The sequence below is a fragment of the Erithacus rubecula genome, assembly GCF_903797595.1.
Source record: "Erithacus rubecula genome assembly, chromosome: 4".
NCBI classification, from domain to species: domain Eukaryota; kingdom Metazoa; phylum Chordata; class Aves; order Passeriformes; family Muscicapidae; genus Erithacus; species Erithacus rubecula.
The window spans coordinates 32664319-32735579 of NC_136686.1; the positions used below are offsets into that span (position 1 = coordinate 32664319).

At 47.0% G+C, this 71261-nt stretch overlaps 2 protein-coding genes and 1 long non-coding RNA gene across 3 annotated transcripts in view; 1 reads left to right on the top strand and 2 right to left on the bottom strand.

Annotated features, from left to right (window-relative positions):
• Positions 1-43164: 43164 nt before the first annotated feature.
• LOC306800967 lies at positions 43165-48583 on the bottom strand. Its single transcript, XR_013773954.1, has 2 exons — positions 48305-48583; positions 43165-43888 (listed from the first exon to the last, which is right to left on the bottom strand). It is a non-coding gene; the product is annotated as an uncharacterized lncRNA (long non-coding RNA).
• Positions 48584-56955: 8372 nt separating this feature from the next.
• RPS19BP1 (ribosomal protein S19 binding protein 1) lies at positions 56956-59377 on the top strand. Its single transcript, XM_079304459.1, has 4 exons — positions 56956-57063; positions 57145-57285; positions 57536-57633; positions 58714-59377. The coding sequence occupies exons 1-4, from the start codon at positions 57015-57017 to the stop codon at positions 58846-58848; spliced, it is 423 nt and encodes a 140-aa protein (XP_079160585.1). The 5' UTR covers positions 56956-57014; the 3' UTR covers positions 58849-59377.
• Positions 59378-67298: 7921 nt separating this feature from the next.
• Positions 67299-71261, bottom strand: part of ATF4 (activating transcription factor 4) — a 4565-nt gene continuing 602 nt past the window's right edge. Inside the window, exons 1-3 of the mRNA XM_079303506.1 lie at positions 69863-71261; positions 68740-69054; positions 67299-68236 (exon numbers count right to left, since the gene is read on the bottom strand). The exon at positions 69863-71261 is cut by the window's right edge and continues 602 nt beyond it. Coding sequence (XP_079159632.1) covers positions 67389-68236; positions 68740-68956 — 1065 coding nt within the window. The 5' untranslated portion in view covers positions 68957-69054; positions 69863-71261 and the 3' untranslated portion in view covers positions 67299-67388. The remainder of the gene's footprint in view (positions 68237-68739; positions 69055-69862) is intronic.

Below are 71261 nucleotides of genomic sequence, written 5' to 3' on the forward strand. Positions count from 1 at the left end.
AATAAATTAAGACAGAATTAAGGATGAATGTGGAATCTCAGTTTCTCCCTCTCCACACCACCTTCGTAATACAACCTTTCATTACATGTGCAGGTTTGTTTTCCCCCCTCCCACAGGACCCCTGCATCCACAGGCAGGGATGGCATCAGTGAAGACAGGAATGTGACACCTCTTCAGCCAGTGAGCTTACAGGAGTTTGCTGGCAGCAGGGAATCAGAAATAAATAGGAATGCAAAGCATGCAGGCTCTAGGGTAGGGACAGGACTTCATTCCTCTCCGTGAGCACTCCCATCTCACCCCTTCTGGCTGCAGGCTGAGCCCTCCAGCCCTGCCTCTGCCTGGGCTCACTGCTCTTCTCAGCCAGCTTCTGCCATCCAGAGCTTCTCCTCACCCACCCTGCTCACCTGCCCCTCCACCACCCTCACCCAGCCCAACCAGTTCACTCTCCAGGCTGCTCCCTCATGCCATTGCTGCCCAGCCCCTCCACTCTGGAGGGCAGACACCTGGTGGATAAGCATTTCACTTCAGATCCCTGCTGGCTGCCTGACCCAGTGGCCTTATCTTCCTCCTGGGCTCAGTCCCCCACTTTAGGATCCTTCCCCAGAGTTTTGCCTGGTCCCTGCCTCCCAGACCTCAACTTAAGCTTTTATTGATGGATAAAAAGACTGTTACAATGGAAAAGTTGGACAGCTTTTGAAAATCATGCTACTACCTCATGTAACAATGGAAACTATGTCTTCCATTTCTTCAGTTGTGTTTGTATTCTGGCCCTTGCATGAACTGAGTGAGATTCTTCAGAGATACTGCTGGGTAGGAAAAGAAGGGAAAATATAGGAACCTAGCAAGGAAGGAAGCAAATAATATAAGGAGTCTGTCCACACATGAAAAGATAACAGGGTCAACCTACAAGAAAAAATAAAATTGGGGAACTACAGCATGGGATGAAAAAAAAAAAAAAGCTACAAGAAAACAGTGAAAAGACTGCTGTCTCCAAAGGATTTTCCTGCAGAAACAAGTGGGATAACATCTAGAGCCTCCTCCACTCACTAAAATCCCAATTCCAGAGAGGGGTCCAGATGGGGAGATAAGAGCAGTTGCCAGCACAGAGGCTGCTAAATAGTGGGTCAACAAGTACAGAGAAGAGAAGAACAAACTCCAAAGCTGGGAAAGATCATCTTCCATCAAGAAAATTAATCAGAAAGGAGCCACAGGGAAAGAAAAAAGCAAGAAAAAATTGCCTTGAGGGAAAAAATCCTTCATTAAGAAATATCACAGTTGGCCAGTGGCACTGAACATCAGGCAGTACCAAAGGCAATATATTATTACTGTTGCACTTCTATAAGCCTGTCTTTTTAAATATAACACACACGACAAATATTTTCAAGGTCTGACCTGAATCTTACATGTGGACAAAGCAGAGCCTGCCAGAATCACCTACAAACTCAAGAGACTTACTTAAAGCAAAAATTGCACCAGAAGTTGGTAAATATGTGAACCAAAACAATGACATAAAAACTTAAATACATCACAAAACCTACTTTTCTCAAATATGTTTTAGCTTGATTATTGTTAACAATTCTTGTTAACATCTGCTAGCTGGCTGGTAAATGATCTGGAGAACATTTTGCAGAAAATAAGGACATGGTATTCTTAGGGGAACACTGAAGTGAGGCATTCTTGGCTGCAAAGCAAGATGCAGGATACAGGTAAAGACAGGGAGCATTCCTTTTGGGGTGTGTGAATGATGGGAGACTAGGCAGATTTGCCAAGTACTGATGTTTCAGTATGCTTCCAGATAATAAGCAGGGCTTAAAAGATGAGCAGATATTTTGGATCTTTGATGTAAGAAACTATCAACCTCTGCATGAAAAAAATACTTCTCCACCCTCAAATATTAAGCTCCTACATCTTTCATGCCATGAAAGAGAACAGCTGCTGTTTGTTGCAAACTGCCTGTTCCAATAGAGAGGTTAATATTTTACCATGTGTTTTCTTTCCTTCCTTCCCTTCTTGCCTGTTGAGGCAAATCTCAGAGCTAGCATTACAAGCACTGGATTCAGCAGCTTTCTCCTGGATGAATATATACTGATGTTAGCCTTTTTAATTCGTTACTCTTTGAGAAGAGAAATCCCCCAAGAGGTACATTTGGTTCACTCTGCTTCTCACAGCATCCAGTTTCTACAAGCAGTCTTAAAGCCCTTGTAGTATTTCAGCTTTTTTTTTCCCCCTACCCTAGGGAGGCAGTGATAGACAATACCAAGTTAGAAAAGTAAAGATGAAACAGCCCTCCCAAAGGTCCAGGGGTCAGGAACAAGGCTGAGACAGCACTGTTGGTTCAACTTTTGTAAGCAAATCCTTGAGTGCCTTGCCCAGCTTCCAAGCTGGGGCACAGGGCCAGGAGATGGCAGCCACACAGCTCCCAGGCAGCATGCTGAGCTCACATCTGTCTATGCCAGCCCACAAGAGCCAGACTGGTTAGCAGGGATCAGCAGAGCCCCAGCTACATCCCAGAGAAGGCCAGGGCCAGCTGATCCAGCAGCAGGTGTCACCCAGGCTGGGTCAGGAGGTGGTCACCTCCCAGCAACCTGTCCCTGCTCCCAGGCAGGTGCCCCCCTTGGGCTCTGCTGCTCAGGAATGAGCTCAGTGCTCCCACACACTGACAGTTCAGGATGGGGATGTCAGAGGGGGTGCTAGCATGTCAGAGAGCACAGGAAGATAGCAGCTGACCTGGGCTTTGAATGCTCTAAAGGGGGATGGAAGCAGCCTGTGAGTACAAGGAAGAAGCAATCCCATCCTGCCATGTAGAAATCCCCTCCAGAGATAGCAGAAATCTGCTATTTTCACAGGTAAGCTCACAACCCTGCAGAGCCCTGGCCTTCTTCCTCATTCTAAATAAGCCAAAGAGTGATGCCCTCTGTTTAAATCCTACCTCCAGGTCTTCCCTTTAAGCCTTGACCTTTCACCCCAGGAAGCCTGGTGTCCACAATACTAGCCAAGAGAGGTGCTTAACAGAAGGAGCTAATTCAAGGGCAGGAACAGTCAGTGCAGATAGGCTGCTAGCAGCAAAACCCAGGAATGACAGCAAGGGAAATAATAAAAGAGAGGAAAAATGACAGACTGCCACAGAGAGAGAGGAAAAGGGATAGACAGGGTGACTAGTCACAGGGGAGCCAGCTAGAGGAGCTCAGGGACTCAGAAGCATCAAATCACACTCAAGAAGGGGGGGCAATGGCTTCTTTTATAGACTGAAGCACAGTAGGTGATGACAAGGGGAGACTGGGGGAGAGAAAACTAGAGGAAGAAAGGATAAGCAGAGAGTGTGATGTATCATTAGCCAGGACAGATTTATCCTTCCTCTCAGATGAATTGCAGTACATAAGTGTAAATGGCACCATTGTCTCAGGGGGACAGATGGTCCCCTCATCACAGTTTTGTGCATCCCCCATCCCGCCTGAGGGAGCTGCTCCCCTCCCCAGTCTGCACTGATGCAATAGGCATGGAGAAAGCTGGAGAAGGGAAAGGCAGAGAAGCCAAGCTGAGCTTTCCATCTCCATCCCCAAATGCTGACCTTGCAGTCAGGATGGGCAGCTGAAAGCTGTTCCAGCCACAGCACTGCACACAAACTCCATCCCTTAGGCCAGCCAAGCCATCCAAACACCTCTGCAGGTTCTCTAGCAGAAGGCTTACATTGCCATCACACCACCTTCTTACTTCACCAGTCCTTGATGGTAGTCAGAGATCAAGCACTCATGCTGATTGTCTCAGATCTATCAGCTGCCTTCAGCACCATTGATTTCAAGGCTTTGCTCAGATGCCTGCCAAGGTCAGCAGGGATTTGCATCATCTGTACCCAACTTAGATAACCTCCACTTACCATTTGTCATCAGTACCTTACATCATCGTCATCACACTTCATCTCTCATTTTACAAGTCCAGTTGCACTCTCATCTGCCTTCCTTGCTCATCTCAGTCTCATTCCCTGGATACTGGTCACAACTCTGTTTTCTTCTTGGCATGGAATAAAAATCCATTCCCCTGAGCTAGTCTCTCTTCCTCCAAAGCTTTTACTGAGGTGGTTCCTTCTCATTTGCACAGCTGAGCCCAGAGACCCCCTCCGAGGAGGGGAGGCAGGTATGGCAGCAGTCCCTCCTGGTGGAGGAGCACAGCTGACAGGAGGTAGCACAGCACAAACTCACAGCCCAAGGAGCAGCAGTGACAAAGAGCAGAGCAAGCCCAATCCATCACCAGATCTGTCCCTCTGAATAGGCAGCCCCAGCTGGTGGCCCTTCCCACCACTCTCAGCCCTCATCCCATTGCCCCCACCAGCCAGAGGCTGTAAAACTCTGATTAAGAGAAGCACTTGTAAGACAGGATCTCCCTCCTTCAGCCCTGCCCCTCAGCAGACAGGGAAGCACAGGAGAGGCAATGGCACAGATATAACCTGGCACTCCTGAAAGGGGCTGGCCAAGGTGCTCCAGGCAAGCCAGGACCAGTGGGCAAAGCAAGCACAGGACAAAAGTGGTGCAAGCTTGAGCCTGGCCCATCCTGTACCAGACTAGAGCCCTCCTACTCCAAAAGAGAATGCCTATCCAGAGATAGTGTTTCTCCAGGACTATAAAGATCTTTCCAGCTTAGAGGTTGACAGCTTGGCAGACTCTTGGCTCCTGTTCTCTCCATAGGTCTGTAATGGGCCAAGTTTTCATAGCCTCATCTTGGCCATCCTGGAACCAGCTGCAGGCCATTTGCTGCAGAGGAGCCCACCTGAAGCAGCTCCTGTCCAGTATTATGCTGACAGCCCACAGCTGCAGACCTTTTCCCATGGTCTAGGGAGGGAAGGGTGTCAAGTCCTCAAATAAGCAGCTGGTCAATTTGTTAGTGGTTAATTTCATTAATTCACATTGTTATAACAAGACATGCAATTAGAGGTCTGGTCAGAGTATTTTATAGGTCTTGAACTCAAAATGAGCCTTTTTATTGCCCTTTCTATTCCTACAAGAGCCCCTTTGGCACTCTAACACGCCCTGCTCCAGTGTTCACAAAGGCTGAAAGAGGCAAACTGACCATTTTTCAAAGAATAAATGGTTCTCATCTCCAAGGCAAAATTTATTCCAGTGAATAAGCACAATGTGCTCCAGAAAGGTTTTTCAGCATTTGTTTCAGTTCAACAATGCACTCCTCAGAGGGATGGGGATGTCCCCCAGCACAGGCACTGCTACATCCCCGCTGAGCACCCCATCCCCCTCTTCTGACCTGGCACTACCAGGTACCCCCAGGCTGCCACAAATACAAGGTGCTCTATGAAAAGACAGGACCAGGCTCCACAGCCTCACCTGAAGAGGTCTGTTCTTACTAGGCATAACAGAATAATGCTAATTTATACCAGACAATTACATGACTTACATGTTCTATGCTCTCCCCTGCACTTTCCACATTCATTGGCCATAAACCCAGGACCACATTAAGGCATCTCATCAAAGGCTGTTGCAGTAAGAGTCCTAGTCCTGCTTTCCTAAAGCATCAGGGCAAGGAGGACTACAAGGTCCTTTATTGAGTTTGAAACATATTAGGGAAACAGGGCAATACAAACACACAGCAGAAATACCCCTCTCCTAAACCACAGGCTTCTCTGTGCTTTGCAGTTAGCCCTTCCTCCAACAATAGAAATCCATCCTTCAATAACAGCAAAAATGCTCAGAGCTTTGAATTAAGACAGCAGAAATGCACAGCTAATTTTCAGCCTTATTTCCAATTTTGTTAAACTCTATGAACATTCAGTCTTCAGTCAGAGCCCTGGTTTTGTATGTGCTGTTGTCCTCCTTCATGTCCAAACCATGGTCTTTGAGTTCTCACTATAGAAAAAAAAGCTCCAGAGAATAAGCTAAAGGGATGGGAGGCAGGGATTTATCCTGTTTCAGCATTTGTGCTTAGATACACAGGGCCATCTTGCAAGCCAGCCAAATTTAGACCTCATCCCTTTACATCTGCCCACTTGCCTGAAATTACATACATCTCACATACAAGCCAGCCAGTTTCTTATAGATCCCAAGCATGCAAATCCCCTTCAAACATATCCATCCCTTGTGTGCTACTGATGACAATGCACGAGTTTAAATTCCATTTACACTACATCTGACTGTGCAAATGGTTCCTCCAAAATTCCCCTTGTAAATTTGCACATCAAATGACTTTCACAAATGGCACTCTTGCCACTAGTTTTGTGGAGACAACTTCTTTCCCAACTACTTGTGAAGGCCCTGAGCTCGATCATGCTTCCCCTGTCACCTGCCTACAAACCACAATCAGAAACAGCTATCCTAAGAAAAAGTTAGAATTCAGAGAATTACTTTTACCCAATCCAGAGTCCAGGCAGATGGGGTAGTTCTCCCACAAAACTAAGGTTACCTAATAATTCATTATGGAAACATTAAAATGTTCAGACTGTGCAATTTTCAAAACTAAACTTGCTCCCTGCCTTCCCCTTTGCCTTCTTTTAGAGCATCTGGGAAACCAAAGAGCCTAACAATCCTAAATGCAAACCCTACAGCCTGCTATCCAGAAACTACTTCATTGCTAAAGGAAGAACAGGAACTTGCAGAAATCTGCTTTACCCTCCAAAGAGAGGAGTTCAGTTAAGCACACTCAGTTTCCTGCTGTAGTCTGTCAAATATGTACAGAGACCCTGGATGGTTTTCAGACAGGTAGAGTTAGATGGGGTAAAGCCTATCAGCTTTTCAAGGGGACAATTAACAGGGAAATTAAGGGTCAGTTCACAAGGGTAGGACATGTCTGCTTTAAGGCACATTGCTAACAAAAAAGGGGAGGAGTGCACTTGACGATAGATTGATTCACTGCGTTCAGTGCCTTCAAATATTAATCAAGATAATGGACAATTGACTTATTAGAAGTCACCCTTATTTGCTGATGGCAAGCTTCATTCCAGCAGGGAGGCTGGCAGAGTGGCAGAAAACTCAGCAGAACCTAAAGCAGTCTTGCCCGCTCTTAAAGCTTGAAAAGCATCTGGCACATGCCCACAGGAACACCAGTGCCCCCAACACTGCACACCCACTGGAGAGCTCTGGCCAGCTCAGTTTCCATGCAACAGGAGCAACTGCAAAGTTGACTTCAAATGTTGTGGAGTGCAGAGGGGTTAGATAACCCCTTACAGAAAAAAATAAATCATGCACTCGGTGGGGCTTGGGTTTACAGATATTCCTTCTTGGCTGAAAGGAAGGCACAGCAGCAACATCTGCCTGGTTACCTAGAATGATACAAAGCTGTCAGAAGTCCTAAAAAAATGCCAGACTCTTCATGTGTCTTCTGAGATAGACTTTTCAAGAGATACAGGAGAGATGCCTTTAAAATGGAGACACATGAACAACATATACATTTTACTGTTTTTCAAATATGCACATAAAAGCTGATACTGGTAACCTCAAGTCCAGAAAGCCATGATCCCTAGGTCCTCAAGAATGATGAATGCTGCTTAAAATTCATAAGCCACTCAATTTTTGATGTATTATTATGCTTTCTGGTCACATTTCCAAGCTTCTCTCTACCTACTAGAGATGGAGAAAACCATTATTTTTATTTATATATACACACACATATGAAAAAGGAAAGTAAAATTCAGATTACAATTCAGGAGCTCAGGCCTTAAGACAGTCATTAACTACTATAAGAGTTGCAATAAATTTGCAGATTGTACTTGTTTATTATATAGCTACATCCAGTTATTATGGAAGCTGTGTCCAGGGTTTGACAGTACAAATTTAAGGCAGAAACAGGAACAACATCCTACAGAATCTGCACACAGAACTTCACTGGACATAAGGGAATTGCCCAAACTGGTATTTGACATGGGCATATTTTACATATATAACACATATTCACCCAAAGCTTAATGAGCAACAGATTTGTTGTCCCCTTAACCACACAGCACCCAAAAAGCAGTGATTTTGGCAGTCCACAGTCCACCACCTGCCACCATCACCAAGAAAAATACTAATGCACACACAGACATTTTTTCTGCTCCAACGTTTGATTTTGCACTCAGCTCTCAGAGGGCAGTGCCAGCATGAAACACCAGTATTGCCATCACCAGCCATCCTATACTCCACTGACTCACACATAAATGATGCCTATGGCACCAGGCAGGGAAGAGGTGGGGAATGGATGTGGGGGTTGCCTGTTTCCAACCAAAATGCTTAAGGCCAGTCCTGTTTCCCTGTGCACGGGGCACACAGTCCAAGCTGACAATGCTGCCAGTAAAAGCTACAGGAAAGGTCCTCTCAGCAGCAAGGTGGGATTTTTAGCAGCATATACAATGGCAATTCTGTGTTCAGTGGATTTTAAAGCTAATGAGCTACAAGGCAGCTCCTCAGTACACACAGTCATTTCAGCTTTAGGAAGTCACCCTGCTCAATACTCTGTAAAGCACAGCTCCCAGTAATAAAAATTAAGTGTGCATATAAGCTTTTGCTCATCTGGGATCTGACCTGTTGCTCTGCACCATGAAATCAGCTGGAAATGCAACACTTGACTGCTTGAGAGCAAAACATAAGCCCAAATGGCCAACAGCTTCACTGAGGAGTTGGTACATAAAAAGCAAGAAAATGACAGAGTAGTGAGAACAGCAGAGCCTCTCATGAGGATCCACTTGTAAGGTACCACGTGGCATATCCATTAGTTAGTCCCAAATATTTTATAAATTCACATGATAAACGCTATGCAGTTGGTTTGGAAACATGTTTTTACACTTTTCATCCTATTCCACATCCAAGCTTAACTTCTAAGCCCTATATGACAGAGTTTAGGTTTTATAAAAGAAAAAAAATATATATTCTAGCCATTCTCATGGCAATATATCAAATACTGATTATATTAAGCTGTAGCTTTAACAGCTCCATGATCTACAATTCCAAGAGGTTCAGTCTTCAGTTATCAAAGCACAAATTAGCCTAAACAAACCAGCTGGCTGGATGCTCATGTGCTGCATCACAACAACTCCTTTCTAATCAGGAGACAAGAAGGCTCCAGGTGATGCCCTGTGTTGCATTGCACATCCCAGCTGATACAGCACTTAGCTGTCTCTAATATAGTATATTAGGAATAAAAAATATTAATAAAAAAATCTGCTTCCCAATAAACTGAAGTTATTCAAGCATTCACTTATGCTGTATGCAAACCCATCCCAAAACCAGGCAAATTATGAAACTTGAAAGCAGCAGGCTCCTTTTCACCACACACTACAACAGCAAAAAGTACAGAAAATACTCCCTTTGGGGACAAACACACAGACTTTCACACAGATCATAGTCCTCTCCTTAAAAGGGAATTAGGATCTACAACTTTTGCAATGACAGCATCACACACATCTCTACACAAATATGCTTCCAGAAGCAATTTTAAAGCAAAGAAATAAGTGGTTCTTTCTCCTATTACTGCACTGCAGCAAAGCAATATGGCAGCTGTTTAATAGCACATAACAAAATTGCAGGACTGTTCACAAAAGGAAAAATAATCTTCAGGAGAGGGGGATTTAAGTAGTTAGAATGCAATTACCTAAATTGAAATTTGGTAGTTAATGACCTCGTGCTTTAAAAAAAATTGTTACATAGTCCTTAACTATCAAAGCTTCCATTTTAAATCTCATTGACAGTACTTCCATAACAGTGATCACAAAGCTCCAGCCTAGTAACAAATTCCACAAGAAGATTAATAGGCATTTAATTAATGCCCCAATCTTCTTGCTGAAACTTCATGAAAGACCAGGTGTTGACCTAAGACAGTGGCTCATCTTGCCCCTGCTTAGCTTAAGCACATTGGAGACCCAATAGCTCAGTATAACAAGGATGAAAAACAGGCAAGCAAATCAGTTCCTAGAAGACATGATTTGATTTTCATAGAAGTATCACTAATGAAGGGTCTGATTCCCAGCCAGGCATCTGCCACCAGGCCATACAAATGTACCCTTTCTATGGTGCTGTTTAAAAAATGTGATGCCAAGAGCATATGATTACATGTAAAAAGCCTTCAGGGTGCAGAAACAACTCCTCATTTGGGAAAAAAATACATATATAATTATTTATTGCATGAGACTTTCAAAAAGAGGAACACAGAAGGTTGAAGGAAATTAGAGGAGAGGCTGAATCCTCACCTCTCAGTCTCCACTAGTCATGTAATCTCTCAACTTCACACAGCTGAGCTGAAATCTTCAGTCTGACACAACTATTCTTAAAGGTTACCAACAGCCCCACCATTGCTCTTCACTCCCTGGTGGCACCTGTAGCCACATGCAAGGTCATCAACAGGTGATTGAATGAGACTCTTTCCTTCCTTGTCTAGTTTCTAATAAGAAAAAGTCATTTTCTAAGTCAAAGAGCACATTTGTCTACAAATTAGGAAAAAAGTAACACTTAAAAACTAAAATTGCCCAGTTTCTTGAATAAAAGTTCCAACAATGTAAAGCAAACTCCCTGCAATATACCAGATTGAAGGGATTATTTTGAGTGACTTTTTAGCCAGCAAAAAGACAGGCTCTTGTCTTCTTCCACCACAACCTCCTCCTCTCATCCAAAAGCAAGCCTTCATCCCAAACCCACACTGTTACTCTTCTTTCACATCCTAAATCCAGCCTTTTATCATGACACAAATGTCTCATGCTTTACTCTGAGTCCTGTTCAGAGTTCTGCTCTACCACAAGCTGGGACAAGATTCCCAGGACATAATAACTAGCACAGGCACACAGTGACAGAAAAGCAATGCATAATTCAATACAAAGTTTTAAAATTTTATAGAGCAGCCAGTAGAAAGGAAAGCAGAATATCTAAATCTCCAATGTGTTTTCAGCCATAACCTGTGTTTGAGACTGCAACATCTCTTCAGTGGCTTTTGAACTTTAAGACAAGAGCTCAAACACAAACCTTTACCTATACTTGAAATTAAAATAAATCTCATCCATTTAAGGTCAGCTGTTACTGCTAACACTACTTCAAGTCCTCACTGGGGTTTGTCTCTTAAAGCTGAAAATACTCTTGGAAACAATTTGCTAGTCTCCACTGTATGCCCAGACATTCACAGAAGCACATACATCAAAATCAGAACACAGATATAGATAATACCCACCTAACTAGGAACTAAGAAACTTTCAGGTAGAAAGTGCTACCAGAGATATCCAGCTAGAAAATGTTCACATAAAATCTCAGACCAACCTCTCTGATGACTCATCTTCTCCATTTCCTTCACGCCATCAGCAACCCCACAATTCAAGGAACAACAGCTCTTCTCTACCTAGTTTTTATACCAAATCCACTCAGGAGCCACAGAGCCCAGCTGGCAGGCTCCTGGTGATGTGCAGGTGGCCATCATTTGCACTGATGGGCTGCAGGGACCCTCCTGCCATCAAGGCACTGGGTGTGAGTGATAACACACATGTGTGATTGCTGACTGTGGAAAGGAGGACATGTCTAGAGATCTCTCCCAGGGTGTGTGGAGCACACACTCTTCATTCATTCCTAGCCAGACATCACAACAAGACACTGGCAGGACAATGACATGTATTAAATGGAAAGGCAAGGGGTCACCAAGGATTCCCTGCAATCAGGCTGCAGAAGGAGAGGTGGTTCCCTCACTAAGAGTAAGGTGAGCTCTCAGTAAAGCCTGTTTTTCAGACACCTCCACCCTTCATGGCAGTCTGAAAAGCTCCTGGGCTTTTCCTTGCCTGTCCCAGGCAAAAAAGGAGCTGGAAAGGGGAAGAACAGACATTTCTTATGTACCTCTCCTCACACCTCCACTCTCCCAGTCTCTGTTCCTGGGACTGTCAGCAGCTCCTTCTTTTCCTTTTTTTCATAAACAATTTATTTTGATCGCACACTAAAACAGCAAAGGTTCTGTTCAAACACAAGCCATGAACAAAGAAGGTTGTTAAATACATAATAAAAGTTATTCCTTACCTGCAAGGCACCCCAGAAGACAGGATGAGGGGAGGAGAGGGCAGAAGGGAGCCAGAGGTGGGGAGGGAAAAGGGGCAGCTCAGAAAGGATATGGGTTGCAAACCATTTTGATGCACCAACTCCGTGGGCTGGTGGTCTGCTTCAAGCAGAAGAAGACAACTGGAGCCAAGTCTGGGTAGGGGACATCAGGATCTGGAGGGGAGGTGACTTCTTCATCCTCCCCCAGCTCCAGGGAGGACGGTGGCTGCTCCGGTGGCGTTTGTTGCTCCGAGATCCCCAGATCCACAGGCTCCAGTGGGCAGATGGCAGAAGTGTGAGGGGGCTGTGGGCCTGCAGGCCAGGTGGAGGGAGGCTGGGGAACGTACTCTGCCATGCCAGCCACAAGTGAGAACCCCTGGAGAGGAAGCATGAAAGAGAAATTAAATCCCACAAGGAGTCAGTAGCAAAAGCACAGCACGTCTGTGTTCTCCTAGCAAGTCCAGAGCTGCAGGACTGATGGCTCTGACAAATGATAAACCACTTGCTGCTGAAGTAGTTTCAAGTTCCTTTCTGCCAGTCACTCTCTCCTCCAAACTCCTGTGGCTACTCCTCTTCATCACCATTTAAACCATCCCTGTAGCCCCTGAGGCACCCTGTCAGAGTGCTGAACCATCTCAGAGGATGGTGCCAGCTCTCTAGGAGGCAGCCTGAGCACCATAGCAGAGCACAATGTTTTGAACAGTATGGGCCCATCCTAACACAACAGAGCCATCCTGCTCTTGCAGACCCTTAGAGAGTCCTGCCAATTCCAGGCTGAGTTTTGCTGGCCCAGCTCTTCCACCCAAGGGCACTCTGGGCTGGCCCTGTGGCACACCATGGCACAGACTCCGTCAGACTGACACTGACAAATGCATGTCAAAGCATGTCACTCATTCAAACAATGAGCTGTAACACAAGCCAGAAGTGGGATTAAACATTAAGCACCTTTTACTCGAGCTTTTTGAGTCTCCTATGCTGGAGCAGTGAAAACACCATGAACATGAGCTGCAAAAGTTATTTCACTAAAGAGAATGATCAGAGAGCATGGGTAAGCATGAGAAGAGCAAGTCTCAAGCTCACTGGCAGCCTGGGCTGGTTTTGGCTGAGGAAGGGTTAATTTTCTTCACAGTAGTTGGAGTAGGGCTGTGTTTTGGATTTGTACTGGAAACATTGCTGATAATAGCAATGATGCAGTTACTGCTGAGCAGGGCTCACACAGCACCAAGGCATTTTCTGTTTCTCACATCACCCCACCAGTGAGTTGATTGGGGATGCACAAGAAGCTGGGAGGCTTCACAGCCAAGACAACTAACCACAACTAACCCAAGAGATATTCCATATCATGTGACATCATTTCAGCACATAAAGCTGGGGGAAGAAGAAAGAAAGGGGAACAGCTGGAGTGATAGAGTTTGTATTCCCAAGTCAGTGTTATGTATGAAGGAGCCCTGCTTTCCTGGAAATGGCTGAACACCTGCCTACCCATGAGAAGAGGTGAATAAATTCCTTTTTTTTTGCTTTACCTGACTGCACAACTTTTGTGTTATCTGTCAAAGTGCCATTATCTCACTTTTCTGCCTTGTTCTCCCTTTTACTTTTTCAATTCTCCTCCCATTCCAGCTGGAGGGTAGTGAACAAGTAGCTGTGTGTGGCTTAGCTGCCAGCCAGGGTTGAACCACAACACTCCTTCACACTGCAGAGCACCAAACTTATGCTAGAAAACATCACTTTTCTGCTGGGTGCTGTCCATTCAATAGCAGAGTGGAAGTGGCCTGTCAAACTGAGGGGAATTAAATGTCAAGGCTTGTCTTTGGAGTTGTGTTACATGGACACTCTTAGGAAAGAGAGCTTGGCCAATGACTGCCCATTTTCTTCCCTTCACCCCGTTGGCATGTTTGACCATCTGGAATGCCCATACTGCAAGTACAGATTTAAAAGCCACAAAGAGCCCTCAGACATATTGCAGTACAGAAAGGGATGATGAGCAGCAGGAAAGATGTGTCTGTCCAGACCTCATCTTCTCACATGCTGACCATAGGTTATCCTCCCTGGCACTTGTCTCAGTTCACTTTAGGATCACAAAGCCTGTGAGCAGCTCTGTTGACACTGCTCTGCCTTGGCAATGCACCCTTGACATTTCAGCCCATGACCCTTTTGATGCTCACACTGCTGGATCCATGATCTCCAATGCTCTCCACACCACTCATCTGTCAGGCTTGCCAACCACTCCACCTTAGGTTGCAGTGCCCCATCATTGCCATATGAGACCCTGCAACCTCTGCCTACCCATCCTGTTTTCTCAGCCTCCCGCTTCCAACACACACTTTGATTCAAAGCTTTGCTTGTTCTTCAAGGCTTGGTATTTGTCAGAATAAAGAGCAGCAAGTGCAGGGGTTTAGAAAGCAGACATAGTGTCCCTTAGGGGATAGCAGAGAGACTCTTCGAATTCATTATCCCAAAGGCCTGCAGCTATTGGAAAGAACAGACACTATGTCTCCTGACTGGCTTTGGGATGCTGTTCATAATTTTTTAAGCCCTGTAAAAAAATTGCCAGTGCATCCTTCTCACCATCTACCACTGCTGTTTTCAGGAAAACTTTCAGCAGATTTTTTACTCTGGGCACCCATGCAACTACTTGTATCACCTTTTCCATTCCTTATTCCCACCACCTCCCCATTGCCTACTCTGAGCTGGCTCCCTTGCAGGCTATTAACATGCAGTGGCTGAGCCCAACTTCCCTCCCATTACAGCACAGAGGAGAAAGATTAGCAGAGACAGCCAGGAGGAATTACTTATTATGGTGCTCAGAGCATGCACACTGATGAGGGCATGACAGTTCCAAACTGCAGCATACAAAGCTTCATAATTACCAGTACAACTGAGAAAAGGAATGGGAGAAACAACCTCATCAGCATTTCCCTGCTTTCCCTTCAGCAAGCATCCAGGGCCTCTTCTCCATCTCACCACTGCTAGATGCAGCTGGGACTTAGGGATGTTGCTCTGCCCATGTGAAACACACATGCTGCAAACTGGGTAGTGTATATATCACAGAGTTCATCACACTAATTTGTGCAGATCAGGTTGACTCATTAGGGCTTATATGGACACAGGGCCAGGTGAATCCCTTTGGAAGTCCTGAAGCTAAACACAGTCCTTGAATGACAGCGGCCCCACTGGAGATGTGAGTAATGCCCATTTCCTTCCTGAGATTAAATCCTGTTCTGCCTCCCAAGGCTGTGATCACGATGTATTTCCTACATTAAGCAGGATTAATATTCTGTGTCAAAAGAGAGAGAGGGGAAAATCAAGCAGTGGGGCACTTCCAAGCTATTCACACAGTCGGTGCTCCCATCTCAGCTTCAAAGAAGAGAAGAGTGTTTTTCTGCCAGAGATAGGTCCAGGGTTGTCTCCACTACCATTTCAGATGTGGAGATTGGAATCAGCTATTTCCCCTGATTTGGTCAGGCTGCAACTCATGCAATGCTACTGTTTTCTCTTGGCCTGCAATCACTGGCCTTCTCTTGCATTGCTCTATAACTTGGAGTCAGCCTGATACAGTATTTCAACCCAGGGGAGCCCTGTTTAAATCCAAATGAGGAATGAGTTTGGCAAATGCATTTATCTGCATACACAGAAAAATGTGCATCAATGGAGAGAGGCCCTATCCAAATAAAAGGCAGTTATAGCATGACTCAACAGAACTATAAATCTCCAGAATTTGTCTTTGGGATGTCTCTAACCTCCCCCTTGTGCAAGTGCAGCTTACTGTGAAAAGGCAACACAGGAGGACAAGGATACAAGACACTGATTATGGGGTGCCAGATACTTTTGCTCAGGCAAGCCTAAGTCCAGCTGGTGCAACAGGCCAGACCTAACAGAAAAAAATCAAATCCTCCCCACCCAGGACTTATCTGGCCAAATGCCCCCCAAACACACAAAAACATTCTGCTGCAGAAGTCACATACCGCTGGAGGAGTGATGCTGCACCAGCTGCACTTCCCTCCCAGGGGAAGAGAATTTATTTGTGGGCTGGCAGCTCCTCCTGATTCTCTCCCTGCACAGCCTGTGCCAAATTCTTCTTTGGAGCCAGGTCTTAAGTCTGCACTGTCCGTGCCCAAGGACCATTTAAAACCACCATCATCCTGAGCTGAGCACCCACTGGTGCTGCATCCGGCGTGCACACCTGCCCTGGACACACGTGCTGGCAGGGAGCACATTGCCTTGTCAAGCACAAGAGAAGCTGACAGCCTCTGGCTCAACCCTTCCCCAGAAGCACCTGGTCCTGCCAGACTATTGAGGAGGAAGGGAGAAGGATGCTCTGAAGCAGCAAGAGAAGTTGTGGAGTTAATGAGAAGTGGAAATTGGTTAGGAATAAAAGGAGAAAATACCACAATGCAGAAGTGCTACATAATAGGGGTGTCTGTCCAAAAAAGGCTCCTAGAAAGCATTGCGGAGGTCTCTGCTCAGACACATTCCCCTTTTAGGGCTGCAGCCAGCATCGCAGGGTTGTCAGTGCCATGACCTGTCGTGAGCAAGCCAGCCCAAGGTGTCCTGCAGGCACCATACTCCAGGCAAATCAGCATCCCAGCTCCTCACTCACTTCCCCCTTGGCAGAGGGGCCAACAGGGGCCATGGGTGAAGGAGGGCTGATAGGACCTTTACAAGGCTCATGCTGCCTTTTCTGGACTATTGCAGCTTGACCATGAAAGGGTGTTTTGCAGCCAGCCAGGAGAGGGAGATACTGGACAGAGGTCCCTGGAGCACTATCCCAGTGCTGGAGGGGATCCACCCAGAATCCAGCAGGATACAACTCCACTCTCATGTGGGACCATCCTCAGAACTCACCTTCCCCACCACCATCCCTAATCCTGTATCCCTTGCCAGGCCACACACCTCAGAGCAGCTCCTTCCTTCCCGCACACTGCTCACACAGACAGCACTGTGGTCAACACCAAAAATGAAAGTGCAGAGTATATTTCCTTTAAGAGCAGCCCAGTGTACACACAGCACCCCCCCATTCTGAGGGCACACAAGTCCTTTCCAAACCATCCATCACCATCAGTCACCCATTACTCAGAAGCAGCAGGAAGCACAGCAGCCACTCTGTCCTGCTAACACCCTTGCAGAAGAGGAACAAAAATGACAACCTCCAGCTGGTGTTGCAGGGGAGAACAAGATGGTCCCATCAGCTGGAGCAGCACCTGAGGCACACATTTATTTATCATCTCCAAGCATCTATCCAAAAGTTGACAAGCATGTGAGGGCACAGCTTTTGCAGCCAGCTTTGTACAGGCCCAGACTTATTTAAGGAGGTCGCTGGCTGTGTGGCACATTTGGGAATGTGGGTGGGTGACCCCATTCAGCAGCTGTGTGAGCCTCCCGGGGTGCTCTGCTGAGCAGAATTTGTTTGTTGCTGTAGCTGGCAAGCGCTACCTTTGATGCGTGTGTCTGGCTGCAGGGATGTGTTAGTCATACAGGTTTCACATTTGGAGCGTTTGTCGTGGTACAGTATAATCAGTGGTACCCAGCTCCCTCTGTGTTTGTGTTCATCTGGCACTGGCATGTTTCTCTGCCTGTTCTCATCTGCTCATGTGTGCATGGGGTTTTATAAGTGCCAGTAAGGAACAGGGTCACTTTTCTTAGCACTGAATTTGAAACAGGAGCTTTTACGTCTCCATCGTCTCAGCACCTCCAAACGCCATGGGATGTGGCAGAAACCCAGCAGGCAGTGTTTCAAATGATGCCTGAATCCCTTGCTCACAGATGCTGGTGTTCCCACACACCCCTGAACACAACATCCATGGCCTGCACCAGAGCCAAGATCTCCCAGCTCCTTGCCCTGGTCAAATGTCCATGATCTGTTCTATTTCAGCTGCATGCTGATGGATTGCTGTGCCTTCTTTCCACACATGATATTATCCTCTACTAGATTTGTTCAAGCACTTGACAGCCTCACCCTTTTTACCCTGGTCATTTTGCACCCCTCCTCCTGTTCAGGACAGGGAACAGAAGAAATTCCTGCATCTCACTGAGCAGGGGAAGGAGCAGCCCAGCCAGCACAGGAGACAAAAGCAAACAGTCTGTCCTGAAGCCTCAACAATAGTCTGCCTTCAACCTCCTTGGAAGGCAGCACTCCACAGCTGTGGAAAGAGAAACCCCTGATCTCCTGGACATTCCCACCCACATCAATCACAGTCAATGTCCAATGTATCATTTTCCTGTCCTGTGGCTGAGATAGTCCCATCCTGTGCCTGGGTCAGGTCCCTGTCCCAGCAAAGCAGGGATCTGCTTACATTGCTAAGAAGCCCTTGGCCAAGCCAAAGGAGATGTTATGGAGACTGGTAAAAATTTTGCTGGAGAGATGGAGAGGAAAAAGTCAACAATGAGAGAAGAAAGGTCTTAGGAGTAACATGGTCACTTTGGGTGTAGGCTATACAGAGGAGAAGGTTTTCCACTGAAAAATCATTACCTGACCTTAACTATATGAAGAGGTTGAGTCCTAGATGTGAGTGCTGCTGAAGATCCTAACCTTATCCCACTGCTCCATAGAGAACATGCATATTTGTTTTCAAAAAAAACACTTTCATTCTTGGTGTTCCAAGTGAACAGGCTCTAAAAATCTCCTTCTGGGGATGACTCCATACTGTAACAGACCCATCTATGTGGAGACTGCTCCAGAGTCAGTGTTTTCCCTTTCGAACCTGTCCCACTCTCCCCGTGCGTTGCTTTGCTCTGCACAGCTCCCAGTGATTCCTCCTTGTGCGCACAGACTCCTTTCACGGGAGAGGATTCCTGTCATGTCCTCTCACTTAAAACCACCGCTTAGCCGAGCCGCACATCTTTATCGCTTAATCCTGGCTCATAAATGAAGCCCCTTAGCCCCGCGGTGGCTCCGTGCGGGTGTCGCTGGCAGCGCTGTGCCCGCACGGATGTGCCGAGTGCCGGGCTGCCAGCCCCACGGCTCCTGCTGGCCCTGCCACCCTGCCAGTCCATGGCTGATGTGGCATCTATCGTCATATCTCGGTCTTGAGGCGTGGGCCGTCCCTTCCGTGCCCCTCACCAGGTCATCAAGACCCCATGTTTCAGAGTTTTGACTGCCCCTAGATGCATTAGCTTGTATTCTTCCTAAGATTAACCTCATTAAGTTATTTTCTGTCCATGGTTCTGACCTCCTCAGTGCCCTTTGTGTTATTTTATCGCATCTCCTCTGGCAGGCAAAAACCTGTTTTATCATCACCCAGGAAAGTCATTAATGTGCTGTTTACTCCCTCCTTCAGGTCAACAATGAACATGGCAATTAAGACTGTCAGATGAGGATGATGAAGAGGAACACAGTGGTGTCACAGGCTGCCAGCAATGATGGCTTTGAGGCCATCCTTTCCCCCTTAGCCCTTGATCCAGATCCTGAAGTGCCAGCAGGAAAGACAAAATGTGCAAATACTTCAACTGTGCCTCCAAGCCCACGCTGGGAGAACAGAGCTGCAGCTCCTGCCCACCACAAGGACAGGTGCCCAGTTCTGCAGCTGCCAGCATTGCACCTGGACAAGTGGATGGAAAAGGGCAACCTGGGGCTGCTCCCACACCGGCTAAGCCAACAGTGAGAAGCTCTGCTGTTTCACACCATCCTTCCTGGATCAACCTCTCTGCCCTTTTTGCCTCAATCCCATTGCCCAATCCCACCCAGTGTCCCCTCAGGACCTGTTGGAGTGAGAGGGAGCAGGAAAACAGCAGCATACAAGGAGGGGAGAGACTCCAGGAGACTCCCTAGTCCCTGTCACAGCACAGCACTGAATGCAACTTCCCACTTCTGCACAAGCATCCTCATCCCACCTCCAGACTTTTTCCCAACTGACTGCCACCACTCACATCTGGAGAGGAGATTCCCTGGGGTGAAAATGGAAATGGAGAGGTGGCGACAGTAAGCAGCACACATAAAGGGAACACAATATGAAGAGCATTGGGGAGCATCAAGAGTTACATCAACAACCTCTCTCCTCCCTAAAAATTACTGCTCCCCCTCAATCCCTCCAAAGGAGATAATCTGCATAAACACAGCTACGCATTTGGAGCAAACTAACTCTTGGCAAAAACAAAAACAGGAAGGGAACTGAAGCTATGTGGAGTGTGATGATGCCCCAGGCTCTGCCTCCAGAAAGGAGAGAGGATATGGGAAAGAAATGTAGCTATGAAGATGGGAATCTTCCAGAAGCAGAGAAGAGACAATGTTGCTAGCTCTTCTGCAAAGGCCTACAGGCTTTTCAATCTCAGGTCAATAGATGGACCAGGGCTTGTGATGGTTCCTCTGCATCCCACATGATTTGATTACTGACACTGCTACTCATTTACATAAGCTTAAAAGTCCCCTTCTCTCCTTGCTGTCACCAGGGAACAAAAAAAAAAAAAAAAAAAAAAAAAAGAAAAAAAAAAAGCTGGGACAGTTGTTTGAATAGCAATCACTGAAAAGCAGCACAGACACCAATGCAAGCATATCTGACCACAGACCTGAAATGGACCCCTACAGTCCAAGCCAAATGCTTGCAGCCTTGCCAGAAAACTCAATCTTATAAAAGTCTATAACGAATTACTCTGCCCATCCCCACCACCAAATTCAGAGTGGGTTTAAAGGCAAAATAAAGAAAAAAAAATGCCCAAGGGAGACAAGAAATTGAGGGCATCAACTCTGTCAAAAGTCCCCACTTGGAGAGGAAATGCAAGATAGTGCTGGGCATTCTGCACACTTGTATACACGTGCACGCATTTGCAAACACACACATGCAGCAGCAGAAAAAGGATCCCATCCACTCCTGACAATCTGACTTACAGGAAAATCCATTCCTAACCTCTGTCCTGGAAAGCAACTAAATTGAGCATATCAGACAGACTCACTAAGCCAACACCTGAAAAAAGTTTAACACCACTAACCCCACCTGTGCTCTTCATACAGCAGTGTTTTTGTTGCCACAGCCAAACTCTGACACTTCAGAGAAAGGAAATCTAAACCTTTCCTACCTCTGCCCCCCACCCCAATGATCATACCAGACAAGCACTTTCAGCAGTCACATCACAGCAGCAAAATCCCCAGCACTTGTCACCTCACCAGCTACCAACAACACAGGTCAGCAGCTCCTCTCCAACCTGTTCAACCCCACAGCCATGGCTCCAAATCCAGTAGTTTCACAAGGATATGCCCTTTGCTTGCCCTCCAGGGATGCCCCCATGGAGCTTTACGTCAAGGCACAATGGAGCAGGATGTGGTGCCCATGGTACAGATGATGGTTATGTGAGAAGAAGATACCAGCAGTATCCTCAGTACTGCTTTTTTTTTAATATGTGCACACACTTGATAAGCGGGTAACAACCTCTGCTTTTGAAGGCCCCTTTCCAATCCTGCCCTGATAGTGCAAAAGCCCTGCATTCTGCAGGTGTTGGGAAGCACAAGCTACTACAGAAAACACCAACAAGCAGGATTCCACAATAGGAGCCCACAGCACATCCACTCACCCACAGGCTGCAAGGACTGGCATGAATCTGCAAAGCCCCTGGTGACTGAGCCTGGTTTGGCCCAGAGACCCTCCCATGCCACCACAGCAGCACACACCTCCTCTTCAAGGCTAGAGGGAAGGCATTTTCTGACATCTTCTCATTGCAATTAGTCCCTGATACACTGGGCTGATTGCTCTTCAGGGCACACTGCGGTGCTTCAAACACCGGGGCCTGACAAGTACCAGGAGAGTGAGTATATTACAAAACTACTGGGTTGATTTATGCAATTTGAGTTATGATTAGAGGGCTTAAGTAAATTTTGTATCAGAATAAAAGACATTTTTCAAACCACTAAGTGATTTGTAAGAGCTTCAAGTTATGCATTTCAGACACAGATGAATAAACTAAGCTGCCTGTATCAGGTCATTATAAACAGCAACAGACCTCTGCATAACTGACAATAAATTCCTACTTTCCAAGAGCAGTTTGGGGTGTCATAGATCTTGAACACCCTCCAAATCAGTCCTACATTATCCCACCTAATAATTTTTTTAAAATACAACTAAGAAATGGTACTGCATGATCTTGCAGATCCACCTGTACCACTTGATTTCTGAACCCATCTATGAACTCAGAGGTTCTAGTAAGGCTCTGGGGAACTGCAGAAATTCACCTGCTTACTTGCAGGACTGGGACTTTGATTTAATAAAATAGTAGATTTATTTTAAATCAGTGCCACACTCTTTTAAAGATTCCTAACACTGTGTGTGCTTTTCATGAGCTTCCAGCTGTAGACACTTGTTCTCTTTGAGAAAAATGAATAAAAATTAGTTTAAACTTTTTTTTTTTCACCAGGAAGAAAAAGCTGACCAAGCATGTGGCTTCTTTGCAGCACAGCCTAGAATTGCAGGCTTTTCCAAAATCATGGGTGGCCATGGTTCAACATAAGCCACCCTGGTGAGGGACATCCTCCTGGTGTGCCTCGCTGTCAATGAGACAGGGCAGGGCTCTAACATTAAACAGGGCTGAAGGCTGGCACCATGTCACACTGGGCATGGACATGTGGGTTCTCCAAAACTGGATCAGGCAGCAGAGATGCAGCCAGGGGAGAAGTGGGTTGGTGGAAGGAAACAAGCAAGCAAGCCCAGGACTACAGGAGATGCCAGAACTGCAAGCTGGGGCAGAGGTGCACTATTGGCACTTTGAGGATGCTCAGGACTGGATCCAGCAAGAAAAGTGCTGCTCTTGGTGGGTGCAAGAGTGAGGACAGGAAAGCTCACCCAGCATTGTAGGTGCATGGTGACAGGCCCCAGGAAATCCAGCTGGTCTCCTCATATCCTGGGCAAGGCCACTGTGCCTGCCCAGAAACATCCACAGGCAAGAACTGAGCTCCTTGCAAGACAGCATCCCCCTCACATAATGCCTCCCCTCACTCCCTTGCTGATTGTGGATGTCCTGGCCCTGCATCAGTCAGATCCACAGCCTGAAAACACTCCCAAGGCAGCAACAAGGAGAGATTTTGAAAGATAAAACATGAGACAGGTTGGCATAACCCCCTTTATAATAGGCTGTCAGATTGATCGAGGCTTCACAAGGCAAACCCCTTAGATGTGGCAGATCAAAGCTGCTTCTCTGTCCCCCTGACTCTCATCTGAGATATTCACTACCAGATCTCCTGGCAAGGCTCGTGTGCATCTTCTGGTGCATTGAGGTGGCCAGTGTTCAGACACAGCTGTCCAGTGAGATCTGCAGGAAAACTGCTTTTCCCCACCTTCCTGCTGCAGTCAGGGCCAAGGCTTTCCCAAACAGGTACTGCACCCTTGCCCAGCCAGCCTGGAGCAAGCAGCCTGGCAGTGGGCAGGAAACCCAGTGGAATGCCTAGACTCCATCCCTGCCTGCCTCCCAGCTCACCTGGGAGAGGATCATGGCAATAGACCTTCACTGACAGGCATGCACTGCTGCCCTTCTGAGGGAGCTCACATCCAATGCCCATGCCATGAAACTGTTTTGTTATCTAATGGAGAGAGGAATAAACACTCTCAGTCCCTCGCAGGCAGCGGGCAGCTGCCTCCTGCCTGAGGCTGTGTGCCTGCCCAGACCTCAAGGAGGGGCTGTGTGCTGGCTGGGGGAAGAGATGCTCAGAAGGTGTCCTTAAAATATAAAGGGGAAGGGAGGCAGAAATGAGGCTCTTGGATTCCCTTTGCAGTGCTCTGAATTAAAAGTTTCTTTGCAGGTAGGGTGTTGAGAAAAGAACGTGCTTGAGAATTTCTTTCCACTGATAGAGAAGCTCACATGTCAGAGTTAAAACACTGGAGAGTAAGTGAAATGGAGGGTCAGCAGACCCCTTCCTTCTTTGAGATAATAAATCCTCAGTTAAATCCTCAAATTTAAGTCCAGGAGCTCCGCAATAGCACACAGAAACAACTAACAATTTACATAGCAGTCTTCTAAGCGACAGGGACACAGAACCAGTAGCAACCCCCAGATCAATGAGAAAAACACTTCCTATTAGCAGAGAGAAAATGCACAACAAGTTCTGCTTTAGATGTTTACCATTTTTCTCCGCAATCATTTGCAGGGAAATTATACATATTTGGTGGGTTTTTTGCCTTTCTAGCTTTTTATTTTTTTAAAGCCACGAGTACTTTTCACAAAGCTGCTGTTACCAAGAAGCAAAAGGTAACCATCAAGAGGGTTATGAAAATAGGTACTGGTAGAAAATATGCCTGATAATTGCCAGTCAACAATGTCTAACATTATTTCTGTTTCTCTTCTTTTTTAATTCTTCTGTTTCCACCCCCCTCCACCCCCATACTCCAGCCAACAGCTTTCAGTGATGTACAGAAGATGATGCATTTTGCTATATTAAAGTACATCCTATTCCGTGTCCCTTTTCAGGATGTTGCACATGCAATTGAAATGAAATAACAACCATAAACAAAACAAGAAAAGCCAATTTATGAAACCTGAATCCAAGACTGAACTCTTGCTTTGGGAAGGAAAAAATAAAAAAATAAAAAACCACAAAAAAACCACCAATACCCCAAACCCAAGAAGACCCTAAACAGTAAGAAGGCTTTAGGAAAAGTTATATATTTATAAGTCTCAGGCAGTTACCTCTCCAGGGAGGAGATTTTATAACCCTCCCTCTTTCCCACCATCCTTCCCCATCATAACAGTACAAACTAAGCAGGGCTAAATTTGAAAATCCTGGAATTATCTATACTCCTTGTATCATTTATAGTCATGTATAAAGAGCTGCTGATTATCTGTGAGATACACATTCTCTGCTGCAATTGCTCATGAACGTGAACTACTGGACACACAGTTGCTCCCTTTCCACCACCACCACTGCCCAAAACACACACCAAAATCAATTATTGCTACTTGTTGGGTAAACAGAGGCAGTCTCACATACATGGGTGTACATGTACCACCGGACATGCACACAGAAACAACTTTCCTCTCTGGAAAGACCGAATTATTCACATTACAGATATGTCTACCCTCAGCTTTTACTTCTGCCAGAGAGGAAACAGGTATGAAACAGAACAGGAATGATGCAGGTACATAGGTGGGCGCAAGTTTTCTATTAAAAGGACAGCAAAACCAAGCAAAACGAGACAGACACAAGGTTAGCCAGGTGTGCATGCGTCTCACCTACCTTTGCATGGAAAAGAAATCTCCCAGGGAGAAGTCTCCAAGTCAGAGAAGCAAAATAAAATAATAATGAAGATGCTTTGAAAAAATTCCCCCACCAAGAAAAAAAAAAAAAAAGGCCCCCCCCACCTCCCCCCCTTGCACACAGGCACACTCACACGCAGACACACACACACCTCGGTGCCCGGGGTGGGGAGAACAGGAGAAAAAAAGATCAGGATCAGCTGAGTGATGGGGAGCAAAGAACCTGCCGGCGAGAAGCGGGGAGTTGTGTTAGATCCGTGCCTGCAAGGACTGAGCGTGTGCAGGAGGGAGATGGTTTAAAAGGAGAATACATGGTAAGAAATTGTGGCTGCTCAGACTGGAGCCTGACGCTCTGGAGCAGAGCAAACAAAAAGAGGTTAAAAAAAGGACTTCTTCCTTCACAGGAGGGCTTGGGGGTTTTGCCTCTGTGTGTGTTTCCAGGCAGGTGGTGTTAAGAAGTGACAGAAGCTTCCTTCCAAAAAGATCAGAGAGAGGGTCAAAATAATTGCAGGACGCTGAGAGGTGATGGAGGTGTGGATGGGGGCAAGGTTAGCTATTCCATGGTGGGAAAGTGAGCAGGAAGGGCTGGTGTGTGGTTTCTGTCTGTCTCGCTCTCTCTCTCTCTGTCTCATGGTATGTTCACCAACAGCTTATGGAGTGAACTGCACAGAGAGAGAGAGAATAACTGTACAGGCAGAGAGGGAGAGCCAAACACCGTCCTTACAGTGACACCAAATGTCTTTAGGGGAACCTACAATTAGAGGCACAGAATGCAGGAATTGTTACAGCACGGGAGAAAAGGAAGAAATCTCCTTGCACACCCTCACACACCTGCCTCCATGGTGCAGTCTCAGGACAGCTGGTTTGCCCCTGCCTTCAGCCCACTCATCCTTCCTTTTCTGGTGGACACTGGCTTCAACATGCTTGCCTTTCCTTGAACTTTTAAGGATATGTCCCTCTGCAGGCCACAAATCAAGCAGGTTAGAGAATTATCTTTTGGGAAAAGTTAAAAAAAAAAAAAAAAAACAACTAACAACCCTCCCCAAAAGTTCTTCCTTCAAAACAAATCCCTCCTCTCCACCCCCTCCTACTGGAACTCAGAGGGTGGGAACAACCCTCTGCAAATTAGTTTCCCATGGCGTTTTGTGAAGCCAGGGGGAAATGAGAGGGATGGATAACATCCAGAAATCCCACCTTACAATGGCTAGAACAGAGCACAGCCTCCCCAAGCCTCATCCAATGGAGGGCCAGCACAGCCATCTGTCCCCATTGGTCCCATTCTGCAGCTGAACAGCCCTACCCCACATCAGCACAGGCCCCTCATTCTTGAAGCATCAACCTTCAGTTTTCCTACTGGGCATCTCAAATCAACTCTGGGAAAGACACACTATAGGAGGCCATGACAGTCCTTAAGGCTTTTTGTGGGCTTTTCCTGTTCAAGCCAATACAATTCCATGTGTTATGAGACAGAGACATTCTTGCTTCTACCAGGGGCATATATTGTAAATAAGAAGCTAAAAAAATGCCCAGTTGCCCGTTAAGGTATGATACAACATACTACAGGCTAGAAACTTCTCTGCTTCCTTGCAGGGCTCCACAAAGCCTCTCCAAACCTTCCTCACCACGAGGTGTCCAATCCAGCTGTCATAGACTTTGCAGTGCATGAATAGAATAGATGGGTTCAGGTAATTAACACATCTAAACTAAAAATGGCTGTGAAATCAAGCATTTTCATAATACTGAGAAACAGGCCCTTGGATGTTAACTCCCCACAGGAAGGCAGTGGAGCAAACCACCTTCTGGTAAAGTCAGGACCATTGTAGTTTTACATCAAAGTAGCTCACACATGTTCACCACCTAGGGTGAAAAATGCCCTGTAAATATCCTCTTCAGTTCATCTCTGTGTGGCTTGGTTTTGCTGTGCCAGGGACTAGAGGGAGGTCAAGGAGCCTCTAGCCATTTACATCACATAATCCAGGCTCCTTGGAGCTTAAGCAACATTATTGGCACCATCACTGTCTCTCATGAGGCCCTTAAAAGGCTTTTGAACCAAGACAATAGCTGCTGTTTGCTTTTAACTCAACACTTTCGTGTTTTTTAAAGTGTCTAATCTTGTTACCTCCCCTGAAAGGTAAACTCATCCCTTAGAGGATCCTCATGTTGCTTCAGAAGTGCTAAAAAAAAGAAAAGAGGGAAGTATTATAAACAACAGGAATGTCATGAGCATCAAAAGTTACCTGATTAACAGCTTCCACGAAAAGCAGCTCTTCCTCAGACAAGTCCAGCCTGTCTTCTTCCATAGATTCTGACCAGGGCTGCAGTTCCATGGTGCACCCATGCATCTTCCACTAGCTGGAAAGGTATTGTATTCCAGGATAATAGTTGTCTGTGGTGGTCAGACCTCTCCCTGCCCAGTGTCAGAGCCTGTTTGTAGGGGAGCTGTGTAAGACACTATCTCTGGTCACCTTCAGTCCCAAAGATGGTTGTGGTTACCCTGAGTTCATTGTCTTTCATGAACTGGAAGGCTCCCATCAGCAGCAGGGAGCCCATCCACAACAGGAATCCCTTGAAAGTGGAGGATTTTGTGACATACCAACCTCATCTTCTCAGTGTGAAGGGGATGTGCTGCTGGGCACAACCACAGACCCACAGCAGACTTTGGGGTGATACCAGAACTGTGCAAGTATCCCAAAAGTTGGCTGAGGCATGTGCCCAAACAGATCTCTAGACAAACTAACCACTCAGGTGTCAGACTACTCCTCCCTCAAGCAATTGTGGGCAGCCCCTAAGAGATTTACTCCTCCTCAAGGGCCCCAGTAGCACCACACGGCAAACATGCAGCAACCACAGGCACTCACATTCCACACACACACCCACCTACACATGCCTTCCCCAATCCTGCAAACAGAGGAGGGGCTGGCTGACCTTTTAAGTCCCCTCTGCTAGCAGGTCCACTCTGTGCTGCCAAGGTTAATCTCCTTGGCTTCTTCCTCACCAGCCACAAGACACTCACCACTCCCTTTCCTCATAAAAATAATCTATTATTCCTTCCCAAGAAATAGAAGGGCTTCAGTTCTGTCCCAGATATGATGAATCTAAGCATTATATGATTTCAGATGCCTGTAATTCACCAACAAGCCCCTTCAGGGGAAATAGGGAAAAATGCAATTGGATTTATTCATGCATGAATATCAAATGAGAAAAAGAGAACGAGGAGGAAGAGGGCAGGAGAGAGAGGGAAAGGGTGAGACAGGGTGGAAAAACAGGGCAGTAAGGAGAGACAAAAGAAACAAAATGTTAAAGGGAGATGCAGAGTACATGCAGAAGGGCACAGGAGGACAGAGGCACATAAACACAGGGTCAGGACAATCTGTGGGTCATCTCTCATGTCTTTGTCCCAGCATCATGTCTGTTTGCCTTCCAGCATATCCACAGCACAGGCATAAAGAGACATTTGAACTCTCACTCAGACAAACCCTCCAAATTGATAAAAACATGCAACAAGCCTGAAAGGAAGGGAGGGGGAAAGGGGCTGGGTGGGGAAATGGAGCCATGCCATTCAACATGTCACAAGTTTGGAGCTGGTGAAAAGAGCAAGCCCAGGGCAGCTCATGCTCCAGAGCAGAGCCCATCTATCTCCACACCCCTCTCCATACATTCTGGGCAGGATTTCCATGGGCTTGCTGGTGCATACACCACAAGCATCCCTCCAGAGCAGCAATTCCAAGCCTTGGGCTGGGAGTCTGTTGCCCTCCCTGAGCAAGGCCCTCCCCTCCACCATGCACAAGGGAAGGGACTGAAGGTGCTCTCCTTGTCCTGCAGCTCACAGTAGTCACAGGGCTCCATCTTCAACCCCCAATGCACTTTCAGAGACTTTTGTCATCTGCCCTGAGTAATAGGGGCTCACTTGGAAGTGACCTGGGGGTAGAGCACACCAGAAGTGAGCATGGCACAAGCTAGTCCTACCATTGCATCCAGAGCATTTCCAAGGGTCTCCCTCTGTCCTCTGTGTGATTTTTTGAGAGGAACAGGAAAGTCCACATTGTTCCTGTCACTACCTGAGCAGCACAGGCTGGTGAGTTAGTAAGGAAAGTATGTGATTCACTGCAACTGCTTAAGAAGGTGGACCAGTGGAGAAGGGAAAAGCAGGAAAGGGGGAGCCATATCCAAGCAGAGACAGCAGAGATAGCTTGGTGGGATGCAGCCCTCCCCTCTGCAGGTTTGCAGGTGGCTGTGGACTGAGCCCACCAGGCAACAACCTACACTGGATTTAAAGGCATCTTCTAGCCAAGTCTCACAGGCCTCCTGCCAGGCTGGCCCAGCCCTTCTTTGACAGCCCTGACCACAGATCCTGCTCCCCTGCATGGCACATGGGAGCCAAACACTGAGAACCCTGCTGCTGCAGCCCCAGGAATAGCTGTGCAGCCCATTCCATATTCCATCTCATCTCATGCACAGTGCACAAAAGCCCTTGGAGTTGGGTCCACTTTCCCTGCATGCCCAGATTAGCCATGGCTGCATGTTGCCTAAGCTCATCCCCAGGCACGCAACAAGGAAGAGGAGCAGTCAGACAGAAAGCAATATTTGTCACAGTGCTCCCAGGTAGGGCATCAGGTCCTGCATCTGTTGCTGCTGTGGGTTTATGATTGCTGCTTCCAGGAGACAGTGCCCAGCTTTTCCCACACCCTTCAAAATAGAAAGAGAAAAATAAAATGAGAGAGAGAGTGTAAGCTCTGACGTGAGCCTAACTTTAGATCCAAGGGCTGATGACTCACTCCACTGGGGGAGAAGTGGCTGAGCTGGCTGTAGGTTTCTGTTTATATACCTCACTGAGCTAAATATATAGACTGAGAAGTTCTTCTGTTCTGGCCCAACAACTTCAATCTGCATTTTATCCATCCAAATCTTAATGTTCCCTTCCCTACTAAATCTCTCTCTCTTTTCCCCCAGCATTGCCTTCCTAATCCCCTTTATGCTTGCTTTGTTGTAGGAAATTGAAGAAACACATGTCCCCACCTTCCACTCTGGTGTTTATGGTTAGACTGACAGGGGATTTCTCTGAAATGATTCAGTGTTGTGGTTCTTAAGCACAGCTCCTCAGACAGATCTGCCAATGAATTTCAGACCTGGCCCAGTGCTCCCAGCCATGGTGCTGGCAATCAGATCCTGTGATGCCTCCTGATCCCCTGGTCCTGATAGCTACCCAGCTCTCAGGATGAGCACCAGTTCCCTCCCAGGGATCCCTTGTCCCATTGCTCCAGCATGGAGCGCCACTCCTGACCCCACCCATGTGTCCCAGGGCTGGCAAGACACTGTCTTCTCCAAACCACCACCCTGGGCCATGAAGTCACCTTGCCATCATGCCTCAGGCCCTAGTGTCGCACCAACAGGTGCTCCATAAGGAAGAGCCACTGCCAGCTACTGTCCACTTCTGAGACCAGAAAACAGGTTTTGTCATCAGCAAAAGGCAGCTCTTTGAGACCTCCATAAATCTTTTCCCTTTCCAGTGCATGGCTGGTGCTCCCAGCACTGTCCCTCACACCTGCCCTTGTACCTTGCACATTGCTGGCACAATGGTGCTGTGGTCACTCTCCCATTTGCCAATCATCATGTTTCAGGCACAGGCTGCAAACTGTCCATCAGCTGCACAGGAGGTCACTGTGGGTCTGTAACATCTTCAGGTTGGAATATCCCCTTATCTCATCCCTCCTCATCTGAAACAGCAAAGAAGGAGATGAAAAAAAAAAAACCCTCAAAGAGGCAAGAGGTAAATTATAAATTAATCTCTCCAGCAGACAAGAGAAACAAAGAGTATGCAAGAGAAAAAGGAATCTCCACCCCCAAAGGGCAGCTCTGAACTATGGTGGCAGACAAGTTTCTAGATAAGAAACAAAGACCATTTACAAAAAGGTGATTTTATGAAAAGTAACAGTGGAGAAGAAAAGCATAATGAGAGAGTGTGTATTTGACGGAGAGGTCTCCAAGGGATGTAATTCAATTTAACACAACAGCTCAGCCCAGGAAAGGAAGATCACCTTTTCAGTTTGCTAAGCAGCTGCTGGGAAGAGGAACATTGTTATCAAAAGCCCTCTATGAATCTTCTCTAGACCTAAGTCTGTGGGACCAATGGTGAAATCTGGATCTGAGGTTCCCCTAAGGCATCCTTTGGGTTTGGACCCAGCCTGTGGTATGCCAGTTCTAAGGGACAGTCTCATAAATTTCCTATTTGTCATCTTGCTCCAAATCTCATCTTCAATCAAAATATTAGAGTTTATTTCCCAGCAAGTATCAAAGCTGAGCCATTCTGACCTGTTTCACCCCACTGATCATCCAAAGGACGTGGACAATCTGCACATTCTCCATGCAAGAAGCACCAGCACTTCATTTGGAGAGCATAAGAAATCAAACAAGTGTGTTTGCAAAATGCCTGTTACAGGACAGGCTCTGTTTAGGCTGAGGTCAACAGCATCCAAGAGATCAAATGCCCCCTTGGCTCAGTTGTACTCCTTCACTCTGTCAGGCAGTCTGTCTGCCCTCACACCAGAGGGAGGCCAGAACAGGCAAGAGGCATCCTCTGATCTGCATCTACTCCAGGAAGCAGAGAAAAAGGCAGCAAGGGCTAGGGAGCACCCCAGGGCAGACTGTTCCTTAAAAAGAAAAAAAAATAAAAATAAAAATCTGTACCTCAAATAACAGATAGCCCTTCCCATCACCCATCCATCCTTTGGCCTTAACTCTTTGAGGCTCTGTGCCATGTTCTGCACAGGTGCTTTGTCTCATCTAGCTTCGGAGCCAGGGCAAATATCTGCACTCAGCTGTGTGGCAGGGAGCAGCAATGGAGAGCTGCAGCCAGGAAGAGGAGGAAGATTTTTAAAGGCAAAATAAAAAGAAAGGCAGTTTTGTGGTGCCACCTCATGATGGGTTTGCACAATGTAGCCTGGGCCAAGAAGTCCTGGGACCAAGGAGAGAAGTGGAAAAGTACTGAGGTAGAAGTCTGTATGATTTAAGATCAACAAAAAGTGAGACCCTTTCACGTTTGTTACAGCTCAGGAAAGGCATGACCTTGACTGAGACATTGCTTTTTCTGAGAGCAACAAAAGTCCAGGGAAGGCAGTAGATAACTCCCAGCACAAATGATAGAGGACACCTAAGACACTGATGGATTCAACCTTTTTCCATCATATTGTACCCTCTGGCAGAGAAGCCATGGACTAAAGGAACAAAACAATATAGGAATGAAAAGAAATATGTGTTTTTTATTGTAGGACTCACCACTGCAGTGGAGGGGTAGCTGCAAAGATGCCTTTTGCTGAATCAAAAGCATAAACTGGCACAACATGAAAGGTTTGAAACTCACCTGCTCTCCAACATAAGTGAAAATTTATTTCATCCAATGATCCTTATTTTGGACTCTGGAGCAGGAAGAAACAAGATCAAATCCCCAGGATATAAGCCTAGAGGGACCTTTCCCATTGGGGTGATTATCTCCCCAACATTATTTCTTTCCAGCTCAACCTGAACATGGTGCATACTGATTTCTCCCTCATCAAGGGGAATATGTCCTTGCAGGTACTTGAGGCTACCAGTAAGGAAATTTCCAAGTCTAGAGACTGCTGATATACTTTCTCTTCTATTGTTGAAGTACAAAACAAGGCATCTCCTCCAGCATTTTTCAGCTGGAGAAATGTTACATAAGCACTTAGTTCTCATCTTAGGGACAAGGAAACTGAGGTCCAGAGAAAGAAGGTGGTCCATTCAAGATCACCCTGCAGAGCAGATGGAAATCTAGGTCTGCCCAGTTCCAGCTCAGCACTCACAAAGTGAGCCATCCTCTACCAGAAGCCAGCTGGGAGATCCCCTGGATAACAAATACCATCAAATGGAAACCAAATTTGACACTTCAAGGTGTGCACTGCCATGGGGAGGGTGAGGAAGGTATTTCCTGCCAAACTTTCCATCCCACACAGCTATTTTTTTCTCTGGGATGAGCAGTTTAATTTTTCTATGAAGGGAGGGTATGAGCAGAAATTAAGATCTTGAAGCAGATCAGCTGATCCAATGTAGCATACCCTCTTCCCAAGTCCACAGACATCTTGGGTATATTTTCTAAATAAGAAAGGAAATAGAAGAGACAGAAAGATATAAATATTGGAAGCTAAATTTGAGCTACAGCAGTGCCTAAGGGAGTAAAAAAAAAAAGAAAAAAAAACCCACAAAAACAATAAAAAAATCAAATCAGAGAACAGTTTATCAGATGGTTAGGAAGGGACAGGGGTTATGGTTAATAATAAGCCAGTTTGCTGTTCTGCTCCCAGGCTGGAGCCCAGTCTCTCACTCCCCTCCTCCCATCCCTCCCCATCACTCTTTCTGCTCCATCACTTCGTGTCAGGCTGGGGAGTTGATGTGAGGCTCCTGCCTCTTCCTCTGGCTTCACAGCACTGACCCAGCTCAGCACTGCTCCCTGGGCTCACTGATCCTCCTGTCAGCCCTGCACCATGGGCTGGGAAGCAGTGCTTGGACCACACCAGAGCTGGAAGGAAGAGGTCTGCGCTGGCTGATGATGGAGCAAGGAGAGTGACCTGTCTGAGCACCCAGGACAGCCAGAGCTGAAGGACATGCACAGTCAGCCAAAGCAGCTTGGGCTGCTGATGCAGCTGCTCTGGTGCTGGTACCCAGGTAGTACCTGCATGGCATTGTCATGTGCTTTGTATATGCCCAAGGGCTGCTCAGGAGGTCTGGGCAGGGACAGCAGAATTTATTTCCAGCTTGCAGCACAAACATGCCTCTTGTCACCCTATCCTGCCCTCTCTGCTGTGCAGACTTTCAGGGGAAAAGTCTTCTCCTATTCTGGCCACTGGGACACAAGGTCTGAGCCAGCAATGTGCAGAGCAGGCAGGTGCTACTGGGTTGGACTGGAAGGAAAGGACTCCAGCATTTTAAATTGTGACATGAAGAGTAAGAAGAGTTCCATGTGAAACAATTCCACAATACACCAACAAGACACCCAGAAAATACTTTGCCTGTGTGAGGACAGAAAAAATACGTGGCTTCTTGTCTCCATCAGTACTTCAGAGCCAGCATTTCAAAGAGGCGATGCCTCGGTATAACTGGGCAGCAGGGCAAGGGCCCCAAACTGGCCATGAGCATTTCAGAAATGCTTACTCTCATCTGCAAATCAAGAGAGCACAACACCATCCTCCTTAGTGAAAAGGCCGCCACACAGCTCCAGGGAGAAGGCTGCTCATCTAAGATCCATGGCTACTAATTGGCCTGTCTATCAAGCTGACTAACTGGGGCACTCCAAGCCAAATACAGAGCTCTCAGGAGCCAGCCCAGGTGGGATAGGGCCATTGCTAGCCAGAAAACTGCTGTGGCATAGCAGGCACAGACTGTCTTCCACTCCCTTCCAGCCTCCCTGCTGTCATCAGTTCCTGGTGACCATGGGTCTGAAAAGTAGCCAGGCAGAGAGCTCAGATGCTGTGAAAGCCACCAGGGTCAGGAGGCCTCTCTATGCCTAGAAATGCCCTCCAGCATTCACACGTCCATCTGCATGTGTGCACAACCACTCACAGCCACAGTCTCTCAGGCAAGCACATCCAGAGACAGGCAGGACTGCTTACCCAAGGGGAAGCATCAGGAGGGCTTAGGCTACCTGCATGTTCCCCCCAGCTTGGGCACAGGCAGGCTGGGCATCTCTCTGTGAGTCACCTGCCCCTCTGTGCAGAGGGTAATACCTCAATCATTTTGCTGAAGTGTGTTGGAGCCCAGAGCTGAAAAGCAGCCTGTCAGAGCCAAGTGCTTATTACATGTCCTGAGCACACTTACTGCTCCTGCATGCATCATTGCATATGAGCTGAACTTTCAGCAGCAAGGGAAATGAAGGAGGGAGGGAGAGGGGACAGGAGACATTTCAGCTGCATGCAGCTGGAGCAGAAGTGGTGAAGAGGTGCAGGCAGGGGGCTACCAAAATACATGTGCCAGCTAGGGCTCTTACAGACACTGAGGTGAGATGCCAAGGAAGAAAGCAGCATAAGGAAAAGCAAGCAGGGAGGAAATACTTTTCAAAACTGGGAACTACAGCATCAGGGAAATGAGATCAAGACTGAGAAGGCTTTGGCCATGGCAGGTAGGCAGAACCTACATCCACAAGTACTGTAATACTGTGTTTGGACCTGAGGCCCCTAGCATAAGAAAGGCATCCACTCAAGCAGGTCCAGAGGTAAGCCAAGGGCTAAAGCAGTCCCCTTGGAAGGAAAGGCTTAGTGAGTTGGAGTTGTTCAGCCTACAGTAAAAGGCTCCAGAGAGAACTTACATCATCCTTCCAGTAGTTAAAGAGGTCTTGCAAAAAAGATGGTGAGGGACTCTACCATGGATCATAGTGATAGGATAAGGGGTAATGGCTTTAAACATAAAGAAGATAGATTTAGATTAGATATTAGAAACAAATTCTTTACTGTGAGGGTGGTGAGACACTGAAACAGGTTGCTCAGAGAACCTGTAAAAGGCTCACATTCCAGGGAGTGTTGAAGGCCAGGCTGGATGGGTCTCTTGCTAACCTGGGCTAGTGGAATGTCTCCTCTCCCAGAGAACTAGATGATCTTTAAGGCCCTTCCAACCCAAACCATTCTATAATTCTATGTTTCTGTAAGTGAGCAGAAAGAAGATGAAGGTAAAGAGAGGTGCTTGAAGCAAATGAGATATCAGAGGAGAATGTGTTTCTGCTAGCCCATAGAACAGACAGGGGGAATTAAAAACCATGGGGATAAAAAACTCTGGAAGGGTGAGATTGGCAGACTCTCACTGTATCATTTTCATGTGCTGTTTGGCATCCTGGACAGAGGAAACAAAATCACGACCATGCAGGTATGTTGGCTGAGGGGACCTCGAGGCTGATTTTGAAAGCAGCCACCCAGGGAAAGCTCATCTATTTGCTGTCTGCCAAACTCCCCAAGCAGTAGAGCAGGTTGCCACTGCTGAGACGTTTTCCAAGCAGCATGGGAGTTACACAGAATGGATTGAAAGGTTCTCCGCCCCTTAGATCGGCACTACAGACACTTTCAAAAGGACACACACACGCATAAAATCAGTTTTCCTTTAGACACCTTTTTGGCTCACATCTAAGCCAAGACTTAGCTAGAATTAATTGCCTTAGTGAACAGCAGTGCACTCCAATCCAAGCCTTGTGAGGCAAATCTGATGAATGACTCTGGTTGTCTCAGAAAATGACATGCAGTCAAAGTTGTATTTGAGGAGTGAAGGATAGCATGCCTCTCCATAAGGACTTACAGTTCCACGGGTGATGGACAGGTTTTCTTCCATCAGCTTGAGAGGAATGGGGGAGGAGAGCACAGCACTCCTTCAAATAGCTGGGAGAATCATGCCACCATGAGCAGAGATGCAGAAAGCATCTACCAGAAAAGCACTGAGCAAAATGAATCTGTTTAGACTACAAAAGGTTGAGAAGGGGTGTAACAACCATCTTCAAATACATACAGGTTTGCTAAAACAGGACAAGAGTTCTCAGTTCTTAGTGTCCACGGTGGACAGAAGCAACAAGAGGCTTACATTGCAGTACAGGGCATTTAGTGGTGAGGAGGGCAAGGTGTACAATGCTCAGACTGCAACGTGCCTGAGGATCATCCTGCACTTCAGGGCTTTGAAACCAGGCCAGCCCAAACCTCTTGGGAACAATGCATGCATTGATCATTCTGAGATGAATATGAAGTCAGTAGCATCCTGAGGACACAGCCAGGCCTATCTTCTGTGGGTGTCTAATCCCAAATGGCCTGTGGCCACCACCACGATCAAGTGTTGCTATTGTGGTGCTTTTCATGGAGAAACAGCAGCTGTTTCTCCCCTGGCCATTTCTTCCAGAGCAATACCCATTCATTTTGTCTTCCTGAGAGTCTCAGAGAGCCCAGCATGTGTTTGCAACACTTTGTGAATAATAACACTCATATCTCCAGCAAAATAAAAAAACTGGGTCAACTAAGGCATATGCCTGTGTACATGAGGAGCAGCCAATGCATCTGCCAATGAGCCCTACAGTGCTGCAAAATCCAACCCACCAGGCCCACAGGGTTTATAAGCCAGTGTGCTTCCATAGGGGAAAGATGGGAGAGTTCATCTATAACTGGGAACACACAACCACTCTAGTGACATTTCACAGGTGAAATCATTAATAAAACAGAACCTGAGAGAAGATTCTAACAAATTGCTCATACTAATATCCTGGCCACTGGAAGAGAGGGAGTGAATGTGCAATTACCCCAGCTCCAGAAGCTGCCTCCAGTGCCTCTAATTTGTGTGCATACATATCAGAAAGGGCTAAGTGCAAATAAAACCAGAGACACGTACCTACCTACTGTAGTGTGCAGGAGGGTGGTTAAGGAGGAACATTCAGAAGGAAAAAATGAGTCAGGAACGTTGGGGAAGAACAGAGACAAGAGCACAGCATACTGCAATACAGAGACTTTTTTTCACTCGGAGGAATTCAGAAAGAAACCAGAGTCCTTGCTCACAAGCTGGAGCAGGCTATACACAAGTGGTCAGAAGGTCACAGATCCCTGAACCCATATGTTCTCCACAGGCTGCAGCCCATGTATGTAGATGCCAAAGCAACTACACTGTATTAGAGAGAAGCTGAGCTTGGGATGTTTGCCAAGAGACCAAAATGAGGAATCTTTGATCTATCCCTCCTCAGTGGGCAGGACCTTCAGCCACCCCATGTACACTCATGTGCATGTGCACAGCTGTCCCTTCTGGGCCAACATCCAGGCTGAGGTCACACTCTGTTAGAGACAAAGATGTTTGCTAAAGCAAGACAGCCAAAACGGAGAGAGAAAAAGATCTCAGCAGCGGGAGTCATGGGTAGGAGCTGCCCAGTTGGTCATTTTTCTTCCCATATTTTACAAAACCCTGGTGCTCAGCAGTAGACTCCCTGAAAATGCTGTGCTGTGTCATCTCAGCATGACCCCACATCCTGCACATTAAGTTACAGCCTCCAGAAGACAGAGTTGTGTGATGCTACCCATCGCCTCTCAATCATCCCTGATCACCTCAGTGAAACTGGCTTAGGCCAGTCCCCTCCTCAAGACACGGATGGGAGACAGGAGAGGGCAATTGCCAATTTTAATGTGTCCAGCAATAATCAGGATGGCAAGGATGTACAGGGCACAAAATCAAGCAGCAGGAGTACACAGGCAGGGAGCCGGAAATAATTACCATGATACTGTAACCAGAAAACACAAGGCCAAGCTATTTACCATACTAATTAGTGTTTATCCCTGTTTATGGCTCCACATGGCAATGGGATTGGAGGCCTGATCAGAGGCATAAATGCTTAAAGGAACAAGCTCTGGATATTAGAATTAGACACCAGGTCAAGGAAGAGTTTCTGCTGAGCAGAGGACAGGGAGAGCTAAGCCACACATCCCTTTCTTGCTCTACCAGAGAGCTGGAGTTGCTGAAGGAAGACCCAGATGGTCCTTCCAGAGCACAGTTATGGGGAAGTGCCCAGAGACTGCTACATGCTATTTATCTGCTAATGCATCTCTGTATCTTCATTTCCCTCAGGTCTTTTTCTCCTACACTGTTTCTCTTGGACGGTGCAACCAGATTAAAGATTTCCCTGAAGTGTTCCTTAATGTTCCTCCTTCTAAAGTGAGTCTGTTTCAACAAAATAAGACACAATTTTCCCTATATTACAGCAGAGCTATTTTTTCAAGGCAGTTTTCCCACATCTTCCCCCCCCCTCCCCCTTTAACATCTTTTTCTTTTTTATTTCTGAACAGATTCAGAGTAGGTGCACAGGAGAAAGGGAGGGATCTGCCACAGTTTGCCTGGTTGCCACTGACAAAGGTGAGCACTAGGATGAAGATTCAGGAGCTTAGAGCAGCATCCCCAGCTCCAAACCCTGGCCCACCACACCCTTCTGTGTGATGTCCCGCAGGGGTGTTCTGCCCAGCAGCAGCCAGTCAGCCTCTGCTGCCTGTCCTCACCACTGCCTACAATAAAGCTGCCTTCACAACAGCAAAAGGTAGCTGAAATACTTCTCTAACTGTTTTTAATTTGTTTAATACTGTAGGCTATGCCACAGGGAAATAAGTCTCTGGAGGTGCTGCTCACACTAGGGAAAACTGAGTGTTCAGGCACTGGGCACTGCTGATCTTTCCAAGTCTGGGTCTATGACTCCATCCTGCAGGGGCTGATTCACTCTTCCCTTGCACAGCTCATCACTCACAGGGTCTCCCCTATAGAAGCCCTGCATCTAGTCTTGCCTCTGCCCCTTGCATTTTATTCTTCAGCTCAAGGATTAAAAACAGTGCCTGCCTCTGTCCTGTGAAGCTTTCTCCCAAAATAAAATCAAAAAGTACTGTTGGCCCCAATCTGTCCCTGTAGCTTCCCTCCATGGTACATTTCCAGATGCTCTCAAGGAGCTTGGCATGTCCTATTTGCTTCCATCGAGGATGTGATATCTGAAAACCCCTGGGAGACAGTGGCTTTCCAGTCTGTAGAATTTGCCTCCCCCACTGCATCAGATGTGTCAGAGCAGCATTTCATTTACCTTTTCCAGTGATTTTTATCAGACTGGTTATTAATGAGGAAGTTTAACCCACTCCTGGGCAAATCCCTGGAAGCCAAACAAATTACAGTGAGGGAGAACCACTGTGAAGGAAATAGCCTTACAGTGAGACAGATCCAAGCAGGCACTGACCCTTTGGTGATTCTGTCCCCTGCAAAGAGGAGACACCCTGCCTGCCACCAGCACAGGTGGCTGTGCACTATAGCCATGTCACTGTCCCTGGCTCTCCCAGTATCAGCACCCTGCACTGCTGTGCTCAGAAGCCATGGCAACCATGGCCACCTCAACACAGTTTCTAAACACAGCTCTGGCCAAATCATTGGTGCCTATCTGGGAAAGGTATTTAATTTCACACATAAAAAATACCTCACAAAATCCATTTCAGTCTGTTCATCTGATGATCTGCTTCTTTCCTCTTGCCTCTTCCTCCAGGATAATGTCCATATTTGCCCAGTGCCCAGACTTTCACCCTTCCCACCCTTATTGTCCCCACCATCATCATTGCAGCTAAGGATTCCACCACACTTCCTTCACAGTCCAGACACCTGAGAAATTGCCATTATGAAAGGAAAATAAATTTCTCAAGGGGAAAAAGTGACTACATTAAAACCTCACTCATCCTTCAAAGAGGGCTGCTGTAAGCTGTCCAAAAACCAGTGTTTCCAAACCTCCCCTCCTCCATGCTCTCATCACTTTGACAGACATAGACATACCTGTAATGCTTCCTCTACACCACTGCCCTTCCAACCAGCGCTCCCATAATGCCAGAAGACACCACAAGTGCATCTGCATTTACATTTTGGGCACAGGTGAGGGGAAGCCAGAGCAGCTCACACAATGTTTACCCTGGCTGTTGTACAGCTGCATGAGGGAACTGAGCAACTCCATTGCCACAAGTCTGTGCATAACACACCCTGACACACAGCAGCTATTGGCCCCATGAACCATGGCAGAAATTTGCACACCCATATGTCAGCAGCTCAAGCAGTACAGACTCACACCTTGGCTTTCAGGATGCAAGGAGCAGCTCTTCAACTCTCCCAGAACACACACACTCCCCGGCAGAGGATGCTCCTGGAGATTCCTGGTGTCCTACTGCTGCACCAGAGTGCTCAGTGTCATTTGTTCCTGATGCCTGTGTGCATCTCACAGCCTCGGTACAGTTGGTTTAATAGCCAATCTCTGCTGGGAGGCAGCTAAGGGAGGAGAGGGAGGGAGAAAGAGAGGAGTGAGGGGTGGGGGGGAAATCAAGCAAAACAAAGAGAGAGCAATGTGAGTAGGAACCCATAAAATAGAACAACACTGCCAGGCAGAACAGCAGCTGAATTGGCTGTGACAGGCAGACCCTCTCTGCACCTGGGATTCACACACAAGCTTATTTTCCTGGTTTCTTTGAGAGACAATGAGTCCTGACTACCTGTCAGTGTGCACTCAGGAGATGTCACCAGCAGAAAAGGGGCCCCAGGTGCTCCTGACCCATGTGGCTGACACAGTTATGAAGGCTGAAGTCAGAGGTTACAATTCTCAGAGATGAGCAGCTAAGAGATTAGAAAAAACTGAGCAACAGCAGAAACTAGAGATCCTAAACAATACACCTCTGGAGTTCCCAGAGGATTCAGGACAGCTTTGCCTGCTGCACAGCTCCTGTTCTGCTCATCTGAGGGGCAGGGGAGCAGTTAAGCAATGCGTGCCTCCAGACAGACACGCTTCTTCCCCAAGCCCCAGCAGCTGCACAGACATTCACTGTCTTTCCTCAGCTTGATGAGAGACCATGAAGGACATATTCCCAGAGAGGTAAGGTCAGGCTGTGCCAGGTCTCCTGATGAGAAAGCTACATTCACAGCAGCCCATCAGGACAAGGATATCAAAAACAGCTGTCCATGTTCACCCCCAATAGAGGATCTCTTGAAGAAGACAAATTTCACCCTACAGCATGGCTCCCCTTCCCAGGGCTGGCAGCTGGTGGACAACCCCAAAGTGAGGGGCCACCAGATGGCATTTTTAGCCTCCATTCTTGGGAAGGAGCAGAGCAGGTCATGCCACATCTCCGAGTGAGACACCCAGCCCCTCCTGTGCCCTCTCACGTGTCCACACAAAGGTTCCACCTGTGACTCAGCACCTCCCTCTGCCTCCTCCTCCTCATCAAACCACCCGCACACCCTTCACTGCTGCAACAGGCCGAGTAGCTGCTTCCAATTAAAAGCTGCTGTTTTCACCAGGTTTTTTTAGAAGAAAAAAGTAATTGAAATTTAATTTAGTCAATGACCAAGCAACAGGGTGTGAAAATGAGCCAGCGTTGGCTCAGGTTCTATTAGGAATGAGCATAAACCAAGAACTGTGGGAGGGGATGAGGGAGTTGCCTGAGGTAGCTGAGGGGGATCTGTACAGGAGGTTTTGAATCAGGGTCTCTTGAATCACCACATCTGCCAACCAGATTTCTTCCATAGCCCACCCCCAGCACCACGTGTAAAGCTTCCAGGCACCCTCCTCCAATAATCCCCACACTCCAGTAAAAACTTCCCATCCCATCCATCCCCACAGCCTGCAAGCAGTGCCTCTTGCCTCCCTCTCCCCATCTCTTTCCAGCACTGCTGTGACTAGATCCCTGTCAGAGTTGGCAGCCACAGGCCAATCAGCACAAACTGCTGGCTGAGAGAAAAGGAGAGAAGCAGAGGAGTCTTGGGGGCCCAAGAACAAGACGGGACTCATGAGTCATCCCCTGTGCACCCACAGCCCCTGCTGGCTACCAACGAGCTCCAGGAAGATGCTGAATATTCAACGAAGGGGTTTTTTTAGAGCTGCTTAAAATGGCAAGGGAAACTCCACCGACAACTTTTAAAAAAATAAAAAAGGAAAGAGAAAGATCACAATCTCATTGCCACAGCCAGTCTTACACCTTCCCCGAGGATATGTTAGAACAGCCAGGGGTGTGAGAGGAAAGCAGCCCATGGCTATCTGTTTCTGGCAGGCTGAGGGAAGGGAGAATGATGGAATGGCTGTGTCAGGGCCACCAGCCTGGATGGGTGCAGATGCACAAGCACCCTGGGTTTGCAGGTGAAGGGGCAGGACATGTACTGAGGGAAGGCAGCACCTGGCTCTGACACCTCTGCTAGAGATCTCAGCATCTCTGCCCTGGTTGCCACTAGAAAACCTCACTTGGGAAAGCTAAGGTTAAATACAGTATTTTGCAATGTCAACCTGTACAGCAAGGACAGGGCTCACTGGTTGTTTTCACACAGTGTCACATGAATCACTACAGAACTGTGGGGTGACAAGGGACTACATGGGTCAGTGAGTCTGTCTGCTCTTCCCCAAATCAGAGAGGCAAAAACCACCTCTTGCTAATATGTTAGCAAAGTAGGCATTTACTCTTCATCTTAGAAAGCTCCTTCACATCAGCTGACACGAGGTTAAATCTTTCCAGTCAGTAAAACATCAGCCCAGTAAGAGAGGAAGCTTCCATGCACTTTGGTGTGCCTGTCAGAAGGAGATGTGGCACAAACACTCTGTTCTAAAGCAGAGTGCTTGCCTGGGGAGGTGGAGGGGAGGGTGGGAGTCAGGATTTGCAGGCAGGGATGTGGAGCAGAGGTTCTGGGCTGAAGCCCCTCAGCTCATCATTAGAGGAAACAGAGTGACACCAGGATGGTGCCAGGGAAGTACTCAGCACAGCTGAGGGAGGGGAGCTACCCGTGTGTGTGAAGGAACAGGATGCAGAGATTTACAGAAATTATAGAAATTTTCTTTTCTCCCACTCTCCTCCACCCTATCATTTTCTATTCTCTACTTTTTCTTCTGGTCTCTGTCTCACCTTCTGTCTTTCCCTCTGTAATCACTTGTTGGCAAATCTTCTCCAAAACATAGTTATTTTGAATGTGTGTTCTTCTGTATCCCTTACAATATTTTCTCTCTCATTCTCAGTATCATCCTTGCTGGTAAAGCTGATCAGCATAATGATGATAATATTGAACATGGTGAAATGGTTTCTTTCACACCAAAACCAATTATTCATTGCTCTGCTTTCAGGTACCAGCCACGTTTATGCTTCTCCTTGTCACTTCACATGCAGAAACTCAAATATCACTTTTTTTTATTCCACTCTACCATCTTCTCCTCTTGGAAGGGAAGGACATTCTTCATCATATATTTTTAATCTGCTCCTTGAGAAATTCTGAGATGTAAAATGGACTATTTTAGTCCCATCCCTCATTCCCAGTCAGATGTCACTCTTGGGAAAGTCAATCTCCTCAAATTAATGGCTTTCCTAGTGTGGAAGTAGCAAATGTTATTCCTTTTTCTCCTGACACCCAGACCTTTGCCCAGACCCTATCCCCATCACTTCTCTGCTCACTGCAGAGACATAACTCCCCCAGTGCAGAAGCTGATGGTCCCCAGTAGGGTCATGCTTTTTCCAGTAGAAGAAGCTGACGGATTATTTCTGCTTGTGATTCATCCTAGCAGAGAGAACAGTGTGGGCTCCCCACTTCACTATGCGTCACAGAACCTGCCCCCAGTGGGAGCCCACAGAACAACTGCTGTCAAAAGGTATCTCAGGAGGCCTCCAGTCCAAACTCCTGTTCGAAGCAGGGCTAACTGCAAGGCCACAGCAGGTAGCTCAGCACCTTGTCTAAGTTTTGAGTATCTCAAAGGAGGCAGACTCCAAAACACCTCTGGGCCACCATCTCACATTGGATTCACCCTCATATTTATGGTTTTCCTTCATACAGAGTTCAAATTTTGCAAGCTGCAACTTGTCTCTGCTGCCTATTGCCCTTGATGCATACCTCTGAGAAGAGACCAGTCCCATTTTCTCTACACACATCCCCCATTGCCTCACCAGTTAGATCCCCCTTAAAATGCTTTCATCCAGGCTAAACTAAAGCCAGCACTCAGCATCTCCATACATGTTATATGCTACAAGTCCTTAGTCATCTTCATGGCCCTCACTGAACCCACTCCAGTTTGCCACTACCTCTCCTTGCTTAGGATCTCCCCAGGTTGCACTAAACCCTGCTCTGAATATTTCCTCCTTATTTTACGTTAAATGGATGATAACCAGCCTCAGGCCATCCAAATCAAATATACTCAATAGAAACTGGAGTTTGGATCACCAGGTTCATAAGACTGTATCTAGATTTTACTATCAGCAAATCAGATTCCCAGTGCACAGAAAAAAATGCCCCTGACAAAACCAGGATGAGGTATCAGATGATTTTGCAAACCTCTTATCAGGGATGGGGAGTCAGAAAACAGACCTAGTCTTGTGTTTCCTGCCCAGCTGTCACTGTGGTTTGGGAATTAACTCACCATGCTTTATTTATCATCAAAATTTTCAGTCAACAACCAAAGCAGAAAGATACATTTTTACTCTGTTAAATTCAGCCATGTCTCAATCTCTCTCAGCCTTCACTTCCACCCAGCATCCTTAAACCCCTTCACTTGATTCTTAAACAGGAAAGAGACAAGCTTCAGGAGTTCCATCTGTACTTGGTAAAAGGAGGAGGAAGATACAGATTCACACCATCTTGACATAAAAACAAACAGAGAAAGGAGCAGGGCCCTGAGACAGAGGCATGGGGTAGGCTCTACTCATCCTGCACCAAGGATGATTTGCATGAGGAGCTCATTGCTGAAGAACGTTGTCAGTGCAAGCAGCTTGAGTGGGCATTTAACTGGAAGTGAGTGGGTTTAAAAGCATAGACTGCATTTAAACCTTCCAATAACTGTGGCAGCATCTAAGGGCTTCCAGGTGGACATTTGTGAAGTCGTTAGGGATCTCTTCTTCCTTCTTCCCTGTGAGACACTTCAAAAGAAGCATCACATGGGGGTCAAACGGGAAGGATTCACTTCCTTCTGACAGACCTATACAATCTCTCTTACACTTTGGTGGAAGTTACCTGGTGACCCACACACATTTGCCCTGTTAGAACAACTCCATGAAGAACTTCAGTGATGCCTCAAATTATCTAGGGGAAAAGTGCCACAATTCCTGGGGAAGGGCACTGTATTTCAATTATGTGGAGATATTTGAGAGGGATTTTGAGTGAGATGCACAGTCCCACCTATTCCAATTCCCCTCCCTCAAGCTCCTGTTTCCATGGCAATGGTACTGACAATTTCAGCGCATAAACCCAAATTTGCATTTTAATGGAACATAATTAGAATGCTGAGATAAACGATTCTTCCTCGATAAAAGGTAACATAAACGCCACATCTCACAAATATGCTCTACCAACAAGTATTGCACAGACACACACAGAGCCTATACATCATTGGGCTGTGGGAGCTGGGAAGTTGCTTTCAGTTCCTTCATGCCTAGCTGGGAAGTTTTAAATCCACCACAAAATCCCACCGTTTCCAGAATACAATGTTGGAGTTTCCAGACACTTGCCACAAACCATCACTTTGTGGCTGTTGTCCTCCCAGATCCAGGCAGGGTCACCCCAAATCTGCTGTCACAACACTGGACCCTGAGATACTCTCCGTATGCTGACAGCTCCCAGGGGCTCAGCAACCCCCAAGATACCCCTGAAATTATATCACAGGGACAATGAAAAAACCTCTCCCTCTCCAACTGTCCTGATATTTATTTTAATTTTGTTTTTCACTTGATTTGTCATGAGATGCACTCTCACTTGGTTTCCTACAATATGCCCAAGACTGTATTCTCCAGCTCTTGGATCAGGAAAGGAGCTCTTTGTTAGCACCTGCCCCACACTGTCAGCCAGGAGGCCAAATAGCTACAAGAGGGCAGAAGGAGATTTTAAAAAGGAAATGTTGCCAAGACATCTTTCTTTACTCCAACAAAAGGCAGGGAAAGGGAATGAAGGAGGGGGAGAAGCTATACTGCACCAAACATGAAATCAGAAAACTAATTTCTCTTGCCCTTGAAACAAACTAAATTCCAAGCAGGCTGGTGGAAGGAACAAATAGAGAGATGAGAGAAAGAAAAAAAAAATAAAAATGGAGAGAACAGAAGAAAAGCAAACAAGTAAATCAGAAAAACTGCAAACTGCCTGGAAATTTCATTTGGCTTTTCAATTGGGAAGTGAAATGCATACTTTGGTATGGACAAACACCTGGAAGAGGCTTAAAGCAGCAGCCCAGACCAACTTCTCCTGACCCAGATGAACCCCAGTGGGCCACTCAGCCTTCAGGAGACATCAGGCAGCTCTGCTAAGAGGGGGACAGGACAGGAGTCACCTCTGCTGTGAGGCAGAGTCCATCTGCCTCATCTCACCTGCCTGGGCTATGAAAGCAAAGCCACATGTCCTGCTGAGCAGCACTGACACCAAGTTGCTATCTGACAACACATCAAGTAAATGACACAAAAGTTGCTTCTCAGAACTCTGTGGCCTGGATCCATCCATTATTTCCTGCAGAGAGCTTTCCAAGGGGTCTGCTTCAAGTCCTGCACCTTCTATCAACACTGGCTAACCAGCTATGTCCCCTCTATTACAGCTGTACAATTAGGGCCCAGAGGGTTCAAGCAACTCACTGCTCCTCCTCCTCCTCCATCATCCCTCATGGTAGTCAGCCCAGTGGAATCCTGATTCCTCTTCCAATAAAGTCTTTTAATCCTACTCCTCTGGGCTGCACAAAAAAAGAGTATGTCTGCCTCTCACCACTCCCACCATCCCAGCTAGCAACCCCATTTAATCTCTCTGCCCTCCTTCATTTGCCAGAATCAAATATTAATTGGGCTGCACTGTGATAAAGTGACTGTTAATGTGTCTTGGCACATGAACAAGTGGAGCTGGATCAGCCTCCAGTGCAGCATGCAGCTGGAAGAGCAGGGCAAGGTGAGCCCAGCAGAGGAGTCTCTGGGGCTCCCCACCAATTTGGCTGGCCACAAAGGCTGCAGGTCCTGACAGTTTGGATCCAGTTGCTTTCCCATCCTCTCTAGCACTGGTGCACATGTAAATGCTCATGGCCAGGCTGCACACAAACACAGACAGTTACCTACAGCCATCAGAACTGGCAGTACAAAACCAGCTGAGGAGCTCACACACTGTACCTGCCACAGCACTGTCTCCTTCCATGTAAGCACACCCAGGGAGAAACTCACATGGATGCTAACTCATATATGGAGTGTACTCTTATCCCAGTGTAAATCATGGTGTACCCAGTGAGACAAGAGACTGTACAGCTACACACAACCAGACCAAAACACTTCCCTGGAGCCAACGGCTTTCCACATAACCCTAGCTCCCTTGGTTTGACTTGCAGTTGATTAACTTAAAAATAAAACAAACTAACTCTCCTAAATACCATCTCTGCCACTGATATAGTGGTTCATGGGACATTTATTAGTTAGCTCCTCTCCCATAGGACACAGTTCACATGTTCTGCACAGTAGGTGTTGCAGGAGACTTCTTGTTAGGGATAGAAATAAGCCAAGATGCAGATTTTCATTTAACAAGACGAAAAGGGTCCCTATTTATTCTTCATTACAGCTTAGCCATCCTGACTCTGATTACAGCAAGATCCTACTGTAAGGTCCAACTGCAGACTCTGACTGATAGCTATTTCCTGCTGGACTATGACTGCAAGTATTGGTTTGCATGCTCTGAAGACAGGACTTTACCTGGATCAACTGTGACTACAGGCTCCAACTGTATCAGATCCAGAATGACCTCATTGCAGATCTTTTACAGCAACAACTCCCTCTCTCATTGTTTAATTCTTCTTTGGGTCTCTCTGGATCCTTCCTTCTTCCTCCAGGCTTCCCTACCTCCCCAAGGTCCTCTTTCTCCAAGCACTCTTCCTCAAGGATCTCCCTGACTAGCCAACCCACCCCTTTTATCACACTTATCTTTATTAGTCACAGCTGCAACCCATTAAGGGCAAGGCTGTTTCTCTTCTTTGGTAATTAGTACAACTGTGACTTACCAGAGACGAGGTTGTCTGTAATTCCTTCTTCTACACCTACAATTAGGGACTTCTCAAAGATTGGAGACATGATCCAGTTTACAAAGTTTTAGGAACACAGAGCAAAGCAAGGGATATAAGAACAGAAAGAGATGGTCTTTTGATTTAGAGGGACTTGGGTGCTGGGCATCAAGATCAAGAGATAAAAGGCCCACCTTGCTCTCATGCCCCACATCTTCAGCAACAGGGGCCCATGACTGGCTTGCCTTCTGTCACCTGGCTTCCTTAGCAAGAGAAAAGACCAGCCCCTGGCAAGCCTCCCTCCAGCACTCACCCCCTCTGTCCTTGGGGGCTACCATGTGCCTCCCAGAGGTCCTCTCCACAGCAGCCCTGTCAGAGAGGCAGCACCATGGCCATTTAGAGTACAAAGGTGTGCTGGGGCCAGTGGTGCTGAGACACATGGGTGCTGGCATATGGGACAGTAAACAGTAATTCAGGGATGAGCACTAATTAACAGATTATTAGCAATTAGCACTAACTGCTGCCAAACCAGTATGGTGGCTGACAGGAGATGAGCACGACTCACACCAAAGTCACCCTAATGCCCTGATGACTGTTGGACAGGTTGGGCACTCAAAGGCAGTGGTGTGGATTTGCACTCCAAAGCCCCCGTGCATCTTGCTGGTTCTGTTCCCAAAACTTGTCAGGGATGGGTAAAACCCACAGCAACTCCACATTTATCCTGAAAACCTCTTCCATGCCCTCCCCCTGCTTCTGGCAAGGCCTTCCTAAAACTCATCACTCAACTCCTGTCCCTCCCGGCTGCGGTGCTCGTGGCAGGCAAAACCCAACCTCACAGTGACACCTAGTGAGGAGAGCTCTAGTGGCACCATGCACTCCTGCAAGGAATGGCAGCAGCCTCGTCTCCCGCTGGCATTTGTTCCTCGGACTTCAGGGGACAGAGGCACAGCAGGAAAAGACAGCCTGGCCCGCGGGGGTCTCATGTGCAGAGAGCATGGGTGTCTGACACCCTGCACCTCCAGGGCTGCCCCTGCACCCCGAGAGAGTGAGGATGCCCCAAGTACCTGCTAGTGGATTCTCAGTGCTGAGGAGAGGAGAGGAGAGGAGAGGAGAGGAGAGGAGAGGAGAGGAGAGGAGAGGAGAGGAGAGGAGAGGAGAGGAGAGGAGAGGAGAGGAGAGGAGAGGAGAGGAGAGGAGAGGAGAGGAGAGGAGAGGAGAGGAGAGGAGAGGAGAGGAGAGGAGAGGAGAGGAGAGGAGAGGAGAGGAGAACATATAATTTAGAGAGACTCAGCTGTTGGGAGTCAAGAATAAATAGTAAAAAGTCAGGTTGAATTGTTACGCACCCATGGCCTCAGAAATTGTGGATCCTGTTTGGAGAAGCAAAAGCAGTAAAAAAACACAGCATTCAAGGAAGCAGGGAATAAGACAAGGAAGGACAAAATACAGATATTAGAGAAAGAAAGAGAGAGCAAAGGAAGGCAAGGGGAGAAAAAAGGAGAGAGAAAAACTTATAAAAGCAGAGTGCAGAGAGAGGGACCTGGCACTACACTGATGAATGCAGCATGCCAGCCACTGGACAGAATATCTTCCCTTAACCTGAGAAGCCTCACAAGTTATTCTGTGCAGTTCTGAGCAATTCTGTGGGAAAAATCCCAGAAATTAGGAAGCCACAGTGTGCAATGCAGCTATAAACAGGGAACAGGAGGGGAGAGGTCCAGCTTTAGCAACTGAAGCAGGATATGCACAATGCAGCTGCAGGCATGGGAAGATCAGGCTGTGCCAGCAGAGGACAGAGCAGACAGGAGCTGCAATAGCAGCAGGCAATGCTGCCCCAGCTGCCCTGGCTCTGCTCTGCACCAAGCAGCACAGACATCCTCTAACAAGGCCTGCCTAAGGCTGCAAAACCCGTGATGGCCCCAGCCCACCTCCTGTCTCCAACCCTTAATAATTCATGACAAGCATAACTAGCTAAACTTTGTTGCATTCTTAGCCAGCTCTGGGGCTTGTAAACATTTTAAGGAGCAGAGAGGCTGGGAACAAAACACAGAGCCTTCCACCTCATTGTCACTGCTTTGAAAGAAGCCATGTTCAGCAGCTACTGACATTCCTCAATTTCACATCTATGCAGCATGAGAACACATATCTCAGCTCTAATGCAACTTCTTCTCTGTGTATTTCCAAGCTCATTAATTCCATTGTAACCAGGATAAAATACATCCTTCTTGGAAGAAACAAGACTTTATTTCATCAAAGGCCACAATATTTCCAGAACAGAGAACCACTACCACCTTTTTCAAATCCCTCTAGTTAAAGAATGTTATACACTGAACCTTGCTCCAAAATCCTCATTTCAGTTTCTATTGATTTTCTCTGCATTCAGGGGGGAACTTTTTGGGAGTGAATTTCTCAGATTCTGGCATGGAAGACCTATATTTCTGACTAAAACACAAAAGAAAGCCACAAAGCAGGAAACTAACAATGTAAGGAAGGAATAAAGAGTAAATGGAAAGCCAAAAGTGAAACAAAAGGAGGCCAGGTGTCAACCAGGGAGGTCAGTCTGCAATTTAAAAAGGAAAGATCAATTCTAAAAGGGCTGGAAGAGTCTGTGAAGACTTCCATGAAACAGCTCTAAACTTCTGATGCAGCAGTGCCAGTGACACAAAACCACAAAAACTAACAAGTCAGATCCCCAATAAGCAAAATGGGGCCTAAATCTCTCAAGTTGTCAGTCGTTCCCAATGTGTACACGTGCAGTAAGTGTTGTCCACAATTTACTCATCTTTCTACAATGCTTTTCATTCAGCCTGAAAATCTACCAAGCAAGCTTGTACTCTCTCCAAGCCCTTCCTGTGTATCTGCCATCTGTTACACCTGTTCTCCAGCATTTAGCAGCTCCTGGTCCAGAGCTCCCCTATGTTTTGCTCACTCATACCCATCCCTGCTCCAAAGAATCTTTATTATTTTCTTCTAGGTTCTTAGGGAAAAAGAAAAGCAACTACAGCAGGATAGATTTTGGTCTTGCAAAAGGGAAACAGTGGCAGTGAGGTCCGCCACTTTCTCCCAGAGCCCATGTTGCAAGAATGAAGTAGGTGGGGAGGGAAGGAGGAAGACCTAGAAACCATTCCATGACCCACAGAGGGAACAGGGGAAAGCAAATCACTCTGAGCCCTGGGATCCTTCTACTCCTTCATCCTTTTGACATTTAAGGATAGCAGTGGGAAACAGAGAGAGAAATTGTCCCCCTGCAGCTGCAGAGCAATTTTGCCTGCTCCACTCTAGGAGGTGTGAGAGAGCAGCAGTTGCTGAAGAGAATTTTCCCTTCAGGGGAAAATAGAAAATATGAGGGCACTGGACTTTCAGGCATTTTTATGAGTCTGGATGCCAAAACCCATTTTTCTGGTCACAAAAGCCTTATGACATCAATTCAGTATCACACACAAATCATTACTAGCAAAGTGCTTTCTTCTGGTATTCTAAGACCTGGAGAAGGGCTTGTTTGGGTTTTTTTTCCAAATACAACATTTTATGTACTTAAAATTATTTCCTCTATCTACCAAGTGGGCTCTTACAGTACCAGCAGAACTACTGATGCTTGTTCCCTTTCCACTTGGAGCAAAAGTAAACAGATGAAAAGGATTTGGAGAGTTGCCTAATCTTTGTGCTTCCTTATCTCCTCTGCATTAGATGTCTCATTCAGGGGCAGAGCTCATTTCTTGCCACAGCATCTTGTACAGTGGGAAGCTGGTTTAATCTTAACCTGCTCCAACATTATCCACAGAACCTGTACAAGGCAGAGCCAGATTCTTGCTGAACTGGAATAAGTCCCTGAAAAGTGAATGGGAGAAGTAGATGTCTGCACTGGATTAAAAAAAAAAAAAAAAAAAAAAAAAAAAAAATTTACAAAATTAAAAAAAAAAAAACCCACCAGAATAAATTACTTTTTGTCAGTCTAAAATAACTAGTTACTTAACCATGCAAGTGTATGAATCAAAGCATTGCCCAGCCCTTGTTCAAATTCAGTAGACTGGAAAGTTAAATTGTTTTTCAAAGGCATGTCACACTGCTAAAGGACAAAGGTTCCTATGCACTTGAGGTACAGGGCAGGCAGTGATTCAGGGCTCTTTATAGGAACAGTGACTACAGTACAAACTGCTTCAGGTTGGTGAACAGAGCTAAATATTAATGACAACAGCACTGGGTATTGCTGTTCAAGGGAAAATGCAGAATACGGGGAGTGGTAAAACTGGACAGATGCTTAAAGCAAAGCACATTCCCTAATCCACATGTGAAGAAACATGCTGAGGGAAAAATCTGCTATAAATCAGCTTGAAAATCAGTCTGCTTCATTTGCAAGAGACAATACAGATATATGTGTCAGTGTGGACTGTACCAAGTGTTTAGGCAGCAGGATCCCATTTCCCAAAATCATAAAACTGTTTGCTTGGTTTTTTTGGGTTTGTTTTTTTTTTTTAAGCCCTAAACTAAATAAATGCTTGTGGCTGTTATATTTTACTTCTAATGCTGCCCTTAGCTTCTGTTTCCTCACATCCTTCACAACATTCCCTCAGACTGAGACTCCTACATAAACCCCTGAATCCAGAAGCTGGAACATAAAGCAAGAGCAGACAGCTGTTATGAACTGCCACAGACAGCAGTATGATTAGACATGAATATCAGGTACATCTTTGTTAGAGTGCAATACAGAATTATAAGGTGGAACAAGCTAAATCAGATGTCTTCCAAAGCCCAGAATATTAGGGAAATAATAGTCATTCCAAGATGAACCAGAAACTTTATCTGCATTTTCAAGCAGGAAAAATTACAATTCTTCAATGCCATAAAAAAGCAACCAGAAAGTGAACTGATAATATTCACATATGGAAGTTACTTAAAACTCCAACTGATCTGTAGGCTGGGTTATTTAGTACTTGAAAAGCCAGCTACCCACTGAGGCATGAGATTTAAAGAAAGCTATAAACAGGAACATTAGAGTCAGGAAGCTTTCGAAGACATCTTAAATCTCAGAAAGAAAGGCATTCTCAATCTGAAATGCAGCACCTGTGGTTTTTGCCATCCAAACTCAGATTATTCAGGCTCTAAGATAGTGATTTATTTGGATGTTATACATTTAAATGAAGACCATTTGGCATTCATTCTGTCCCCAAAGTGCTTCAAAGAGCTAACTGAACTGATTTTTGAGGGATTGCAAAGCGATTAAATTTTAATTTTATTCATCTTGGATGAAATTTTAATTTGAATAGAGGTCTTAAAACAGTAAAATGAAATGCAGATTTTTTTTTTTATGCTGACATAGATAAAGTCTCATAACATTAAGTTCTTAATAGTACATACTAGTTTGGAAAAAGCTATTTGTAGGGTCTGCTCAGATGTTTTCAACAGTGACTGAATAAAAGAAAGGCATAGTTAAATGTATGTATCATGATGACACAAAGAGTATATCACCACTGATGGACTGATAAAGCCATGGAAGCTCCTGTAAAGAGAAACACAGCTGTGCTCAGGATAAAGCAGATTTATCAGAAACAGGTAGCTGACTTAATCTAAGGTCAGCAGAAGATACAACAGTTTACAACATGGAGAAAACGTGATCCAAATGCCTGTGTTCTACAGCTACAGGAGAAATAGCATATACGAGGCAGACAAAATCCAGTTCATATTAAGAGATGATTTTACATTCCTAATATAAGCCAACAAGTTAATCTTGTTTAGCAGTGCAGGGAAAAGACGTGAGCATAACTCTCTGTTAGAGCCAAAGAGCAAAGGAGGACTCTGCACCTCTGTCTGCAGGAGTGTGGCAGGTGCTGGTTGTACCAGAGCCACCCTGCAGAAACAGGACAGATGCTGTAATCAGCATGTCTGGTAACACCAAGCACAGCTGCCACCAGAACAGTCAGGAGAAACAGCAGTGATCATGCCCTGAGAAGAGCTGCCAGATCCTGTTAAAAGGAGACAAAGAAATGCAATGTATTAATAATAAGTACGTGATTTCACCAAGTGTTAAACAACCCACAGCCTGCTTTAGACCATGATCTTTGGCAACAGATCCAAACCTGGGGAATATGTCAAACCACAAAGTGTGCATCCATTTAACTTCTTGGTGAACTAACCAGTTGCAAGAGCCTGACCAGACTCTGAGGCAGGAGACTGTGAATGCAGTTAAAGAAAGTGCCTTGCCTTCCCTCTTCAGCAAAGTGACCCCTGTGTGCTCATTAAATTTTATTCTGCAGGTAATTGCTGAATCACAGCAAGTCTGCACCCAGCCTTGCTGGTCAAAGGAGGAGTTGCCTGCATTATGGGTTCTTGCTACTGAAAGTATTTAATAGGAAGGGAGTCAGATTTTCTGAGACAACTACATACATGAGAGCCTTATTAATTGGCACAACAGAAATGGAAATGAGATGGTAATGGTTTACTTTTGAGGTAGAAAAGGGGGCATGTGTTCCATGAACGGGATAATAAATCAGTGCAGCTTCCATCACACTAATTTGTTAAACATGTTTTGCAGTGTTAGTAACAAAAATGTTTTTGCATCAAATGTCTGCACAAGGCATTTAAGAGGTTGCACGGTTCTGGCACAAAGCTTGTGTAACAATGTATTGGGTGTTCCTAATAAATGATACAAATATAGTGTTTAATCAGGAGAATAATCTTGAATATACTGTGCAATATGAAACCATGAACAGCTTACATAGAACCTGTAAATTGTATTTTAGGGGCTAAAAATGTTAATGTTGTCCAGCTCTGAAGCCAGGAACAGGCACCATGTAAGTCCTGTCCAGAAAAATGTCTTAGAAGCATTAGCAAAAACCAACACATGATGCTGGTATCCATCCAGGGAGGGATTCAGAAGAGAAGGAACAATAAAAGACATTGAGTTGACATCTGCAGGGGTTGGAGAACAATTTCCAGAGAATGACTGTCTTTTAATACATAGAAGTTTTACTGTTATTAGTCCCTGTTATAGATTATTACCATGAGAAACAATGGGAGCCATTTGTATCCCTTTCTCCCTGCAGGACATGTCTGAGGGAGAATAAACCTCTTTCCTCCTCCAGTGTCAGCTCGTTACTGGCAGCACTGGCTATAATTGAATAAGCTTTATTCAAATGATAGCTAAATTTAGCAGATATTAGCATGAAGTCTCTAGAGGGGTGAAAACTGGAGAAGAAAGCTTTAAACAAATAGACTAAAGTAACCCTGAATAATAGATGCAATTTATGGCAGAGTTAACCTCTCTGCCTGATGAGTCTAGCACAGTTAAATCTGGATTTTGCCTTGCTGAGACAAAACATGACACTATCCCTTTCCTCCTGGCATGTGATGACCCCTTGTGTTGTCCACAAAATCAGATTTATAACACAGTGTGCAACAAGCCAATAATCACACACTTATGAGAGATTTCATTATTTATTTCAAAGTTGTGTGAGCCCCGGTGCTCGGTGACATTCGCCAAACCCAGTACAGCCACCAGACTTTCCATTTCATCATTTATACTTAGAAGTTCAGGGTTTGTAACTTTCCAATGACAGCCCTGTGTTGGGATGAGTTAGTGGGAGTAATTACATAACCCCAGTTAATTTCTGTGCAGGCTCAGGGGAAGAATCTTCACCTGGGCAGGGTCTTTTTGATCTTTGTGCATGACTTTTAATATTGTAGGAAACATACATGGACCTTGATTTTTTTGCCAAATTAGCAATGTAAACATAGACATGCATCAACATCTTGATTTACTACATCCTTAAAGGTTGTTAGTTGCAGGATATGGTTGAGTAAGGAATACTAACTGCTCTCTGTTCTATTGACACAGAACATCTTGACTTACTGCCTCCTTAAGGTTTGTTAATTCCTCGATGTCCTTGACAGAGGGATGCTGGCTGCTGCCTATTCCACCGATCAAGTATTTTGCTGATTAGCATTGAAAGTACTCAAAGATCTTGTATCAAAGAACATCCTGACTTAAAATAATCTTGATATCCACATAATCTAGAGCACATGACACTGAAATATGCCCAGATGATTTTGAATGTCCCCAGAGACGCGGCCTCCCCGGGCGGCCTGCTCCAGCTCTCCGCTTTACACGCGGAGAACTTCTGCCTGGTTTGGGGGTGAAATTTGCGGTTTTATCTCATGGCGGCTGCTGTGTGTCCTGTGGGAGAGTGACACCGGCAGGAGCCTGTCTGTGCCCACGGTTCGCCGGGCGGGAGGTGCCGCCGCCCCTCACGGGCAGGGTGCGGGTGCGCTGTGGGGCCGGGCTGGGCAGGGCAGGGCTGGGCAGGTCTCTGTGCGGCCGCACGGGGCGCTGTGGGGCTGGGCAGGGCTGGGCAGGGCTGGGCAGGACGCTGTGGGACCGCACGGGGCGCTGTGGGGCCGCACGGGGAGCAGCCATGTCGGCAGCGCTGCTGCGGCGCGGCCTGGAGCTGCTGGAGCCGCCGGGTGAGCCCTGGGCCGGTGTGCGGGCGGGCAGAGGGGCTCCCCGGCACGGCTCCTGTCACTCCGTCCCTCTTCCCCTTGCAGGCCGGGCGAAGGCGCCGCCGGGACTGCAGCGGGGCCGTGGCGGCCCCAGGGCGGCGGGCGCGGCGAGGCGGAGGAAGAGAGCAGCGGAGCCCGGCAGGAACAAGGCCACGGTCAAGGGCAGAGTCGTGAAATCGGCGATAGGTGAGTCCCGGCCGCTCCACAGCCCTGGCACGGGGACCCCTGGGGTGTCCCGCAGCCGCGCTGCCGGTCGCTGCATCCATCCCGTCCCATCCCATCCCATCCATGCCCACTTGGTGTCGCTCACTTTAAATGCAGCCTCATTTTGTGGCTATCCCTGAGCTGTAGGACTTCGCTGATCCTCCTGTGTCTCTCCTTGTGAGCTGCCTGGATGAGCAGCTGATGCTTTTTGTCCCTTTCTGCTTTGTCCCAGAGGAATACCATAAGAAGAAGCCTGTGAATCACTTGAGAGAAAACCTGCAGTACATGTTAAAGGGACGAGTTGTTGCAGACAAAGCTGTCGCAGAACAAGTAAGTCTGTAATTTCTGTTGAGGGGCAGGGTCTATTTCCACTGAGGAACGCTGAATGGGAAACATCCCTGCATCTTTCAGATTTATACCTTGCAGAAGGGAGTCAAGTTAAGTTTCTGTCTACAATTGGCATTGAGGAATTTCTGTTTGCACTGGCAAAATATCTTACTAAGCTTTAAGCTGTTGTTGATATGTTAGCCCCTATGATGTTCTCAGATACTAGTCAAAATCACAGAACCATAGAATGGTTTGGATGGGAAGGGACCTTAAGAGATCATCCAGTCCCAAATACCCTGTCATGGGTGGGAATGCCACCCACTACATCAGGTTCTTCAAAATATCCTCACAGCTGTTGGTTAGCTTTTCTGAATTACAAAAGATATTTCTTAATTTCAGCTGGCAGAGATGCCCTGATTCAGACCTTCTCCTTAGTGTTGGTCAAACTGGCCTTCTCTGTACCTGGAGGCTGATTAATGAGGAACCAGATGTGCTGCTCACTCATGTAATAGGAATTACTCAGCCTCTTAAATTATATTTCTCATAACTTGAGAATTTCTGGAATGGTCTTCCCCAAAGGTAGTCTCATGCCAGGATTTGAAGAGAAGAATAGCTGACAGTGCTAGAATCTTGGGCTGTTAACTTGTTAACTTACATAAACAAAGAAAGTGATTTAGGCCAGTGTTCCTCAGGCTGGAGATTGTGACAGGAGGTGGCAGTGTATTAGAAAATGCTGAGGGAATTCCACCAGTTTGTTGGTTTTTTGCTTTGTGTGATAGAGAGACGGGATAAAAAAGAAGGTCCTAGTTTCAGAAAGTTCTGAATTGAAATAAATGTTCTTATCTCTGGACAATTAATAGAAAATAGTTTTCATATTTGACTCTGATTTACAAGTTGGTATCTGCTGTTGTCCCAGTGACCTGCTGTGGTTAACATCAGTGGTTTCCTTTGGAGGCAGTCTGGAAAATAGCAGGGTTCTTGTAGAACAGTGGGATTCTGCAGGTGAGCTTGAAAATCACTGTTTTGGGATTTGGTCTGGATAACAATGACTGTTGTTTTTTTCAATTTCTGTGTTGTCTGAAGATTCTTGCTCAGAACAGAGGCAGGAAGTCCAAAGATCAGCCTCCAGAGAAGAAAGAAAAGAAGAAGCCCGAAGGCACCGTGTTTACTGAGGAAGATTTCCGTAAATTTGAGAGGGAATACTTTGGAGTCCCATAAACATCATGACAGGGATTCTTGCAGCTCCAGTCTCTCTGCAGCTTCTCCACTCTGGCTGCAGGCCTGGGCATTTCCTTGGTGTGTTTGAGATGGCAGATGGGGGATGTTCCTCTGTGTGGGACTCACAGAGCTGTTCTGCATCTGGGCAGAGCCTGTTACTGGCCAGCTAAAGCCACAGAGGTGCTCTTGGCTCTGAGGTGTGTTGTCCTTAAAATCATCTTCCTGCAGCCAGCATGTCTTGGATTCTTGATGCAGAAGGGTGGGACCAAGCCAAATAAAAATATTTTTCCCCTTCCTCAGAATATAAGGCTCCTGCTACCTGTGTTATTTGGCAGGAAGCATTGGAAGTATTGTATCTGAATGGAAAAATGTTTTGGACCAGCATTAAGAAGGAAAGGATGCTTTGAAAGACTGTTAAAACTTGAGTAACCCTGCAGTTTGGGTTCTTATTACAGCCCCTGCCAGGTCTGTCAGTCATTGCACAAGCTTTTTATATGTAATTTGATTAAATAATTGTTGCAGACACTGTGTCCCTTTGCTCTTGTAGTAGTGATTATTATGACAGGTGATGAAGATGAACCATGTCACTGCTGTGATCCAAGCGTTCCTCTCTTTAGGGTGACTCAGTTGTGTGAATGGCCTCTCTGATTCATGTTAACACATATATCAATCATCTCTTTGACATGCTTAGGCCTTCAAAGAGTGCAGGTTGGAATGGAGATGACTCTTCCATTTTGGTTACTCACAATCCCACTCTCAAGGGAGCTCTCACATGGGGAAAGTTTTCCTTTGAATGTTTATAGCAGAGTGTCCCACCGAGATTTGGCCATGCCAGCAGGGCACATCTGCTGAGTGTTGCCAGGTGCTGTAGCCAGGAGCACTTGGGACCCAGATGTTAGTCTTGGCATCAAACTGAGTCTGGGCTTGTGCTGGGGTGAAGGGAAGTTTTCTCTAAGACTACTAACACTTAAGTTCACAACTGTAACAAACAGAAGGCCCAGCAGGTGGGAGTGTTGTTCCAGAACTTCCTCACTAAACCACCAAATGTTCTGGGGAGCTCTGCTTTTTCCTTCCCCTTACCTAAGAAGATGGGAAATGTGTTCCCTTGGTAAAAAAAAAAAAAAAAGGTAAGGAGAAGGATTAATGCCAAGCTTTGGTTAAGCCCAGGAGTTGGTTGCAAGGGCCCTGTCTGACCTGAGCAGCAGCTGCTTCATGCCACCACAGGCAGGAATTCACTTATCCTTTCCCTGCCTCTGATTATAGTTCCTGGTGCTGTCCTCTTAAGTCTGTTCCTCCTCTCTTGAGTTATTTTCCTCTTGTCTGCAGCAGAGAAAAGGTCACTGGATGTATGAGGTCCAGATGGGAAATTATGACCATACTGAAGTACTGGAAATTCGGTAATAGCACGTGGGAGGGGATTTCTTGTAATAGGATCAGGTTCAACTATCTGCAGCCGAAAGTGGTAAATATAGAACAGTTCAAAGAACAATTTCCCCTTTTTTTAGTTTGTTCCAGCTTTCAAAATTTTAAAAATGTAGGGAAAAAAAAAAAACTCCTTGAAAGAATGGAAGCACTATGGTTTGAAAAAACAGTTGAGCAAAATGTGTATTCAGCACGTCTCCCTAAAACTTCTGCACTGTGTGCCTGCTGCAGTGCATGTGAGCTGGACTAACACAAGCAGCTCTCTGTGGAACTGTCAGGAGGATAATTAAATGTGTGAAAAAGCTGGCTGTGCCACAACTTGACTGAAAGAGGTAGATTTTGGGGGTGTTACTTTGTTTTAAGCCTTCCTCTTCAGTATTTGGCACTTCCTGTGACCTAGAGAAGTCCTTCATGTCCTCTCCTGCTCCTCCTCTAGCCATTCCTCCTACACAGCCTTGTTTCTGGGTTGTTCAGCTCCTGGGCCCTTCTGCAGGCTGTGGGAAGCAAAACCATCCTTCCTTGCTCCAAGAAAGGGCAGGAAGGTAATGTGGTTCACTCTCTTTGTACAAAACCAAGCCTGTTTGTTTGCAAATGTAAGCAACAGGAAAGCTCTTCTTTCAAAGTTAATGAGGGACTTTAAAGTAGGGCCCAGAGCAGTTCTACACAGGGATAATAACACCCAAATCAGTGGAGTTCCAGAATTGGGTGGCAGCTCTCATTCCTGGCTGGAAAGACTATTAGGGCCAACACAAGTAATCAACATATTTCTTCAGGCATTATGTTGTCAAGGAGGGTAAAGCTACCTGACAGACTGAATTTTGCCATTTGAAACTAAACTTGATTGTAGAGTCAACGGTATCCTTAAATAAATTAAACTTTATATTTGTGGAAGGATGGAAAAAGAAGCAGAAGTGAATGGTGGCTCTAGAGATGCCATCTGCAAGGGCAAAGACCTGACATGTTGCAGCCTTGACTTTCCCCCTCTCTGTCAGGGTATGAGCTCCTAGGAAAGAAGAGCAATGCCACCTGAAGACTGGGTAGGCAAGGACAGGTGATGCCCCGTGAGGGGAATGCCTTCAAAGGAGAGGGGAGAACAGGTACCAGCCTGTTGCATGTGCCTGGTGTTAAGCTGAAGCCAGGCACTTTCTCACACTCCCAGCTGTCTGTCTAGCCATGCCCAGAGGATCCCAGCTCCTTGGCTGTGCTGGAACCCTAGGAGGAACCTTGGAGAAACCTGCCCCATCCCTGTAAGTATTTGAGGCCAGGCAGGATGGGGCTTTGAGCAGCCTGCTCTAGAGGAAGGTGTCCCTGGCAGGGGGGGTGGGACAAGATGATCTCTAAGATCTGTCCAATCCAAACCATTCTGTGATTCCATCATCTCTGTTCTTTGCAGCCAGACTTCTCAGCCCGATGGAAGAGACAAGAAGGGGTTAGGGAAGAATCAGCTGCTGTATCTGCTTTTCCTAGCTGGCCTCCAGCATGTTTCCCACGCTGGGAGCTGACAGGCTGCAGGCCACAACAACCTTTGGACCTGCTGGACAGCATTTCTCTGCCGCGCATCTGCGAGCTGCAGGGACGTGTCCCACTGCTGCCGGGCCAACGCCGCGTGCTGGCTGAGCTCATCAGGCTGCTGGCTCCCTTCCCAGCTCTGCGACACCAGCTGAGCATCCTGCAGCAGAAAATAGAGGTAGCTGAGCTGGGCAATGGGGAGGGTGCCATCTTACAGGGCATCTCCACCCACACGCAGCAGGGAGTCAGAACGGGCAGCAGGAGCAGAAGCTTTAATATGAATGCAAATAAAAGCTCTGGAGTGTTGTTAGTGTGGTAGAACCTTTCCAGAGAAACTGTTTAAAATAGTTCCCAGATGCTCAGCCTTGAGCTAGCTTAGTGTGAATAAGATTCATCGAGCCTCTTAATGGCCTATTGCTCCCTTGTTATGTGAATGGAAAGCAAAAAAGGGAAATTTGTTCCAGTGGGTACAAACTAATGTAAGCCCATACAGCCTCTGCTGTATCAGCAAGTCTCCACTTCCTTTCCACAGAAAGCAGCACCAGCTACTGCCAGCACTATGTGTGTGTCAGAGAGAGGAGGACTGCAAAAGTAAACCAAGAAAACACATTTGTTCAGGACATCAACTTCTCACCTCTGAAATAACATAGCAGTAACAAACCTGGCTTCCAATGAACTTGCTTACGCAAGTGAGATTGAAAACATTGAAAAAGCTATTGGGGAAAATCAAGGAGTAGGGAAGGGTCCTAGAAGCCTTAGCCAATCTTACCCTCTGGGGTGTTTTTCCATGGCTGCCTTACATTCCAGTCTGCTGATAAACAACACAGCATCAGCACCTACAGCACTTAGAGGCTCCTTAACACCTCAGGAAGGGGACTGGCTGTAAAAAGGGTGCACAGCAGCAGGGCCCTGAATAACTCAGAAAAGTTACAGCGAAAGGAAGTTCCTCATTTTGCGACATAAAGACCCATCAATTCAAGTTGAAATGAGGAGTGTGAAAGAAGGCAGACTGCCTACTGTCTGCTTACAGCTCAAAATGTGGAACTCCAGCCAAGGCAGGCTGAAGGGTTGGCAGGTTGGAGAGGGATTAAAGGTTTGCACGTCTATGAGTAGTTACCTTAAAGAGGATTAACAGAGCCAACCACTAACTGGTGGGGGCAGGGGACACAAAAAGTATGAAGGTTGCTCTGCAGCTGTCTACGGGGTGACACCTTTTTCTGAAGGAATAAGCTGTTGGCAGGCTAAGCAGTAATGTAGCCAAGCTGGTCTGTCCTGAGCTGCACCATTTGCATGCCAGCAAGATCATTTATCTCCTTTAATGGGAGGCAAAGACCAGGGCTCTTTCTCCAGCTGCCTGCACGCTGCAATGGAGAGGCAGAGGAGTTTCAGGACTAGGAGATTCTCTGCCCTATATAAATTAAGCTGACACATCTACGGCGCCTGCAACTCACTCCTGCCATTCCTTAAAAGGGTGTGTGCCTGAAAAGAGAGGAAGAGAGCAGCTGAAGGAGAAATGAGAGGCAGCTGGCCCTCACTTGGAGAGCATGCACCTCTGTAATAGGGAAACTGGAGCTTGTGGGTGCAGCCAGCTTCCTTCATTCGGTGACTTCATTCACCTATGACACTGCATGAGTGCACAGAAAATCATGCAAAGGCAGCATACTTGGCATATCTGAGCAGCCAAAATAGTATTGCCTAGGTCAGGAGACTGAATTCCTCTGTTAATTCACAGGGCCTGAAGGATTTCAATGGGAAAGTCAGCAATGGTGAGCACTTCTGACCCAGCAAGGGATGCTCATGGTAAGACCCCAAGCACTGGAAAAGACTGCCATTGCACTGGAAATGAAGTGCAAAAACAGTTTATGTACAGTACTGCATGGCAAGGCTGTGAATACAGCAAGACAAAGGAAGGAAGGATATCCCCAAAGGCTGCTGAGAAAAAATTAGTATGCACAAGATGGAAATGATGCCTATAGAAAGCATAATAGATACTGTTTTGGGTTTGTTTGTTTTTCTGAAGACCTAAGTCTATGGGAAGATAAAGAAAACTGGTATTCTTCTGGCCAAAAATGTATAGATTTCCCAACCCCCCAAAAAGGCTATGAATGGACTACCACTGTTTGTATCAGACTAAGCCACATTTTCTTTCTGTAGTCCAGCTTGGGAGCACTGGAGGAGCATTCATCTCCCAAAGGACAGCCTGTCCTTGCAGCTATTTCTGGGCTTTCTGCCAGGGCAAAAGCTATTTGAAAGATTTTATCATCATTCTTTCTTCATTCCTCAACACTGCAGCTGTGGATTTATTTTTGTAAGAGTGCTGCAAAGGTGCATCTGATTCTCCACACAGGCATGAAAAGTTGTCAGCAGTGGTTTCCCCTCTTCCTTTTGAAAGAGAAGGGCGTGCACCTGGTCTCTCTAAAGGCAGGGTGAAAAGGAAGGTAGTTATAAATATTGTGATAACAGCAAAAACAAGCTTGTGAGGAGGGGCTTTGTGAGCAATGTAGGGTAAGAGTTTGTTTGGTTATGTGGGGGAATATTGGACTCCTGTTTACCAAGAAGCACAAAATTGGCTGAGGGATTGGAGCCTGAGGGTCATGCACACTGTGTGTGTCAAGTCTACTTCACTGCCCTTAATTCAGAGGAATAATAACTGAGACAGAAATTCCATCACCTGTGCCAACTTCGATTCAAACAGCTTTTACATAATGCAGATTGGGAGAGTTCTGCTGTTTCCAAGGATGTAGAATAATTAGGCTCTTCCAGGGGCAGGTAAAGCTTGCATTTCATGCACTACAATCTAATTCTGGACATGGTATCATGCTCTGTGCAAGCTGCAGGGAATCAGTTGAAGCACGTTTTTTCTGTGAGGCTGTGAGAAAAAGGAGAGAGTTCCTGCAGTTTGCAAAATATAAAATCAGCTGTTAGGCAGGAGGCTATCAGACTTTTTATGCTTGTAGGCTGTAGTTTGTGACAGTGTCCTGGGTGTCCCTTGGCTCCTGCTGCTGGGCTGCAGAGCCAAGTGGCAGGATGCTTGCTGTGCCTAACTGAAGCCTGGAGGAAAAGTCTAGATAAAAAATGCAGAGGAAGAGTCAGCCCTGATCTCCAGCCCCTGTAAAATCTTAACTAAGTTACTAAGTATGGAAACACAGCATCATTTCAGCAGGCGTTGCATGAGATTGCCATATGGGCTGCCTCTGCAAAGCCACAAGCTCGGAGGCTCAGCAAGCACTGACAGTGCTGATGGCTCTTAAAGGGCAGGTTTCTGACTCTCCTGCAAGGAGTTCTACAAAGCACACACAGGGCTGCAGAGAGCAAAGCAGCACAGATGTGTTACACATTCCTTCTTGCCTGTTCCAGCTCCAATCTTCCCTCCCTAGAGTGAGTGCAATTTGGTAAATTGGACCTGCATACCCTCTGCAGGGCTGTAGAAACCAGAATCGTGTACTTACTGGCCAGCTCAGGCACTGCCTTGTCCACCCGCAGAGCGTGAATGCAAAGAGAAATTGGTTTTAGCCGCGAGTGGCTCACAGACAGCCCTGCCATGGGGTGGGGAGGAGATAAATAAGTTGTGCTGACAGTTTTTCCAGACTTCAGGAGAACTGAGCAAGGGCAGCAGAACACAGGAGGTGCTCCTTCAGCCCTGGCTGCTGCCAGCTGTGAGCAGGAGTTGCTATGGCTCTAATGGAAGAGGAGGTGGTTGCCCTGTGGTGCAAAAGGGGCATCAGTATGAGCAGAGGAGGGTTTTCCCCTGCACGGGGAAGCCACCAGCTCATAAACTCATAGCAGTTACTATGTTTTCTGTGGCTCAACTGAGTCCAAGCACAATGTCACCTCAGGTGCAAATTTGACCAAAACCTTGGGGCTTTTCTGCCTCTAATTATCCCCATCCCCAGCCTGGCTGATCCAGCTGACTTGAAGGAAACCTATTGCATTGGTCTACCTCCTAAACCACAACAGAGTCCCTTGTCCCTGCTTGTGGTCCCCAGTTTGCAGTGTGTCCCATGGTCACCAGTGCCCTTACCCAGGAGGTTTGAAACTACTCAAATTGTCTCATGTCTGTTATCCGCCCCCCCTCAGTGTGGCATGAGCCCTTCTTGCTGTAATTTAAAAAGCTCCCAGCCACCCAGGCACAGCTGCAAGCACTGACAGGTGCCACTGAGGGCCCGGCGCACTCAGCCCTCCATGGCAGCAATCAGGTCCTGCTGCCAGCAGCCACCTGCACCATCCATCGGCTGGAGCAGCCCTCACACCAGCACCCAGCTGGTGTCCCACAGCAGGTAAGGGCTTGGGCAAGGAGCAGGGATGAAGGACTGCAGCACTAAATTGAGGGCATAAGGAGCTCAAATGTCCTTGAGACCAGGACATCCAGCAGGCTGCAGTTGGAGAAGCCATTCCCCAAGGTTCCCTTAATATGCTTTTCCTTCCCCACTCCAGCAGACTGGAGCCCTGAAGCCACTACACTATACGTGTGTGCCAGCCAGGCTGGGATGTCCAGGCACCTGAGCCCAGCAGCTCAGGGAGCCATGCTAGTGGCAAGCGAGAAGGAATCAATTTCTGGGAAAGATGTGTGTGTCCCCATGCCAAAGGGACTAAGCACTGGCAAATGGCGGTAGCAGTGGCAAAGCAAAATAAATTAAGCACACATGATGAAGATAAAAACAGTACATCCCAAATCCTAAAGCACCCCCAACATCCCCACACAAAGGTGCTGCTCCAGCACACTACTACCTCCCCTGCACAGCTGAGGCAGGACTAGAGCTGAACTAGTTTTATAGACTAACTCAGCTACAGCCTTGAACTAAATTTATATTTAGTTTAAAATTTGACTAGCGCCTGGGTGAAGAAATAGACTTTCACACTGGTACAGGAATGTGACCCATCGGTAAGAGCACTAGAGTAACCCCATCCATCAGACCCAGTTCACACCAGTTTGCCAGGGTCAGGCAACAGCTCCTGCTCATGGTTTGGGCACTTTGGACACTCAGCGACATGAGAAATCCACGTGCAGTTAACTCTCACTCTTAGGTACTCGCTCTGGATTTGTCTACTTTCAAGTGCTTCCTTAAACCAGTGTTCCTAACTTTTACCTTGTCCTCAGACACTTTCCCTCTCTTGAGAGAAATATCCAAACCTGAAAATATGCACCTCCTACCTCCCACCAACCTTGTGGCTCTCCAATCCCAATTAACAGGCTTACAAATTTGCTGAAAGCCCTGAGGCACCCCAGTAGGATCCCCTCACTTTAGGGTGCACGTAAATTACAGAGGGGAACAGGTCAACTTGTGGGCTGCAGTTTGTGACAGTGTCCTGGGTGTTCCTGGGCTCCTGCTGCTTTCAACACTTTGCACACACTCCAGGTCAAAGCACTCTGCACTTGCACTGCACCCACCACCCGAACACGCAGCACAAATGACACACTGCACTCTCCAAACACCCCATAGCTCGTTGTGCTTGTACTTACTCCCAGGTGTTGTTCGAGTTATGCTGGTTTTACAGGTACCACTCATCACACACAATCATTGCACATTTACTACAAAATTATTTATTAGACAGCAATACACAGCTTTAGCAGGAAGCTTATATACATGCACACAACACTGCTGACTAGCCTACTCGGGGACTCTAGTTCTTTTGCCCTTGGCCTTGCGGACCTCTTCTATCAGATCTTTTAAGTACTGAATCTCCTTACTAAGGGAATCTGCTTTCTCCTTCAGGGCCTGGTTCTTCTGCTCCAACTCTCTGCACTCCCCAGACAGTGCCTCCTGTTCTGCCCTCTTCTTCTGCCGGTAACGTGTGGCAGCTGTCTTATTCTGCTCCATCTTTTTTAGTTTCTTGTCTATCTTCTTTTCTCCTTTCACCTTTGCTGACACTACCTTCTCTGCAGGATGATCGTATGGTTTGGACCGCACAGAGCCACAGGGGGCATCTGCAGGGAACTGGTTGCCATTGGGGGATTCAACTGAATTGGTGGGGCTGTGTTGGGGGGTTCCCAGGTAGGAGTCTGGGCTCATGCATATTCCACTGTCATCAGAGTGGTTCTCCTCCTCCTTCTCAGACTTTGTGATCACCACCACAACAGTGGGGAACTCTCGCTTTCTTTCTCCTTCCAGAACATCCACTTCACTGCCTAGTTCTAAGCTAAATGAGTGATCTGGAGTGGAACTCAGAGACCCTGGGCAGAGGGGAAAAGACCAAAGGGAAGTCAGTGGGGCTGTTGGATCGGCTCCAACTGGGGATTCAGGGACATGGGTGATTACATTATTTATCAGTGGAAGTTCTTTGTTGTGAAATTCCTGGATGGTAGCATTAAATAGATCACACGTGTCTTCCAACGTGGCCATCAGCTCGTCTGGTGAGACGGTGGCTTCCAGATGTTCCATACCTAACAGGGCATCAAAATCAAATTCCTTCAGATCCATCTTCTCCACCATCCACTCCATGCCAGAGAAGGCATCCTCTGCACAACACAAAAAGTAAATTACCACTTCAGTAAACCATCACACAGTGCAGCTCAACCTTATGAAAACCATCTAGCAGTTTCTAATTTCAGCATCTTTCCCATGTATTAGCACAAAGAAGAAATACCAAACAAAGATACTCTTTCACTGAGCTGAAAACTGCAGGGGTATAAAGCAAGCAGCTCTTGTGACATTCCAACCCTCTTATTTAAAGACCAGAAGAATTCAGAATTTGCAACATGCCAACCACGCTTTCTTATTGCTACCTCTGTCAAGAAACAGTACCATTGACATCTGCTGTTATTTCACAGCAACACAAGTGGCACTTTACCATAACCAGCAATTGTGCGTGGGGTAAGCAGCACAGCACACACTCTTCCCAAGCCCAGGTAAGGCATGAAGGATTGACTTTAAATTTATGAAAACCTAGCAATTTGTTTCCAACTGGAATGTTGTGGTACTATGTAATTGAAGCCCTTTATGAAAGTAAGTAATACCTTACCCTGACTGCTATCTATGGTGTTGCCTATACTGTCCACAGCAAGCCAATTGGAGGAGACTGCCTTAGCCTTGTCGCTGGAGAACCCATGCGAACCGAGGGGCTCGGCCACCTCCAGGTAGTCATCTAGGAGTCCCAGACTTTCCTCAGCCACCGAACACGGCTGGCTGAAGGGGGATATTGAATCCCCCAACAGCATCTCGTTGTTCAAGAAGCTCATTTTCGTCAGCTTTTAACGCTTTGACGCCGAAGGATGTAGACAAGTAGAAGGTTTTGTCGTCGACTACAGCAATGCTGCTGTGCGGTGCCGTGAAAAACCTGCAAACAGAACTTACACCCATCAGTATTTGGTCTGACCGACATTTTAGCCTTTTCTAGCAGTGGCACCTCAGAAATATGGCGGAACTCCAAGGATTTATCTCACGTTTCTATTTCTGTGCCGCCGCGCGTCCCCGCTCCCTCGGGGCCGGCCCCGCCCACCCGCCGCCATTTCACGGCGCCGCCGCCATTTTGTGTCCTGCCACGTTTCCACCACTCAGCGCTCTGCGCCCTTCGGCCAGGGCAGACAACGCTACACTACCACAGGATTTAGAATTAGCACTGGCGCCAGACCAGTGACAATCCCCGCTCGCCTATCTGCGATTATACCACGTGGTCCTTACACTTAAAACCCTAAAACCCCTAATGCCCCATTTTTCCCAGCACTTCCCCTCACGAGAGGGAAAAAACCCTCCCTGGGAATGTTCGTTTACTCCCATGAAAATCCCAGGAAAAAAAATAGTAACTATGAAAACCCCAGATTTCTCGAAACCAAGATTTCTCTAACATTAGGAAACACAGATGTTCCTCGTAAATTCTTCGAAATGGCATTTCCTGCTATTTCTGAAACCCGCCGCACCCAGGGATACTGAGGACCACAAGGATCTCTCCACCATGCACCCATCTCGCCGTAACTAAGTTTATCTATTTTAATTTTAGGTATCATATTGGTATACCGAGGCATCTCGTCCCACTCCCCGTGAGATACACGCGTAATAAACCCACCCAGAAGCCCACTTCAAGAGGGTACGGGGCGCCTATCGACACGCAAGAGAGGGTGCAGCCGTCCCTCACACATGATACTCACGCCATGGTTGCAGATGCCGGGGGTGTGCTGAGGCCGCCGCCGCTGCTGCTGCGCCTGCTGCACTGGCCGATGCCGCCGCTGGCCCTGCCGCCTTAAAGAGCCATGGCGGCCAGGGGAGGGGGGCTGCTCGTATCCGCGCTGCGCGGGAGGTGCTGCGCGCACTAACACGGACACTGACACAACCTCACCACTCACAGACAGGAAACAATGAGGTGGCACAGGCGGTGCTCCGCTCTTATATATGAGAGTCGTCAAACAGGCTGCGACGATGATGTATCCTTCCGCCAAGCGTCACCTGCCTGTCACCAGCGCACCTAGAAGCCTGTGGTCTCTCTTCCTGCACTTCTCTCCTGCCTTTCTGCTATGAGTTAAACACAGGGGTCGCCGACAAGACACCACGGCCTCGCGGCGGGACAGTCAAGAAGGGACTATATGATGTATACATGCGCGCCTGACACCCCCTCTTCGGGCGCGGCTGTGCCACGTGACCACACCGACTGAGGACACTCCCCCCGCAGGGAGTGTTGTGGGGGAAATTTTACCCGCCAACAAAGACGCGGAGCTCGCGCTGAAAACGTCACTCAGCTCGCCACGTGGGAAGGGCGGCGCTCATTGGCTACGGCGAATCGTTCACGTGCACCGTGAGCTGTCATTGGCCAGGGCCCGCAGGAGACCAATGTGGAGGGGAAGGGGGAGAAGAGCAGCGGGCTGGGGAAATGGCGGCTGGATGGGGTGGGGGCAATGAAGATGATTCTGAGAGCGGGTGGAGAACGAGCAGCCGGGCAGGGGAGTGGCTGCTAGTCGCGGCAGTCCTGCGTTTCCCCTCACAGGCCCCTCTCGAAGCACTGTGTGTTCCCCACTTTGATTTCCAACAGCCCCTTTTGTTCCCCACACAAAGCCGCGCTGAGGTCAGGCGGGAGCTGCGGCTGCGGCCCAGGCTGAGGGGCTGGCATGGCGCCCCTGAGGCGGCGGCAGCCCGCCATGGCTTCCCGCTCCCTGAGATAAGGCGCTGCCTTCCCTCCCTGCCTGCCCCACACATGGAGCGCGTAGATTAGGGGCTCTGCGGGCTGGGTGTTTGTGTGCGTGCAGGAGGGCGTCTGCCCGGAGCCATGGCGCCGCAGCGGCGCTGAGAGGCTGCTGGGGAGCCCGGCTGCAGAGCCGCACCCCGGACAGCCCAGAGTGTCACCCTAACTAGTGCCTTCAGCCATGCAAGGGCTGAAAATGCCACAGCTGAGGAATGAGAGTCGCCTCTCCCGCCATGCAGTTTCATGCTGCTGCAGGTGCTTCTCTCCTCTCTGCAGACATGACTGGTGTGAGCATTAATGGATCGCCTATAGAGGCTCGCGGCTACAAAGGGCAAAGCTACCTTGGGTAGCTTTTAAAGTGAAGTTTTGCACTC

Bases quoted from the DNA above. Each gene is read 5' to 3' on its own strand.
- RPS19BP1 (XM_079304459.1), top strand. From the start codon at position 57,015: ATGTCGGCAGCGCTGCTGCGGCGCGGCCTGGAGCTGCTGGAGCCGCCG. The intron at 57,064-57,144 runs GTGAGCCCTGGG...TTCCCCTTGCAG, and splicing joins GGAGCTGCTGGAGCCGCCGG to GCCGGGCGAAGGCGCCGCCG. The intron at 57,634-58,713 runs GTAAGTCTGTAA...TGTTGTCTGAAG, and splicing joins ACAAAGCTGTCGCAGAACAA to ATTCTTGCTCAGAACAGAGG.